This window comes from Mustelus asterias, chromosome 4 (genome assembly GCF_964213995.1).
Source record: "Mustelus asterias chromosome 4, sMusAst1.hap1.1, whole genome shotgun sequence".
Classification (NCBI taxonomy): Eukaryota; Metazoa; Chordata; class Chondrichthyes; order Carcharhiniformes; family Triakidae; genus Mustelus; species Mustelus asterias.
The window spans coordinates 25,730,794-25,802,882 of record NC_135804.1 but is presented as its reverse complement, the minus strand read 5'-3'; the positions used below and the strand labels follow the sequence as shown (position 1 = coordinate 25,802,882).

Sequence of the window (72,089 nt, the reverse complement as noted above, 5' to 3'; positions counted from 1 at the left end):
TCTTCCCTATTTAGAGGATACAGATGCCCCCATGACTATCACAGTTCCCTCTGCAGCTCCGTGCAGATCCTGCTACACCTAGGGACATCGACTGTAGGACATCACAGCATACCCAGCTGTGTGTTTTCCTGTGGAATGCACATCCTTTGCCCCTCCCTGCAGCTGGGGTACACCACGCTTCCATTGATTGCTCCTGCTGCATGTCCTCTGGATGTCTACACTGTTTCCTATCTCTGACTTCTGACTGAGGTCCACATAGCCCTGGACTGCCTGTCATCTGTGACTCCTTTCCATTTCACAGCAGGAATATCTGCACTCTCTGACTCCTGTCTGTCAGCCCCTGAACTAAAACGGGAATGTTGCCATTGTTCCCCTTTCTGAAGAGGTCTAAGGACAACAGTGATCCTCTCAAACCACACCACCCCTAACTTCTGATTGTTGGTGTGAACCATCCCAATTATCCATACTAGCAAGTCCCCCTCCCTTATTCTGGACTCTGCACGCTTTCCCTAGCAGTGAAAAATGTGGTATCTCTTTGACTCCCTTGTTTGTCAGTGTTTCAGATACTCTTGTTGGGGTCCAACTTCCTAGCCCCCTTTCATTCTTCATCTTCTTCCTCCGCCTCCTTGCCCATCTGCCTGCCATCCTGTCCCCTTTCCGTTCCCCCTGCCCTTACACAGCCCTTCTTCTACATTGTCCCCTTTGTGTTTGTCCTTCCCTCTGCCTATGGAAAGCCCTGCTTCCACTTTTCCCACTTGTCTTTGTCCATTGCCCCTCACCTCACACCCCATCCCCAGTTCAGTATTGGTCCCGCGAAGTGAAGGCTGGTGAGTCCCGCAGAGCACCGTGTTGTCCAGAGAAACAATTGTGTCAGATACCAGGTGCAGAAGACCCCAACCTGGGTGCCATAGTGATCTGAGTCAGTGAAACAAGAGAGTACATGATCACAGTGCTGTCCATCAAGACCAGCTTGGCATGGATCTGGAGCCAGCCTGCCCCACAAGAGAGGTGTTCAGCTCAACAGGAGCACTGCAGCGCTATGGCAGATAGGTTATGCATGTATCACTCACCTTGAAGTCTCGAGCAAACTGCATGCCATTCTTGTTCAGACAGGTTTGAGGTTGAGTTATTTCCTGCTTGCCTGTTGAAAGACTGGATGGCCTGACAGGATTACGGCAATCAGCTGTTTTAATGAGAATTCATGAAGTGGAAATGAAAGCAAATAGCATTCACGGCACCAAGTCGCCGGAAACTGACCCGCCATTAACCCGCTGAATTCTCCATGCCAAGCTGGTCTTCCTGCCCATCACCAAACACCATGGATGGGATGGGAGAATTCCGCCCTATGTCTCTAGGTTTACAATTCAACAAAGAGAAGCTATTGAGAACAGTTATCCACCACTTATGTGTGAATGACCACTATCTACCTCTTAGCGTATATCCATGGCCTTTTAGTTTTCAGCCATTCTGCTTTAGACAATGCCATTGAGCATGTGACCAAAACAGGCTTTTCATACTGAGATCCTTTATTATCCCAAGACTCAGAAGAGACCTGGGAAAGCTGCAGAAGAATACTGACACAACCTGACAACAGCGATGGAGAAAAGCTGTACCATCTTTGCCCTTTAAGAATCATCAGTCACCATCCAGTCTGAGAACCAGACTCTGAAACTAACTGAAAGTCATCAAGTAGCCAAAGTACTTAATCGGGTTCCAGGTTTAAAGTTTACCTGGGAACCAGCCTTCTAAATATTTGACTACAAGAAACCTCAGAAACTGCTTTACAAGATCCTCATTTCAACTTTCAATCATCAAATTCATTCAAGAAACCACAGGCCTGCTATGTGGGACACCAGAAACAGTAAATCAGAGACTGATTTAACTGTAACCTGTAAAGGTGCACTATCTCTATCTGTATCCAATGTTCGTGTGTGCATGTCTGTCTGTCTGTGTGTGTGTGTGCTTGCATGTGTGAAACTGTAAGTGATGTTGCGTTAATTCGGGTGAATTTGTGAGAATAAGTTACCTCTATTTAAATTCTTGAAAGCTTGCTGCTGAATTACTTAATTGGAATGTACACTCTCAAAGAGTAAGAAAAGACACCCTGATTACAAGCAGCAAGAGAGCAAATACTTCTGTCTGTGACAGCATAGTCTCGTCATGGTCGATCCAATGGTTATATCACCTTTTAAGATGTGTTCTTCCAAACGGGGTGTACTTAACCGCTGTTGACAGGTGGTGTACTTCGAGTAGATACAGCAGCAATCAAGGCACGGGACTGGGACTAGGAATTCTAAGGTCTATGTCCAGTAGATACAGATTCTCGCAATTCTTCCACTTGTCCCGTCAACTATTGACCCCTTTATGGACAATGGGTGGGGAGCTGCCCATTATGGTAACGCCGGGGGCGTGCTGTTTCCGTGTATCTTAAAGTAGAGATATCCTACCCAGTGGGAGGAATGTCTAATTTATGGACAAAAAGACTGCGCGTAATGATGCTGACTTGCGTCAGGCGGAATGTCACTGGAAGAGAGCCCACTATTCTGTTGGAAAGACCGAGTAATGCAATCATTTGAAGCTACCATCGAATAACACCGAGACACAGGTGCTCAGAGTTTTAACACTTGAACCAGGCTGCCGCGGAAACCCCACCGCACCGACAGGTAGGTATCTAGAACCGCCTGCTTGTAGACATTGCTCACAAAGAATCCAATATCTTTACTGATTTAGAGCCAGAAGAAAAAAAATCTCCAGAATCTTTAAGAAAACGAAATAGTAAGCCAGTTAAAGGAGACTAGAGCTTAAACAAAAAAATATAGGATCTTACAAGCTTACAGCGCAGAAAGAAGTTATTGGAGCCGGTGTGTCTGTGCGGGTTCTTTTGAAAGAAGTGTCGATTTATTCTCACTCCCCTGCACCTTCCCCTTACGCCATTCACATCTCACCCTGCCCAGTGCATGGAACAAAAGTGAAAACATCCTCGCTCATTCTGACATTTAGATTAGAATAACAGCAGCCGGCCTATCACCTGTTTGGGGGGGGGGGGGGCGGGGGGACTGCACTGTGTACTGGTGGAAATTGCATTGTGTTCTTTGTTCTTTTGTGTACTGGGGGAGACGGCACTGTGTCTTGGGGGAGACTGCACTGTGCACTGGGGGAGACTGCACTGTGTCTTGGGGGAGACTGCACTGTGCACTGGGGGAGACTGCACTGTGTACTGGGGGAGATTGCACTGTGTACTGGTGGAAATTGCATTGTGTTCTTTGTTCTTTTGTGCACTGGGGGAGACTGCACTGTGTCTTGGGGGAGACTGCACTGTGCACTGGGGGAGACTGCACTGTGCACTGGGGAGACTGCACTGTATACTGGGGGAGACTGCACTGTGAACTGGGAGAGACTGCACTGTGCACTGGGGAGACTGCACTGTGCACTGGGGGAGACTGCACTGTGTACTGGGGGAGACTGCACTGGGGGAGACTGCACTGTGCACTGGGGGAGACTGCACTGTGCACTGGGGGAGACTGCACTGTGCACTGGGGGAGACTGCACTGTGCACTGGGGGAGACTGCACTGTGCACTGTACAGTAAAAGCTGAAATCACCAAGCAACAGCATTAGAAACTGACCATTTCATTCATTCTTTTCCATTCTGTTAGCTGCTGATCGCACGCCACTGACAGTAACGTGGTATATTCATTGAAATCATTCGTTTTAGAAGCGGTTGATAAAATAGATCCCCTTACAATGAACAAAACACGTATCTTTTGCATTGCTCTAACAGGAAATACCTTGTCACAATTGATCATTTTATTTATTTTAAAAAATATTCTCAATTTCCTACTCCGATGTTGAATTACCTTGTGTGTGTGTATATGTATGAGGCTGTGTGTATGTGAGTCTGTGTGTGTACAGAATCATAGAATCCCTACAGTACAGAAGGAGGGTATTCAGCCTATCGAGTCTGTAATGACTACAATCCCACCCAGGTCCTATTCCTGTAACCCCACACATTTACCCTGCTAATCCCCCTGACACTAGGGTGAACTTAGCATGGCCAATCAACCTAACCTCATACCTTCGGACTGTGGGAGGAAACCAGAGCACCCTGAGGAAACCCATGCAGACATGGGGGAACATGCAAACTCCATACAGACAGTGACCCGAGGCCGGAATTGAACACGGGCCCCTGGCACTGAGGCAGCAGTACTAACCACTGTGCCACTGTGTGTGAGACTGTGTATGTATGAGACTGTGTATATATATGTGTGAGACCGTATGTGTAGATGTGTGAGACTGTGTATGTGTGTATGTGAGACTGCATGTATGTGTGTGACTATGTGTATATGTGTGAGACTATATATGTGTAAGACTGTGTATATGTGTGACTGTGTATGTGTGAGACTGTGTGTATGTGTGACTGTGTATGTGTGAGACTGTGTGTATGTGTGACTGTGTATGTGTGAGACTGTGTATATGTGACTGTGTATATGTGTAAGAATGTGTGTATGTCAGACTGTGTAGATGTGTGAGATTTTGTGTACATATATGTGAGCGAGTGTGTGTATGTGTGAGCGAGTGTGTATGTGTGAGCGAGTGTGTATATGTAAGTGTGTGTATGTGTGAGCGAGTGTGTATGTGTGAGCGAGTGTGTGTATATGTAAGTGTGTGTATGTGTGAGCGAGTGTGTGTATGTGTGAGCGAGTGTGTATGTGTGAGCGAGTGTGTATATGTAAGTGTGTGTGTGTGTGAGCGAGTGTGTATATGTAAGTGTGTGTATGTGTGAGCGAGTGTGTGTATATGTGAGTGTGTGTATGTGTGTGTTTGTGTTTATGTGTGAGCGAGTGTGTGTATGTGTGAGTGTGTGTGTGTGTGTACGTATATATATATGGTGTGCCTGGCTTTTTAGTTGAAGTGTAATGTTAAGGTCACCAGGGCGCACACTGCCTGAGTTGCTGTTGTTTTGTTGGGGATCTCTAATGTGGATGTAGGTGCTAACATGACCCTCTCTTACTCTTCCTCAGGTAAATGTGCTTCGTTCAGCAGGCGGACAGCCAGCGGGCTGGGTATCTTTGGGCCGGGAACTCAGCTTGAAGCGAATGTGATGCCAGACTACCTGAATAACCTGACAGTGGGAGATGCAGGCTCTCCCAGCCAGGGCTGTTCCCCTGGGGCTGGGGCTGGCGTGTCGGGCTGTGTGTGCGGCTGGTGTTGCTGCAGCTTGCTGGGCCGGCTGCTGGTCATCGCCTTCATGGTGATCCTGGCCTGTGGGGTGCTGGGGGGCAACATCATCACAGTTACGGTGTTCCTGGGCTCCAGGCAGTTCCGGACCCCGCAGGGCTATCTGAAAGTCTCCCTGGCCCTGGCTGACATGCTGGTGGGCTTGCTGGTGGTCCCTTTCTCCGTCCACACCGAGATCGCCTTGCTGAGAAGCGGCGCGCCGCCGGCCTGGTGGCAGGGCTATTCGGCCGCGGGGGGCGGCCGCTCCTGGCAGCCCTGCAGCCTGGTGGGCGTGCTGTTCGCCGGCTGCACCTTCGTGTCCATCAGCAGCATCTTCCTGCTGTCGGTGGAGCGCAGTGTGGCCATCCTGAAGCCCCTGCACAAGGAGTGGGTGATCACCCGGAGGAGGACCTTCGTCCTGATCTCCCTGTGCTGGCTGGCCGCCTTCCTGCTGGCCGCTGCCCCGCTGCTCTTCAGCCGCAGCTTCGCCCTGCGCTACAACGAGTGCAGCCGCATGTGTAACTACGCCTTTGTGCCGCAGGCCTCCCCCGAGTCCCGCTGGAACATCCTGCTGCTCTTCCCGGCTTTCGACTTCACCATCCTGGGGGCCACCCTGGTGGTCAACGCCCTCTCCTTCCGCAGCATCCGCCGCTACTCCAGGAGGCGCAAGTCCCTGGCCGAGCCTGCCTCCCTTCGCCCCTCCTTCTCAGACATCAAAGCGGCCAAGACCATCGGCATCCTGACTCTCATCTTCACCGCCTCCTTCAGCCCCGTGGCCGCCTTCGTGCTGGGCAACGTCCTGGGCTACCGCTGGTGTAACTTCTCCTTCTTCGCCTTCTGGATCCTGGCCTCCAACAGCTGCTGTAATGTCATCATCTACAGTGTCCGGGACCACAGGTTCCGCAAGGGACTGCACCAGCTATTCCACAAGAGCCTGCACCCATTCCCAGACAAGAACTGAGCTATAGGGAACTCTGCTTCCCAACAGGGAACACATCGCCATTCCCAGGCAAGAACTTCAGAGAGCTTTGCATCCCGAGAGAGAACACATCGCCATTCCCAGGCAAGAGCTGAGCTCTTGAGAACTCTGCTTCCCTACACATCATGATGTGGAGATGCCGGCGTTGGACTGGGGTGAACACAGTAAGAGTTTTAACAACACCAGGTTAAAGTCCAACAGGTTTATTTGGTAGCAAATACCATAAGCTTTCGGAGCGCTGCTCCTTCGTCAGATGGAGTGGAAATATGCTCTCAAACAGTGCACAGAGACACAAAACCGGGATGTTGGATTTATGTCACATTATCAGTAATCCCCACAGCTTGCCTCCTGGACTTGCACAATTTCACAAGCTGTCCTGTCTGGAGACAATACACATCTCTTTAACCTGTGCTTAATGCTCCCTCCACCCACATTGTCTGTATCTTTAAGACCTGGCTGGCTGTAGGGATTCGCACTCTAATCAGTATTCTGTAACTTGATTTTGTGTCTCTGTGCACTGTTTGAGAGCACATTTCCACTCCGTCTGACGAAGGAGCAGCGCTCCGAAAGCTTATGGTATTTGCTACTAAATAAACCTGTTGGACTTTAACCTGGTGTTGTTAAAACTCTTACTGTCCCTACACATCGCCATTCACAGAGAACAGAGCTTTCAACAACTGCTTCCCCAGCGGGAACACATCGCTATTCTGACTGGCAGTCAGGACCATCACTTTGAGCCAAAAGGTTCAGAAGTCTCACCTAGCTTGCAGCATCTAATGGGCACGTTGGTTACAGAGGGATTGCAGAACACTTATCAATTTACAGACAATTTCTTACTGTGCATTGTTTGACTTGTATGCATTTTCTACTTTGACACAGGTATCCAGTGCCATTTTTAAAAAGGCTTAGCAATTAACTTTGTTCACCTAGCATAATTATTTTGAAGTTTTCAATATGATTTTGTACAGAGTAGTCTTCTTGGAGGGGAGGGTGACTTGTCTCCAATTGGGTTGGATGGGTTCTGAGATGCCTGAGAAATCCACTGCACCATCTAGACTCTCACATGTGGGGCAGGTGGTGTTTGAAGAGTTAGGCAGCTGACTCTCTCAAAGTGTTTGGTGTCTTCCCGAATAAACTTTCTCCGGTTTGGTTGGTCACAAGCCAGAGAGTCAACGAGGATGTTTGACAATATCCATAGAATGTTATTCATTCACTTTTATTCATTTATGGGTGTCGCTGGTTGGGCCAGCATTTATTGCCCATCACTGCCCTTCATTTCACAGGACATTTCAAAGTCAACCACATTGCTGTGGATCTGGAGTCACGTGTAGGCAAGAACGGCCAATTTCCTTCCCTAAAGGACATTAGTGAACCAATGGATTTTTATGACAATTGTGGTCATCAGTAGACTTTTAATTCCAGATTTTTAATGGATTCAAATTTCACCATCTGCCATGGCGGGATTTGAACCCAGGTCCTCAGACCTTAGAGTCATAGAGTCATAGAGGTTTACAGCATGGAAACAGGCCCTTCGGCCCAACTTGTCCATGCCGCCCTTTTTTTTAAAAACCCCTAAACTAATCCCAATTGCCCGCATTTGGCCCATATCCCTCTATACCCATCGTACCCATGTAACGATCTAAATGGCTTTTTAAAAGATAAAATTGTACCCGCCTCTACTACTACCTCTGGCAGCTTGTCCCAGATACTCATCACCCACTGTGTGAAAAAATTGCCCCTCTGGACACTTTTGTATCTCTCCCCTCTCACCTTAAACCTATGCCCTCTAGTTTTAGACTCCCCTACCTTTGGGAAAAGATACTGACTATCTACCTTGTCTATGCCACTCATTATTTTATAGACCTCTACAAGATCACCCCTCAGCCTCCTACGCTCCAGAGAAAAAAGTCCCAGTCTATTCAGCCTCTCCTAACTCAATCCATCAAGTCCTGGTAGCATCCTAGTAAATCTTTTGTGCATTCTTTCTAGTTTAATAATATCCTTTCTATAATAGGGTGACCAGAATTGCACACAGCATTCCAAGTGTGGCCTTACCAATGTCTTGTACAACTTTAACAAGACGTCCCAACTCCTGTATTCAATGTTCTGACCGATGAAACCAAGCATGCCGAATGCCTTCTTCACCACTCTGTCCACCTGTGGCTCCACTTTCAAGGAGCTATGAACATGTATCCCTAGATCTCTTTATTCTGTAACTCTCCCTAATGCCCTACCATTAACTGAGTAAGTCCTGCCCTGGTTCAATCTACCAAAATGCATCACCTCGCATTGGTCTAAATTAAACTCCATCTGCCATTCGTCAGCCCACTGGCCCAATTGATCAAGATCCCGCTGCAATTGGAGAAAACCTTCCTCACTGTCCACCATGCCACCAATCTTGGTGTCATCTGCAAACTTACTAACCGTGCCTCTATATTCTCATCCAAATCATTAATATAAATGACAAATAACAGTGGGCCCAGCACTGATCCCTGAGGCACACCGCTGGTCACAGGCCTCCAGTTTGAAAAACAACTCTCTACAACCACCCTCTGGCTTCTGTCAAGAAGCCAATTTTGTATCCATTTAGATACCTCACCCTGGATCCCTTGCTCTGGGTCTGTGAATTACTAGTCCACTGCACCATCGCCTCCCCCACTTGCCACAGTCCTCCTGGGAGTCTCCTGTCGTGATTAAGTACTGAGTAAAGACGTTGCTTTGGGAGTCTGGTGTCAGGCATATAAACCATTGCGTTAAGCACGTGAGTTCAATCCCATTCCACTAAACTCATGGTCTCAGCTTATGCTACGAGGAGGGGGAGCTGAGTGCTCGGGTAATTCCAGAGAAAGTCTGTGAGCTAATGCTATAAACTTGCTCATTTATTTCAGAGCCACAGCGACAAACTTGAAACATGTCCAGGATTCTCCCCAAAAAGATTCTAAGTGTTGACTTTGCGTGAAAACTGGAATAAATCACGCTGGTTTTTTCAGCGGAGTTTTCAAAACGAACCTCCCACACTCTGTGCACCGCAGAGGTCACTAGCGTGAATCAGTCCAGAAGTCCGGGGATGGAGCCTATTCCCACTGAAGAAGCTGAAATCAGCGCACTGAGCGGGTCCCTGCACATGCGCACATCTCTGGGAGATCGCTAAACAAGTCCCCCCAGCATTGAAATCACTGGCCTCAACCCCCCCCCACACACATCGCTGGCCTCTCACCCCCCCTTGCACATCACTGGCCTCATCGCTGGCCTCTCACCCTCCCCTACCCCCCCACATGGACATCGCTGGCCTGATTGCTGATTTCTCAGCCCCCCACCCCTCTCTTTCCCCACATGAACATCGCTGGCCTGATTGCTGACCTGTCACCACCCATCCCCCCCAAACAGACATCGCTGGTCCCCCTATCCCACAATGACCCCCAAACATCACTGGCCTCCCTCCCTCCCCCACCAATCCCAACTGCAGAGTGGCAGTGGGACCCCCCACCCTCACTGATTGGCCTTATAAAGCCCTTCCCCCATTAGGCCCTGTCCCAATAGGCTCCACCCCCTTGGCACCACCCGACGCCCGATTGGCAGTGCCGAGGTGCCCCCTGAGCATTGGCACTTTGCTCCTTGGGCAGTACTGGGGCCCCAGACTGGCACTGCCAAGGTGCCAATGCCCAGGGAGCCACTAAGGTTAGATTTTGTTCAACCTTCATACAGTACTGACAAATCAATGATTATTTATTTTCAGTTAATTAATGAGGAATTTCATTAAGATCTACTTTGAACTCAATTTCTCATTATAAAACTTGTATGCACTTTATTAAGTCTTGCTTTCTGAATAAATGGATGCAGTAAATAATTTGCATAATATGGGAATTAAAATATGGGCAATGTTATGTCTTTGTTGGATTAATGTATTTTAAATGCTTTGAACATCACAAGGGTGTAAGTGGTAGATGATTATGAACAGACAGCTAAATCAACTGCAACAACAGCTTTAATTTATATAGCACTTTTAATGTAATAAACATCCCAAGATGCTTCATAAAATAAAGTATGAAATCAAGCCATATATTAGGTTAGTTGACCAAAAGCTTGGGCAAAAAGGTAGGTCTTAAGGAGTGTGTTAAAGGAGGAAAGTGAGGTAGAGAGGTGGAGATGTGTGGAGCTTAGGGAACTGTAACCATGGCTGCCAACGCTGAAGTGATTAAAATTGGGGATGCACAAGAGGCCAGAACTGGATGAACACGAGGACCTTGGAGGGTTGTGGGGCTAGAGGAGATATTAGAAATAGGGAGCAATTTGAAAATAGGGATGAGAATTTTAAAATCAGGACATTGCTTGACTGGGATGTCAATGTAAGTCAGTATGCATATGGGAGATAGGGGAACGGGACTTGATGTCAGCTAAAATATGGACAACAGAGTTTTGGATGACCTCAGGTTTAGGGTAGAATGTGGATGACCAGCTAGGAGTGCATTGAAAGCGTCAAGTCTAGAGGCGACAGATATTGGAATGAAGGTTTCAGTAGCCGGTGAGTTGAGGCGGGGTGAAGTCAGGCAATGTGGCAGAGATGGAAATAGACAGTCTTGGTGGCGGCATGAATATGAGGTAGGAAGGTCATCTTTGGGTCAAACGTGACACTAAGGTTGCAAACAGAACAAAGAACAAAGAAAATTCCAACACAGGTACAGGCCCTTCGGCCCTCCAAGCCTGCACCGACCATGCTGCCCGACTGAACTAAAACCCCCTACCCTTCCGGGGACCGTATCCCTCTATTCCCATCCTATTCATGTATTTGTCAAGACGCCCCTTAAGTCACTATCGTATCTGCTTCCACTACCTCCCCCAGCGACGAGTTCCAGGCACCCACCACCCTCTGTGTAAAAAACTTGCACAGACTGGCAAACAGACTGGCATAATCGCAGACCGTTGGCAGGGACATGAATGAAGTCAGTAACGAAGGAACAGAGTTTGGAGTGAAGACTGAAAACAATGGCTGCATCTTTCCACTATTTAATTGGAGGAAATTTCTACCCATTCAGTACAGGACATCGATTAAACAGTTGATTAGCAATGAAGGAGGCATGAGAGATGCTGACAGGTTAGAGCTGAGTGTTATTAGTGTAAAACTATGCTTTTAGATGCTGAGGGGAAGAATGTTGCTGAGAAGTAGGACAGGGCTGAGGGGAGATCCTTGGGGGATATTGGAGGTAATGGTGTGGTTGCAGGAAGAGAAACCATTGCAAGTGATGCTCTGAACATGACTCAATAGATAGAAATAGAAGCAGGTGAGAGCAATCCGAACCAGCTGGAAGACACTGGAGAGGCACTGGAGGAGGATGCTGTGGTCAGCTGTATCAATGTCTTCAGTCAGGCCAAGAGGGAAGAGGGGGGAAATTTTGTAACAGTCAGATAGGGTTTCATTTGTGACTTTGAGAAGAGCTGTTTCAGTATGGAGATGGGATGGAAACTTGATTGGGAGCATTCCAACTGCGTTCTGGGAAAGATGGAAATGGATTTGTGAGGTGACAACACATTCAAGAACTTTGAAGAGGAACGGGAGGTTGGAGATGGTATGGTTGTTTGCAAGGGCGGTGGGGCTAACGGTTTTTTATTTTAGGCACAACACCTGAAGAGAGAGAATTATTTACAGTAATGGCTAACATGGAGACCAGCGGGGGATGATGGGTGGTCATCAGATTGGTGGGAATAGGATTAAGGGAACATGAGGTGGGTCTCATGGACATGATGAGCTCAGAGGAAGGCTCGTTGCAAAAGGTAAGAAAGAAACTAGAGAAGAATGTGAGTTTAGGGCAGTGGGAGCATTGGAAGAGGTTTGGCCCAATGAGCTAACGGAAGGGAGGGTTTGGCAGAGGCAGCTGATCAAGTGGTCTCAATTTTAGTGATAAGGAAGCCCGTGAGTTCCTCATATTGGTTGTTGGAAATAAAGGTAGGGGGACAGGAGGAGGGGTTTAAGAAAATGGTTTAGAGTAGATAAAAGAAGAAAGCAGTTTCCTCTGCATCCCTGGATGACCCTGGAAGAGTAAGCAGTTGTAGCAGATAAAAGTAGCACCTGATAATGTTTTAAGAGGTTGGGCCAGACCTGATGACAACCACCATAACCTTTCAAGTCTGTGCCTCTTGGACCTAAGGGAGAGGAAGTGAGGACCATACAGAAGAAATGGAGTGTGGGAGGAAACCGGAGTGCCCAGAGGAAACCCACGCAGACACGGGGAGAATGTGCAAACTCCACACAGAGAGTGACCCGAGACCGGAATTGAACCCGGGTCCCTGGCACTGTGAGGCAGCAGTGCTGACCACTGTGCCATCGTGCCGCCCAAGGGTCTTGAGCCTGCACTCTCCATCTGCGAGATCTCTGATGGAGAAAGTGGGGGTGGGGGAGGGGGGATATTGTCAAGATCTGGCGAAACCTGGAAATCGTGAATCTTGCCGGTGAGATTGCGATCTTTATTTTCACCACCCCTTGCCGCTGATGTAATCAGGTTCACGGCCATGGAGAAACACAGAGAAAAACCATACTTCCCCAGCAGCATGGGAGGCTGCAGGAATAACTGGAGGCACAGAGCAGCAGATTGGGTTTCCAAGCCATTAGATTAGATGTGGGACCAGAAACTAATTGTAAATTTTGAACAATTGCCCGAGTGAAGGCGTTGGTTGATTGTGCAGTTTCAATCTGCCTGAATCCAGGGCACTGGTCCAAGGCTATTATAGAACAGCTTTCACCTGAAACAGTAAAAGACACAATAAGATGATGTATCCAGTGTTTCAGTTATGCAGCTAATACAGAATAGGATTCAGAGAAGTAAATGTCAAATTCAGTCAGCTCTGCAGGGATAAGTAAGCAACATCATTTGAATCACATTGCTTGCATCAACCACATTGAAAACTGTTACAGACAGTTCATTTAAGTAGTCCTGGTTTCTGCTCTCACCACCCACCTGTAAATGGAAAGGTGTTTGATTTGATTCCCCCTTGCTTTTGGTGTGATCCAATTTTCTACTAACAACCCCAAAACAAACTCGAGATAGGATAAATTCAAAGGGTTAGTTATTTGCATACACTCAAATGCATTAGGAGGGTAGCAATGTTGCCTCCTTTGCACTCATATAGTGAAAGTGGGATAGAGAATAGAAAGGTTTACAGGGCAAAGACCATAGAGAAAATAATTATTGTTTCATCTGTGTCCAGAGTCCACAATCAAAATCCTGTGAGGTATTTCTTCACAGAAGTCAGCAGGTTGAAAACCGATGCTGCATAATTCACTTTTCCAGGGGAGCTGACTTCACACAAGGAGGTAGGCACACAGAGATGATCAGTCTTGTAGGCGATGGTACAAAAGTTCCAGTGATGTTTAAGTTTAGTTATTAGTGGCACAAGTAGGCTTACATTAACGTTGCAATGAAGTTACTGTGAAAATCCCCTAGTCATCACACTCCGGCACCTGTTCAGGTACACTGAGGGAGAATTTAGCATGGCCAATGCATCTAACCAGCACGTCATTCAGACTGTGGGAGGAAACCGGAGCACCTGGAGAAAACCCACGCAGACACGGGGAGAATGTGCAGACTCTGCACAGACAGTGACCCAAGCAGGAATCGAACCCAGGTGCCTGGCGCTGTGAGGCAGCAGTGCTAACCACTGTGCCAATGTGCCGCCCTAAGACAGTGTAGAGGGACCAGTTATTCAATCTGGGCAGAACACCTTTTCTGTGCTGCTGTTTGTGGATGGCAAAATGGAAGACTAAGCTTTTTCAGTACAGCAAGGCAATTTTACAGGTTACACAAGCTAGAGGATTCCATGTTACATGACTCCCACCTCTTCACAGTGTCTTTGACAAACAGTGTGTATCCCCCATCTGGGTTCCCAAGATAGTTAAATGTTCCAACCATTAAGACTTGAAAAGGGAAATTATGGGGTCTTTTGTCCTAGCAGTTAAATAGGCTCCAGTCAGCCAGGCCTGGAATGTAAATGGCCTTTGTATGGTTCTCCATGAATTTGGTCTCTGCAGCCTACAGGGGATTGTTAGTACCTCTTCAGAGGTAACAAGATGCACATTTCTGTGATACTGTCTTGTTAGTTCATTTTGTTGAGAATCACAGACAGCCATTTTACAATGTCTTTGTCCAGTTTTTAAAAGAATTATAAATAACCATGAGGATTTTTAATATAAAAATATCTAGTGTAAGGTCATATTCCCCTGAAAAAACATATCACTGCAGTTCCTTTCCAAGTGGGATTCAATCAAATCACAATGAAAGAATGTAACCACAATGACAATACTCTGTAACTTTTATACAAAAGGAGTAATGTTTCCATTCGGTTGTGTAATTGCTCCTAATAATTTAACCTGTGACATAGATTTGAAGTAATTGGTAGACGGATTAGAGGGAAATCAAAGAGAAATATTTTCCCCCAGAACGTGATTTGAGGACCAGAATTCACTGACTGGAAGTGTGGTAGAGGTAGAAGCCCTCATTGTGTTTGGAAAAAAAACACTTGAATTTACATTTGAAGAGCTGTGACCTTCAAGATTATGGACCAAGAGCTGGAAAGTGGAATTAGGCTGGATGCTCCCTTTACTGCCAGCAAAGGCATGATGGACAGAAGGATCTCTTCCCCCCCCCGTGCTGCAAATTTCCATAATTCTAGGTATCACTTTGGTGCACTTCCTTGAAGGTCAATATATTCTTCCTAATGTGGGCTGCCCAGAATTGAACACAGTGCTCCAGATGTGGCCTAACCAGGGTTTTGCACAGTTGAAGCATGGCCGTATCCTCTTGCATTATCAATGTAAAGGCTAGCATTCCGGTTATCTTTTTAATTATTTCTACATTTGTTCACCACAGTTTATTGATCTATGTTCCTGTACATCCCAAATATTTTTTGAATCTCCATTCTGTATAGCTTTTTGCCATTTAGGGAGTACCCTGTTCTATCCTTTTAGGCCTGATGTTCCACATTGTCGACAGTGAAATCCATTTGACATGGCTATGCCCATTCAATTCATCTATAGACATCCATCTACATTGCTCACAACGTTGCCCACGATTGTGCCACCAGCCAACTTGGATATAGAACATAGAACATAGAACAGTACAGCACAGAACAGGCCCTTCGGCCCACGATGTTGTGCCGAGCTTTATCTGAAACCAAGATCAAGCTATCCCACTCCCTATCATCCTGGTGTGCTCCATGTACCTATCCAATAACCGCTTAAATGTTCCTAAAGTGTCTGACTCCACTATCACTGCAGGCAGTCCATTCCACACCCCAACCACTCTCTGCGTAAAGAACCTACCTCTGATATCCTTCCTATATCTCCCACCACGAACCCTATAGTTATGCCCCCTTGTAATAGCTCCATCCACCCGAGGAAATAGTCTTTGAACGTTCACTCTATCTATCCCCTTCATCATTTTATAAACCTCTATTAAGTCTCCCCTCAGCCTCCTCCGCTCCAGAGAGAACAGCCCCAGCTCCCTCAACCTTTCCTCATAAGATCAAGCAACAGGCAGCATCCTGGTAAATCTCCTCTGCACTCTTTCCAGCGCTTCCACATCCTTCTTATAGTGAGGTGACCAGAACTGCACACAATATTCCAAATGTGGTCTCACCAAGGTCCTGTACAGTTGCAGCATAACCCCACGGCTCTTAAACTCCAACCCCCTGTTAATAAAAGCTAACACACTATAGGCCTTCTTCACAGCTCTATCCACTTGGATATGTGGCTTTCAATTTCATCATCTAAGTCATTATTAAATACAGTAAATAGTTGAGACCCAATAAAGATCTGTGGAATGTTGCTAGTCACATCCTACCAATTTTTCCACTCCTGGTGGAATAATTTTACATTCAGAAGCATTGGGGTCCAAGAAGGTGAAGCTTCATCAAAAGCAAATGGCTCAAATGGCCACATTGGAAGAAAAAGTAAGAGGATTTCAAAGGATTGCTGCCCATTCTGGCTCCACATTCTGGTAAATAATTTTAAACTAACGTTCTGGTGGGGGCCTGCAGTGAATTCCATTTTAGTCCTTGGGCATGAAGCCATCCTGATGAAAATGACAAAGATTCTTTCTGCACCTCTCCCCAGAATTGTAATTATCTTACATAATAAGCCTTTTGCATGTATGTGTGTATGATAACCAGAGCTGGAACGAGAATGTGAGATTGAGCAGTCGCAATCAAGGACTGAATTCAATACAAGCTCAAGTGGGCAAGAAATGAAACAAATGAGCTCGGTTTGCTTTTGAAAACATACTACAAGTACAATATTGAATCAGGCCAACTAAAAGCTCCTTTATCAAGCAACGGTTACATCTGCCAGACAGTTTTGCTGTTTGAATAGACAGCAGTCTGTTAGAAACATGGTTAAAATTAGGGATGTCAAATTAGAAAAACTGCAACCCCTCCTCTGTACTCCAAGAAGTTCCACAATATCCTTTCCCTTTTATCTATGCAGAAATTGTCTGGGGAGCACTGTGTTGCGGGCTAGGAGTGACATGGCAGTGACATTACAGTCCAAAGAGATGCAACCATCCAAATGAGAAAGAAGGTCCTTCCGGGACCTCCCACCTCATTTTGATGCCAATACGTTGGGAAGTTGACCATTTGAAGGAGCTCCAGTCAAATTTGAAGTCAGTGGGAATTAGAGAGAAAAGGAAGATGGTTGTTGAGGCCCAGCACATTACCCTAAAGTGCTCCTGCAGCAATGTCCTTGGCCCAACTGTAGAAGAAAGGGGTTGGGGAGTTGATGATGGAGCCTCTTTGGACACCAAACTTTCCAGATTATTGTCTGACTATAGAACAACACCCCATGCAGAATAGCACCAGCTGAGATGCTCATGGGTGCACAGGCGACTCTGCACCAGGATGAGCCTGATTTTCCCGAACCTGAGAGGGAGGGTGGAAAGGCATCAAGAAGCCCAGGGCCAAGCCCACAACAACACCAGCCATGAAAGACACTTCAGGGCGGGTAATAAAGCATTACTAAAGAATCATGGGAAAGGCCATGTGTGGTTACAAGGCACGGTGGACTCGAGGATAGGAACTGTTTCAGACAAAGCCCATGTAGGGGATGCCATCCTGAGAAAACACCTAGACCATTTGAAAGCATTAAATTCTCAGGCCACTCAGGAACAATCAATGCCCAGCACATTGGGAGCCTTGGAAAAACTTTTGGGACCTGCCGGCTCCTGCTCTCTGTCTCCAGTTGTTGGAACCTCCCAGTCCAAAATGGACACGGTGGATGTAGTCGAGTTGACTCCCTTACCACCCGAAGAAGGGAGTGAACCTGTGCCTCGGCACTCTAGATGAAAGAGATGGGCACCAGTTCGCTACATCCCATCCATGTCGGATGCATAGCTTGAGGAACCAGACCCTGCGTTTAAACACCTCAAGAGGCATTCGAGGCAAATGAGCCGCCGAGGCTCCTTGGACCTAGTAGGGTCGGATATAATGACTTTAACCAGGTCCACAAAGTGAACCTCTTAGAATACAAGCTCCCAGATTAAGGCAGTAATGGCTTGTCCAATCAGGGAGCCCTGCATGTGTACACAATGTGGAGTGTCAGGGTTACTGGAACTCTGAGTTTATACTCGGAACGAGGAAGCATCTGTCTGAATGTTGCTTACTATGTAAATAAATCTAACTTTAATGAAGAGACACCAACCTTGGAGGAGTTATCTCAGTCTTGAGAAGACTGCTAATTAGTCATATGCAGAGCTAGACTTTAAGTTTATATTTATATCACAGTGGAACTGACACAAATCCATTGATTAATGTCTGTAGGTTGTATCAATTATCAGCCAGATAATAATAAGAGATTAATCTTTGTGTGTCGGGTGTAATACGAACTCAACTACAGAAAAACTTTAATGCTATCAATATGACCCAGATAAGTGCATCTCTTATGTTGGTTAAGAAACAGTTCTTCCGACTCACCCAGGTGATGGCTGATATTGTATTTTTCAAGATTATTTATGTGCAGTTTAGTCCAGGCTTCATTAGGATGTAATTACACATTTTGCTAAATGAATCATATTTTGGGTTTGATTCCTGAGGGGTTACTTTGAGCGGGAATCAGCAGTGGGAAGAACAAGGGCATAAATAGTGAAGGCTGAAATGAGTTACCACAATTAATTGCATTTTCCTTAGATGCAGTTAGTGACCTTTAACTTTTGCTTCACAATAAAGAAATGTTTGCAATATGCTGAACACCCACATTTTACCATCATTGCAAATTGCTGACTAGTTGGCTGTGCATATTGTTTGATTATTTAGATTGGTCTTTGATGTAATTAATCAACCCTTGTGTCATTAGAATTAGACCTTTTTTTCTGGATCCTCCCCTAACGCACACAGCTATATCTTACATCCTCGAGCCTATATTGTGGGTTTGGGGAAAGTGTAGTCCTGTCAGTTCACTGATAAATTACCACTTTGGTCCTTCAATTAAAAAAAAAAATTTCTTGAGCATGGTGAGTGACCTGTCATTAATTCGATGAAAAGATCTGCTGAGCCAATTAGCATCTTAATTAACTACATTTAAGATAGGCAAATCACTGCAGCTTATAAGCTGACACTGCACACTCCTACACTGATGCTACACACACTTGTACTGATGCCATGTTTTTCTGCATTCTCCTGCACTGATGCCATGAGTTCCAGCACTGCATGAGAAACATTTCTGATTTGGGTGATCTATATTCCTGCACTGATCCAACATGCCCTGCACTGGGTGATATAGTTGTTGCCTGGGAAATGGGTTTTGTTCTTCACAACGTTGTATTACTGGTCCTTAAAGACCCTTGAAGATCATGTGCAATATGTGCAGGTGTCTTAATGGTCACATTGGTGCTTTGGAAAATACTCCTGCACATTTGGGGAATATATTTACATATTTTTGAGGAAAATGTAGAACTCTTTTGTCCTGGAAAACAATTAATCAGTGACCTGCTTGATCCTACTGCAGATTGATTGGCGTAGCTGATAGTTTAGAATGAGTCAGGTTGACAGTTACTGCCAGTAAGGCCATCCTTATTGTGGAGATTGTCTGTACATAGAACATAGAACATAGAACATTACAGCGCAGAACAGGCCCTTCGGCCCACGATGTTGCACCGACCAGTTAAAAAAAAAAAAACTGTGACCCTCCAACCTAAACCAATTTCTTTTCGTCCATGAACCTATCTACGGATCTCTTAAACGCCCCCAAACTAGGCGCATTTACTACTGATGCTGGCAGGGCATTCCAATCCCTCACCACCCTCTGGGTAAAGAACCTACCCCTGACATCGGTTCTATAACTACCCCCCCTCAATTTAAAGCCATGCCCATGTCTGTAGTTGAGTTTTGAACAGAGAACGCAATTCACTGCCTCCTTTCTGAAGCCAAGCCTACAGAGAGTTTTCAATGAAGATTCCTTGATTGGCGTATATGGGTCCGCAGATATGTCTATGAAGGGAGGAAGGTAGGTGTGGTGTTTGATGCAGTCAAATCCACCTCATTTTCCTCCTTTTGTTTCCCCTTCTCTCAGATTGAGTATTTTGGCTTTGGACAATGGTTTATGGTGGCACAATGGTTGGCACTGCTGCCTCACAGCGCCAGGGACCTGGGTTCAATTTCCGCCTTGGGTCACTGTCTGTGCAGAGTCTGCATGTTCTCCCCATGGCTGCATGGGCTTCCCTAAGGTGCTCTGGTTTACTTCCACAGTCTGAAAGACATGCTGTTTCAGAGCATTGATGTGGAGATGCCGGTGTTGGACTGGGGTAAACACAGTAAGAAGTCTCACAACACCAGGTTAAAGTCCAACAGGTTTATTTGTAGCAAACGCCACTAGCTTTCAGAACTGGCTGTTCCTTCATCAGGTGGGTGGGAGTTCTGATCACAAACAGGGCATACAAAGACACAAACTCAATTTACATGAATAATGATTGGAATCTGAGTCTTTACAGCTAATCAAGTCTTAAAGGTACAGACAATGTGAGTGGAGAGAGCATTAAGCACAGGTTAAAGAGATGTGTATTGTTTCCAGACAGGAAAGTTAGTGAGATTTTGCAAGTCCAGGCAAGTTATGGGGGTTACAGATAGTGTGACGTGAACCCAAGATCCTGGTTGAGGTCGTCCTCATGTATGCGGAACCTGGCTATCAGTCTCTGCTCAGCGACTCTGCGCTGTTGTGTGTCATGAAGGCCGCCTTGGAGAGCGCTTACCTGAAGATCAGAGTGCGAATGCCCGTGACCGCTGAAGTGTTTCCCAACAGGAAGAGAACAGTCTTGCCTGGTGATTGTCGAGCGGTGTTCATTCATCTGTTGTCATAGAGTCTGCATGGTCTCCCCAATGTACCATGCCTTGGGACATCCTTTCTTGCAGCATATCAGGTAGACAACGTTGGCCGAGTTGCAAGAGTATGTACCGTGTACCTGGTGGATGGTGTTCTCACGTGAGATGATGGCATCCGTTTCGATGATCCGGCACGTCTTGCAGAGGTTGCTGTGGCAGGGTTGTGTGGTGCTGTGGTCACTGTTCTCCTGAAGGCTGGGTAGTTTGCTGCGGACAATGGTCTGTTTGAAGTTGTGCGGTTGTTTGAAGGCAAGAAGCGGAGGTGTGGGGATGGCCTTGGCGAGATGTTCATCTTCATCAATGACATGTTGAAGGCTCCGGAGAAGATGTCGTAGCCTCTCCGCTCCGGGGAAGTACTGGACGACGAAGGGTACTCTGTCCACCGTGTCCTGTGTTTGTCTTCTGAGGAGGTCAGTGCGGTTTTTCGCTGTGGCACGTCGGAACTGTCAATCGATGAGTCGAGCGCCATATCCTGTTCTTATGAGGACATCTTTCAGCATCTGAAGGTGTCTGTTGCGATCCTCCTCATCTGAGCAGATCCTGTGTATACGGAAGGCTTGTCCGTAGGGGATGGCTTCTTTAACGTGTTTAGGGTGGAAGCTGGAGAAGTGGAGCATCATGAGGTTATCCGTAGGTTTGCGGTACAGTGAGGTGCTGAGGTGACCGTCCTTAATGGAGATGCGTGTGTCCAAGAATGTAACCGATTCCGGAGAGTAGTCCATGGTGAGTCTGATGGTGGGATGGAACTTGTTGATGTCATCATATAGTTGTTTCAGTGATTGTTCACCATGAGTCCAAAGGAAGAAAATGTCATCGATGTATCTAGTGTATAGCATCGGTTGAAAGTCCTGTGCGGTGAAGAAGTCTTGTTTGAACCTGTGCATGAAGATGTTGGCATATTGAGGTGCGAATTTGGTCCCCATGGCTGTTCCATGTGTCTGGATGAAACAATGGTCTGTTTGAGGTTGTGCGGTTGTTTGAAGGCAAGAAGTGGGGGTGTGGGGATGGCCTTGGCGAGATGTTCATCTTCATCAATGACATGTTGAAGGCTCCGGAGAAGATGTTGTAGCCTCTCTGCTCCGGGGAAGTACTGGACGACGAAGGGTACTCTGTCCACCGTGTCCCGTGTTTGTCTTCTGCGATAGCTAAGTTCTGCACACATGAGGATGCCCTCAACCGGGATCTTGGGTCCATGTCAAACTATCTGTAACCCCCACAACTTGCCTGGACTTGCAAAATCTCACTAACTTTCCTGTCTGGAAACAATACACATCTCTTTAACCTGTGCTTAATGCTCTCTCCACTCACATTGTCTGTACCTTTAAGACTTGATTAGCTGTAAAGACTCAGATTCCAATCATTATTCATGTAAATTGAATTTGTGTCTTTGTATGCCCTATTTGTGATCAGAACTCCCACCCACTTGACGAAGGAACAGCCAGTTCCGAAAGCTAGTGGCGTTTTCTACAAATAAACCTGTTGGACTTTAACCTGGTGTTGTGAGACTTCTTACTAGGAGCATTGACCACGGTAAATTCTCCCTCAGTGTATCCGAACAGGCACTGGAGTGTGGCGACTAGGGGATTTTCACGGTAACTTCGTTGCAGTGTGAATGTAAAGAATCTACTTGTGACTATTAAATAAACTTTACTTGATGGTGGACAGACCTCCAAAAGCAAACCAACAAGACAAATAAAAACAGAACAATTCACCTGCCACAAACCCAGAGTTAAAGCCCACTTTCATACATATTCATAATAAGCTGTTCCCCCTTTTTAAATTCTCCTGTTTAAACATAGATTTGCTATCAGTCCAATACACGTCCAATCCTGATTTTCATTTTGTATGATGAAGTCATTTGTCTGGTGACAAAATGGTTAAAATTACAGATTTCCTTTTCAATACCATTGACTTCCATTTTAAAGTGAAGCTCTTACCAGTTTTCTACAAGAGTATTTCAAGCAGGCATTGAATATCGCCTAGAAAATCACATACAGTTCAATGGGCAGAAACCCAGTGAACGCACAATCTTGTGGGATGACACGGTGACACAGTGGTTAGCACTGCTGTCTCACAGTGCTAGGGACCCAGGTTCGATTTCAACCTTGGGTGTCTGTCAGTGTGGAGTTTGCACATTCTCCCCGTGTCTGTGTGGGTTTCCTCTCACAGTCCAAAGATGTGCAGGGTAGGTGGATTAGCCATGCTAAGTTGCCCCTTAGTGTCCCAAGATGTGTAGGTTAAGCGGATTAGCTAGGACATGCATGGAGTTACAGGGATGGGGTAGGCCTGGGTAAGATGCTGTGTCAGAGAGTCAGTGCAGATGGGCCCAATGACCTCCTTCTGCACTGTAAGAATTCTATGACTCTATGATTGTGCCCTTGCATTTATCAAGGGCCAGTCCACAACTCTGCATGGCAAGCTGAAAACAGCCCAGAAGGAAGGGAAACCTGAAGATGAATTAACCAATCCTACTCTCCTTCCTATTATAAAGATCATGCAGCATTGGAATTTTATGCCTCAAAAAGTGACTTCTGAGTTCATCTTTTCACCCAGTGAATCTGCAATGTGCCAGTGTACAAAGCACGGGTGATGCACTCTATCAGGTGCCCCACAGAAAGCTGGCAACAGAATGGGAACATTTATTCTATGGGACAGGATTTCCCAATGGCATTAGTAAATCTTGGGAGTCCCCATTTGATAAAGTGCAGGTCATGGTCATTTGTAGAAAGTTAGTGTTTGTTCCCTGGCAAGATTCACAACTCATTGATTTTATAATGATCCGCTGTCCCTGTGGTTTGTTTTTGCAGGGGAATGCAGTTGAAATTTTGGCTGCTGGGAAGTCAAGCTTAGCTTCTCCAATCCAAATCCTTAACCCTGTTTGACAGCTGCAAATACCAGATAAATGCTGATGTGATAAAACAGATGCAGTCTGCAGGATCGTTATTCAGTTTGGTCATGAAGGTGTGTTTTATGCCAAATAATGATTTTTAATCCACAGGCTGGAAACCCCAATTGCACTTTTAAAACAGAAACTTCTTAAAAATGCAATGGCGGGATTTTATGGCCTCGCTCATCACAAAACCGTAAAATCCCACCCAAGGTCAACGGGCCTTTCCATGGTCTGCCCCTCACCCGCTCCAATTCCCGTGGCCAATGGTAAAATTCCAGCCATTCGGTGCAATCTTACCGGCCGTTCACACCACACTCCCGCTGCAGCAAAGCTGGAGAATTTGGTGCCCAGCCAAATCTCCGTTCACTGCAGCGGGACAGGAAAATCCCAGCGGCGTGAACGGTCATAACATTTCGGCCATAGAATCCCTAGGATTGGGTTGCGAGCGAGAACGGAAAATTTGGCGTTTCAGCCAAAAATCCACTCACTCTCAGCAGCACTGGAAAATCCCAGCTGCGAATGAGGATGGAATATTTTGGCCATATTATTATACATAGGTCAATTTAAGTCTAATAAAGCTGAACCCTTTTTTTGCTAAACTCAAGAAAATTTGTCCTATTGTTTCATTTATGATTACAGCATGTAAACAGTTAAGCACGCACTGAATTGGTAGATTTGTCCTTTTCAAACAATAAAAACCTGTTGGGTTCAAACAAGGAGAGGTCATAGAGGTGAGTCGTTTGACTTCTCCTCACCTTGTTGTACCAGTAGCAAGCTTGAAGCAGTGCTTCATATGCTTGGACAAATGCATTTAAGCAGACACAGAGGAGGTGATGGCCTAGTGGTATCATCGCTAGACTCTTAATCCAGAAACTCAGCTAATGTTCTGGGGACCCGGGTTCTAATCCCGCCACGGCAGATGGTGGAATTTGAATTCAATAAAAAATATCTGGAATTAAGAATCTACTGATGACCATGAAACCATTGTCAGAAAAATACCTCTGGTTCACAAATGTCCTTTAGGGAAGGAAATCTGCCATTCCTACCTGGTCTGACCTACATGCGACTCCAGAGCCACAGCAATATGGTTGACTCTCAACTGCCCTCTGAACAAGGGTGACTGGGGATGGGCAATAAATGTTGCCCAGCAATGCCCATACCCACAAATGAATAAAAAATAATAATACAGCCCAGACTTGAAAGTTATCAGAGTTAAAATCCACAGAGGCCTTACCAGGCAGGATGTACAAATTGTCTCTTTCACTTCAATATGGACTCCATCTGATTTCCAAAGTGCATACTCGTATCAAAAACTGATGGATTAAAAATCATTATTTGGCATTAAACACATTTTCATGACAAAACTTCTCAGGCTCATTTGAAAATGAACCAATCTTTTAAGCAGCATAAATATTCATGAAATTTGATTTTCCGTTTAAAAATAATCTGTCACTTCAGTGACAATTCCAACTACGGTGTAACTGTAGGAAGAGGAAGACCAAATAAACATAGAAACATGGAAATTGCAGGCATAGAAGGAGGTCACATGGCCCATCATGTCTGTGCCAGGGGCAAAAATGTTATCTGAAATAAGTTTACACTCCAGCTCTTAGTCTGTAATAGGATAGCCAACTGCGATTAACTGTATTCCTGGAGGTTTGATCACATGACGTTCCAATGGCTCTTGCCATTATTTGGCCAACGTGCCCGTCATTGTGATGTACTGCCTTCCTACACCAATTAGAAATAAAGAAGTATGATTACCCAACTGGGCAATGCTTCACTGTCAGTGAAACAGCCTGTTAGTCCTGTTTCCAATATTTGCTGAAATGTATATTTTAATAAGCACGAGGACACTGCCTGGTACGAGGGATTGCAAAGATCAAGAAAGATTTGCAAATTTTTCCCTTTTGTACATTGCAGATTATGGTGGCACGGTGGTTAGCACCGCTGCCTCACAACACCAGGGACCTGGGTTTAATTCTGGACTTGGGAGACTGGGTGGAGAGTCTCCTTGTGTTGTGTGAGTTTCCCCCACAGGTGAATTGACCATGATAAATTGCCTCTTGGGGGCAATCTTATGAAAACAATTCCAAGTCCGGGATGTGTGAAAAAACTGAAGTTTTTGATCCATATTTTGGGCAAGTCCAAATCTGCTTACACACAGAGCAAAAAAAAACTCAAAAAAAGTTTCTTGCCTGTAGGAGGAGAGGGCAGGGTTAAAATTACCCGAATGCTGGCTGAGAGCAGCAGAGGTCGCAATTGCGCATGCGCAGGTCCCTCTGCTGTAAGAACAGAGAGACCTGTCACTCAGCCTCTGCCTCTGTCAGCCAGCCTGCATGTCTAAAACAGACCTCCCCCCCCCCACCCCCAGCTACCACAGAGGCCCTTGCTGCCAGACCTGCTGAGATTTTCCAGCATTTTCTCTTTTGATCTCCTTAGCTATTTCAGCTTGAGTGGCGACCCGAACTTCTGGACCTTTTCATCCTGGGTTCACAATAAAAATACCCAGACAAGTTTTATGAATTTTCATAAACTCAGGCTGTTAAGAGGAAGAAAGTTGAAGTACAATGTTGATGTTTAATTTCCAATAATGTTACAACTGGCTGTAAGTTTACTTTATTTGGAAGTTTAATACTTGGTTTCATTCATGTGGCACCTAATCCATTGTGACACTCGTTTTTAGTTTCTGCTTTTATATGGGTGTTCAGCATTGTACATCCAAAACAATTTGAACAATAGGACAAACTATTTCAGTTAGTGATTGAACATCAGTGTCATAAAGAATAATTGAAGTATGCCTTCGATATATTTTATAAACATCTTTCCAATTTGTGGGCGATATTGAAACATGCCAAGTTAACAAGGATCAATTTTACCTTCTTACTGTCAGATGTTGGATGAGATTATGCTGTTCTCTGTTTTGATTGAATCCTCTTTGTCTACAATATTATGAGAGGCATAGACAGGGTGGATAGTCAGAGGCTTTTTCCCATGGTGGAAGTGTCAATTACAAGGGGCACAGGTTCAAGATGAGAGGGGGAAAGTTTAAGGGAGATATGCGGGGGAGGTTTTTCAGGCAGAGAGTGATGGGTGCCTGGAACGCGCTGCCAGAGGAGGTGGTGGAAGCAGGCACATTAGCAACATTTAAGAGACATCTGGATGGCTACATGAATAGGGAGGGAATAGAGAGTTATGGATTGAGTAAGGGCAGAAGGTTTTTTAGTTTAGTTAGGGCATCATGATCAGCATGGGCATGGAGGGCCGAAGGGCCTGTTCCCGTGCTGTATTTTTCTTTGTTCTGTGTTCTCTGCATCACTGCATTCTCACTGCGTTGAAATCGTCCACTGCTTTGCCTCCAACCTACCTCACTCATAACACCATAATATTTCAGCACTACATAAGGTAAGTATAGAAAATTAATTGTAGAATATTGTTCTGAGTCAAACCACTCGCAGTGATAACGTGCTTATTATGAGGTTGACACAAAAAGAAGCATACATTTAACATTCTGGTCACATTGCGCAGTCCTGCCTGAGGAAGTAAATCAAATGAGGTGTTCAGAAGGGAAGAAAAGGGGGGGGTCACTAAACTTCCTTCTGTGTTGGAGGAGATAAACAATGTTTTGCTTGTTCTGAAAGACACTTCAATTACTGGATGCAGATAGAGGACAGATGGATTCTGCATCAGTGCAACAAGGGCTAGCAACAGAAAAACTCCAATATTATTCCATTGCCATTCTGTGAAGAGGCCACATTCTTTTGTGATAATGACATGTTAACTCGTACAATTCTTGTGAATAAATTGGCTAACTTGTAACTGTGAGTCATCTGTGATTTTGAAAACATAGCCTCTGCTATTTTCAGATTAATTCTGGAAGCTTGGTTTTTTAATTTTAACAAAACTGTGTTTTTCTGACGAGGGGATGCAATTTATTTACCATTCACAATTACCCCAAGAAGGACCTTCTCCTTCAACCGCTGCAATCATTGTACTAAATGTACTCCCATAATATTAAGTTTCTTCCCTTTGCCTCTGGAATCAATATTTACTTCTGTGTATCTTTGTGTGCAGGAAGGAGTGAGTGTGGTCTGTTGTGTACATTTTGACGTGGTGTGAATTAACAACCTGGCGATTCTTCCATCCTGCTATGCTGATTTTTTAGCGCAGCGGGCCAAGAGATTTCAGCGGGGTTAGATTAGCGCGATCCGCACTGGGGCGTCTGGCTCCGAGCGTATCTCCCAGCACCGGATTTAGGTGCGGAGCTGCACTAGGCATGCAAACAGTGATTTTAATATAATTTAAATATAATTAGCGGTGCCGGGACTAAAGTCTTCTGACCCGCTAGCCTCTCCCCTCCCCTGCCAGGAGTATTTCAATTGAGCTGGCCAGCAATTGGGAGGCCAGCAGACAGGAGCCACTGCGCATGTGCCAATCTCGGGCTGACAGATCAGCACATGCGCAGTGGCCCGCTCAGCACTGTGCTGCCGGCCTCTCCAGCGGGAATAGGCCCTGCCCACAGCTTTTCAGCAGGATTCACACCAGTGCACTCTGCACTGCACAGAGTGTGGGAGATTCACTTTCAAACCCCCGCTGAAAAAAAAACAGCAGGATTTACTTCAGTTTTCACGCAAATTCGACACTTAGAATTTTTTTGGAAGAATCCCTTTCTTTTGATTTAAACTTATCCGAGAATCTGCTTCATGTTTGTGACTGAGACCACAGCACTGAAAAAGTTTAAAACATGCCCTCTGAAACACACGTTGTTGCGGACAACTGACTGGTGAGCAGAAAGGGAAAAACTATCCCGCCGCCTTTCCCCATCGAACAACAGTGATCCATTAGAGGTCTTCTGGATGACGAGAGGTTTTGATTGAGTGGAAACAAAAAGGAACCTTGTTTCCTTTCACCAGCGCATTTGGTCTGGAGGAGAAACCCGCATTGTTTCCTCCTCAGGCTCCAATAGCAGATTGGGCCTTGATCTCATCATCGGAACCCAATCTGTCTATTTAAAGAGGACACTGTCAACATCAGATGGGCGTCCTTACCATCTGCGTTTTAACATTTCAGTTGGCTAGACCAGGGCAGGAGAGGAGTGGGTACGTCCAATACTCCGTTTTAACTCCCCTCAAACCCCCGGTTCTTCGCTTGGGGTTAAAACCAACCCCTTTGTCTCTATTTAATGCGTGGGCTGAGCTCAGGAAAGCTTGACTGTCTCTTCTTATCACCAGTTATTTGTAAGAATGTAAAGAAATCATTCCACCAAGATCACATCAGCAGTCATTCTGGATATCAGTGATGTCTGAAATTGTGCATTCGTTATGACACAGGCTTGAATTCTATTTTGAGAATACAGAAAACTGCATCTCTGAACGTTTCATGTCATTTTCTTCTTTACTTCGGTAATTCTTCAGCACAAAGAGCCGTGACACCTCCCCAAATGAAGAATAACCATTCACATGCAATGAATACATTGCGTACATTTACTGGTACTCGCGTTAGTGAGGAACTCTGGAGGGGACATTCCCTCACCTTGTCAGTAAAGGAGGGTGTTATTATTTAAAGAAACTCTGCTTTCAGGGAAAAAAATGGGAATGCTTTTCTCGTTTGTTTCGAAATATAAAACATGATGACAAAAATCTTGTTGAACCACGTTGTTACTGTGACTGCATACATGGTGGCATCTTACCCCAAAAACACATTAATTAAGCCAGTACCCCTTTAAAAAGTAAAAGTAGAACTGTTTGAAGAAAGCAAAGCTCTAAACGTCCACAAATCTCCTTGGCAGATTTGCTGGAAGTCTGGAAGAGCTGTTTGGTAAAGAGCTAGGATCTGTATTTTCTTGACTCCACGTATAGTGACTAACCAGCATGGCGATACTGCCATTGAGTAATTACTCTATCACTGATGCTTGGACACCACATTTCTGTAAGAGATTGGGATTGATTTTATGTACCTACTTGGTGCGTAACTATCCTCCTCTTAGTCAGTGCTGGAGAAATCAGCATGGTCTGATCTGAAGACAATCACTTTGTTTTAGCTACCAGTTCCATTTTCTGGAGTTGAAACTCTTTTAAAGGGACTCTGTCCCTTTAAAGGGACTCTCTTGCTGTTTAGATTGATTCGACTGAGTCAATTGACTTTGCTATAAAATAGATTATTTCCTGGGTGAGTTTGGCCACGAATCCCACTCCGCCTGCAACTCATGCACTGACTCTGTTGTTGCAATAGGAGAAAATGGATTTTTCTTTGCCCCCAATGTCCTGGTTATAACTAACCATTATAACTAACATCATTAAATATCTCCGCAAAAACTGAAAATGCTGGAAATACTCCGCAGGTCAGACAGCATCCATGAAGAGAAATGACATCAATGTTTCAGGTCTGGAACCTTTCACCAGAACAGATTAACAGCTGATTATCAGGTTGATTGTGGCTTCTTGCTGTTAGTTGTTGCTTTTTTCTATGACAGTCGCCATCCTGTAGAGGTACCGTAGTGACTGGGAAGCTTTATGGAACATCCCGAGGTCGTGCTCTAATAAATACAGATTTTCCTTCCCTTCTTCCTCTGCCAAAATGGTCCAATGTAAAGGCTGAAGCTTCCACCCAACCTTTACTATGATAACTCCAGGAGTCAGCCGTAAAAGAACAGTGCTTTATTGCACAAAATAAAGTAAAACCTCAAGCCTGAGGTGAACACAAACAGGTCCCAACCGGGACAATATATCAATGGACCCACTCAGGGGCCTGCTTTATAAAGGGCTCCGTGTACGAACTCCACCTGGTAAGGTAATTACCAATCACCAGGGAGCTTGTATTCTATCAGTCCTGCAGGGAGGTCAATCAGTGATTTCCCCGTGCAAGTACTAGGTATCACACTTAAAATGTCAGTGATGTCAATGCAGAGGGGTTGGATGATGCTGTGAGTCCCTATTTTCCCTGGCCCATCAAATACCGGCGTATAATGTGTGTTCTTTGGGGAAGGGGGAGGTGGGACAGGGGCAGCTCCATTTCACAAAGAACAAAGAACAAAGAAAATTTCAGCACAGGAACAGGCCCTTCAGCCCTCCAAGCCTGCACCGACCGTGCTGCCCATGTGAAGTAACAGTATAACAACACATGTTCTGGCTGCAGGGTGAGCTAGTGTGGAATGGGTCAGCTCCACACCAATTTTGCTTCTGGGGTGGAGAACCATCCATCAAGCTAGAACAAATAGCTTGAAATATATGTGGCAACACGGCTATACTGATCCAGGGACCACATCCCTCTATTCCCATCCTATTCATGTATTTGTCCAGACACCCCTTAAAAGTCACTATCATATCTGCTTCCATTATCTCCCCCGGCAGCGAGTTCCAGGCACTCACCACCCTCTGTGTAAAAAACTTGCCTCGTACATCTCCTTTAAACTTTGCCCCTTAAACCTATGTCCCCTAATAATTGACTCTTCCACCCTGGGAAAAAGCTTCTGACTATCCACTCTGTCCATGGATAAATGTACAAATGTATATCTTACACGTTGTATCTCTGGTGAGGTAAGCAGACAAATACTTTTCTCTCCCATTGGCTGTTCAATCTCCAGTGGGATAAAAGCTGGTAAACCCTAACGGCGGCACAGTGGCACATTGGTTAGCTCTGAGGCCTTACAACGCTTAGGGACCCAGGTTCAATTCCAGCCTTGGACCACTGTTTGTGTGGAGTTTGCACATTTTCCATGTGTCTGCGTGGGTTTCCTCCGGGTGCTCCGGTTTCCTTCCACAGTCCAAAGATGTGTGGGTTGGGTTGGGTTGATTGGCCGTGCTAAATTGACCTTTAGTATCAGTGGGATTAGCTAGGGTAAATACGTGTGGTAACAGGGATAGGGCCTGGGTGGGATTGTTGTCGGTACAGTCTCGATGGGCGAATGGCCTCCTTCTGTACTGTAGGGATTCTATGATTCTAACAGACATAATCACAGGTAACTGCTGGGATTGCAAACCATGTATTTTCAAGGTCTTTATCTGAGAGGTTATATAATATTTCATTTGTTCACTTTGAGAGACATGATCTGGCAGTTCGTAAATTAAATATAATTGCATTTAAATTTACAATGGCATCAATTATTTAAACAGCTTATTCTATTAGAATTACTTTAAAAAACTTGCATGGAACTTTCTAAATTTAAAATAGAAGTGCTTTTTACAATACTGATTGTAAGTCGTTACTTGTCATATTGCTGTAACTTTGTATGATTTGATTTGATTTGATTTATTGTCACATGTATTGGTGTACAGTGAAAAGTATTGTTTCTTGTGCACTATACAGACAAAGCATACCGTTCATAGAGAAGGAAAGGAGAGAGTGCAGAATGTAGTGTTACAGTCCTAGCTAGGGTGTGGTGAAAGATCAACTTAATGCGAGGTAGGTCCATTCAAAAGTCTGACAGCAGCAGGGAAGAAGCTGTTCTTGAATCGGTTGGTACATGACCTGACTTTTATATCTTTTTCCCAAAGGAAGAAGGTGGAAGAGAGTATGTCCAGGGTACGTGGCATCCTTGATTATGCTTGCTGCCCTTCTGAGGCAGCGGGAAGCGTAGACAGAGTCAGTGGATGGGAGGCTGGTTTGAGTGATGGATTGGGCTTCATTCACGACCCTTTGTAGTTTCTTGCAGTCTTGGACAGAGCAGGAGCCATACCAAGCTGTGACACAACCAGAAAGAATGCTTTCTATGGTGCATCTGGTAGAAATTGGTGAGAATTGTAGCTGACATACCAAATTTCCTTAGCCTCCTGAGAAAGTAGAGGCATTGGTGGGCTTTCTTAACTATAGTGTTGGCATGGGGGGACCAGGACAGGTTGTTGGTGATCTGGACATCTAAAAACCTGAAGCTCACGACCATTTGTACTTCATCCCCATTGATGGGGTAGCACAGTGGTTAGCACTGCTGCTTCACAGCTCCAGGGTCCCGGGTCCCGGGTTCGATTCCTGGCTCGGGTCACTGTCTGTGTGGAGTTTGCACATTCTCCTCGTGTCTGCGTGGGTTTCCTCCGGGTGCTCCGGTTTCCTCCCACAGTCCAAAGATGTGCGGGTTAGGTTGATTGGCCAGGTTAAAAATTGCCCCTTAGAGTCCTGGGATGTGTAGGTTAGAGGGATTAGCGGGTAAAATATGTGGGGGTAGGGCCTGGGTGGGATTGTGGTCGGTGCAGACTCGATGGGCCGAATGGACTCCTTCTGCACTGTAGGGTTTCTATGTTTCTATGTATACAGGAGCATGCACTCCACTACGCTTCCTGAAGTCGATGACTATCTCCTTTGTTTTGTTGACATTGAGGGAGAGATTATTGTCACCGCACCAGTTCACCAGATTCTCTATCTCTTTCCTATACTATTTTTCAGCATTGTTTGAGATCCTACGTGCTAGGTAGTGCTGTGTAAATCATTTGCTCACTGGTTGGTTGAGCATTGGATTACAATGGTGGGTACAGGTGCTCTGGATTCTAATCCTGACACAGTTCACACAGCTTTTCATCCTCCCAAGGTGCCTCACATCAGCTTGACAGTTTAGTATGTCAGGAGGCGAGGAGACTGCAGTCACTGTGAGCAGTTGGCATGGTGGTTTCAGGGCATTTAAAAATCACTATTGCTTTTAGCCCATTTGTCATAGAATCCCTACAGCGCAGAAGAGGCCATTCAGCCCATCAAGTCTGCACCAACTCTCTGGAAGAATATTGTACCCAGGCCCTCTCCCAATAACCACACACATTTCCCATGGTTTATCCATCTAACCTGCACATCTTTTGGACACTAAGGGACAATTTAACACGGCCAATTAACTTGACCTACACATCTTTGGACTGTGGGAGGAAACCGGAGCACCCGGAGGAAACCCACGCAGACACGGGGAGAACGTGCAAACTCCACACAAACAGTGACCCGAGGCCAGAATTGAACCCGGATCCTTGGGGCTGTGAGACAGCAGTGATAACCAATGTGCCACCGTGCTGCCCCATATATTTCAAGCTGTTTGTTCTAGCTTGATGGATGGTTCTCCACCCCAGAAGCAAAATCGGTGTGGAGCTGACCCATTCCACACTAGCTCACCCTGCAGCCAGAACATGTTGTGTTGTTATACTGATATAAAGGCATCCATCATAAGAGATTGGGTAAACACATTGCAGAGTCACTTATTGAGACTAGGTACGTGAGAATATTTATGCAAAGGTAGAAAGTTCGAAGATATTAGCAGCAGCTCTGTGTGTGTGTGCTCTGCTCAAAAGCAAAAGTGAAGCTGAAACTGGATGACATAGCACACTTCCCTTCTAGTGATGGCAAGCTGCTATCCCTGAAAGACATATTACAACATCCCCCTTTCTTTTTAAAGGTACTTTCTCCCTTTCAAAGATGTAGAACTATTTACAATACATGTCCATGGTTAGATACCATTACATTAGTGGATAGGACTGGTGAATCTATAAGTGTCTAAAGTGTCGAGGTAATCTGTTGCTACGCTCAGATTTTGTAATGATAACCTTGTCTGGAGGTTTCTTTCATTCCTCACAGTGACCTGTGTGGTTGTCATTCTTGGATGTTATTCCTGGTTGTGTTTGGGATCTAGCCCTGATGCAATAGGGCTGCATAGTGGTTGAGGAACTGGAATGGATTGATTTGTCCTCCATTATGTCTCACCATTATGCCATTGTGCAATTACTTCATAGGGCCTTGGTTCTGAAAATATCCTTGTCACCTCACCTGGTCATCAAGTACCTTCTGTGGAATCCTGGATGTGAACTTATTGCCCTGACTTTAAACTTGGCAATTCTGCACCCACATTTTTATTCTGCACATTGGTCTTCTTCGCTTGAGGTTTTAAAAATTGTTCTCTCATTTCTGAGAGAGTAGAATGGGGAAGAGTAGGTAAATTGGCATGGACTGGTCTGCTGAACATGAGCTCTGCTAGTGATGGAATAATTGCACTTATAAGTGTTGCACTCAGATTTAACATTGCAACCGATAGATTTTCCTTGGTCTGTCTACATTTAATAACTAGGGATTTCACCGTGTGAATCATTTCTTCAGCTAGGCTGATGGATCGAGGTAATGAGGTGAAGAAGTAGACTGATCGATATTCCACTTTTCACACATCCTGAAATGGACTATGAATAAGTTGCAGACTTTTATCCATAATGATCTCTTTAGGCACACCAAACAAACTGAAAATAGTACTTGGAGTGCGTGTGACAGTTCTACTTGACGTATCGTACAGTTGTCAAATAATGGGTACTTGGTAAAGTAGTTGATGATTAAATGAAATCACTGCCATGGACATGAAATAGGTCAGATGTGATTCTGGACCAAGAATGGATACAAACCTCATGAGTAGTTCTTCGTACTGACTTGGCATACACTCTTGGCATGCTTAGCACTTCTTGACAAGGACCAGCCAATAAACTATCTTGCAAGTCTTATCATCCAATCTATGTGTGTGTTAGTGATGAAGTTGTTGAAGAATATCAGGTCACAAGGATTCTGGTATGATGAACTCCACGTCATTAAAAATGAATACCTGGGAGATGCCTTTCTCATCCTGATAAGGGGAAATGGTCACAGGTGTTCGTGGCCATGCTGAATTGAGTCAGGCCATTCCTCAATGATCATTTTCCACAGTTTCTGTAATGTGGAATCTTTTGGTGTTTCTTCTTGTAGCTGCTGGCATTGCACAAAATGTACCAGATCAATTTGGAGAACATCAAAAGTTGGAAGTCCATCAAGTCAACATGTAGATCCAAGGATATACCTTCCGTTTTCGTTGAGTTAGGCAATCTGCTAAGTGTATCCAATGTGACAATCAAGTTACCTGGCTTATCCTAATCTCATAGTTGCAACCTTGAATCTTTCTCAAGAGATGTTGCAATCTTGGTGATGCACTGGTCAATGGTTTTTGCCAAATTTTGCCATCTCCAGTGGCTTGTGGTCAGTCTTTACCACAAATCTTTCACCAAATTTTAGGTATGATAACGCATGATTGCAAACAATACAGCTAATGTTTCCTGCTTAGTGTTGGAGTAGTTGGTTGCAAACAGAGATTTTGAGGCAAATGCAATTGGTGTGCTTTTTTGCAGTATGCATGTTCCCAGAACTTTCTGAGGTGCATCTCTCTCCAGCTAGTTACTTCCCTACGATTGTAAAATTGCAATTTTGATGCTTCTAATAATAACTGTTTCAGTGCTTTGAAGAAATATTGGTGGTCTTCATGTAGCAGGGAAAAAATCTTCCAAGCGGGGAAAGGAAGGGGATTTTTAAAAAGTTGTTCATTGGATGTGGGCCAACATTTGTTAACCATCCCCAAACATTTAAGCGTCAACCACATTGTTGTGGACCTGGAGTCACATGTAGGCCAGACTGAGTAAGGACAACAGATCTCCTTCCCCAGAGTACCAGATGGGCTTTTACAACAATGGTTTCATGGGCATCAATAGAAATTTTTTTCAATTCCAGATTTTAAAAAATTGAATTCAAATTTCACTGTCTGCCATAGTGGGATTTGAGCCCAGGTCCCCTGGGCTTGCTGGATTATAAATCCAGTGACAATATCACTCTGCCTCCCATTCTTAAACATTCAGAATTTGGATACCAGGTCAGCTGTATCCCAATTCAAACTGCGGAACTTTATGGATATTCTGACAATATCCCTTTGATCTTCCTTCCCCGAATGAATGAACTTGGAATGAATGCTGCTGTAGCCACTTCTGTGCCCTTATCCAAACTCCACCTATCATAATTCGCACCCTTTTCGGGACTGATTTTTATGATGGTTTTTGTTGCTTTTGGTTTCTCCCTCGCTCGCTATCGATCTGGTCCACAGCGTGGTCACTCGCCTTTCCCAACTGAGCTAATCCAGGACTGGTCCTCTCATCACTCTATCCCATTCATTGAAGTGATGAGCTATGCGCTGCAATTTCACCACACGAGATCTGTCTGCTTACCAGATTTTTGTTTGAGCACGGTGTCTTCCAAGCTTTGCTGCACAGTCAGTACACTCTGATTTTGACTCTCTGCGACTTTATAGTCTGAGCAAAATGTCGTGAGTCACCTCAGGCCATTGTTAGGAAAACAATGGTAGCTTTAAGAGATTTATATGTGCATTGGTAGACATTAGAAATAAGGTTTGGTTTGAAGTGGGTTTAATTTAATGTTTCTATGCCTGGGAGGGACCTGTAGTTAGATTCATGCTGGGCACAGTTTTTATGTGTGGAGGTTAGTTAAGTTCCAACCGTGATTTGATTGTGCTTAGAGAGGGTATGGCATGTAGAATAAATAAACCAGCAAGGTGTTACTTAGCAACTGGGGGCCACTTCTGGGAATAAATAAGCTTTACTTTGTTCTTAGTTTTAGTTACTTCATCTTTGTCTGTTCCAAGGAGCACAGCCCTAACCTGTCCAGTTTCTCCTCATGATGGAAGTCCCTTATCTCTGGATGCTTGGGAAAGACATTGGAAAGCCATCAAACTACCTGAGAACTACCTTCATCGAAATGAATCACCGTGCAGGTGGGCTGGGTAGAAACGCAGAGAAACTTGGATTTCTATGCTTTCCCTACCGGGCAAATCAATTTTTAAAGGGTTAAAATTGCAAAATGAACAGTCACTAGGTTTTTTAAAAAATGGATTGATTTGTCCAATGCTTCTTGTTGCGAGTGCAATTTTCACTGCGATCTCTAGCTTTCAGACAGATTGGAAGCCTGAGGCTAGATGCTCCTGCTAAGTGCCTGCCATCTGTGACTAGAGCCACAGCAACAAGTAGCTTTGATTTAATTTAATTTACTATTGTCACATGTATTGGAATATAGTGAAAAGTATTGTTTCTTGTGCATTGTACAGACAAAGCATACTGTTCTTAGAGTACATAGGGTAGAAGGAAAGCAAAGGGTGCAGAATGTAGTGTTACAGTCACAGTGTAGAGAAAGATCAACTTAATATAAGGTAGGTCCATTCAAAAGCCTGACGGCAGCAGGGAAGAAGCTGCTCTGAGTTGGTTGGTATGTGATCTCAGACTTTTGTATCTTTTTCCCGACGGAAGGAGGGGAAGAGAGAATGCCTGTGGGTGTGTGGGTCCTTGATTATGCTGGCTGCTTTTCCAGGGCAGTGCAAGTGTAGATGGAGTCAATAGATGGGAGGCTGGTTTGCGTGATGGACTGGGCTACTTTTACAATCCTTTGTAGTTTCTTGCGGCCTTGGGCAGAGCAGGAGCCATACCAAGCTGTGATACATCTGGAAAGGATGCATTCTATGGTGCATCTGTAGAAGTTGGTGAGAGTCACTGGAAGTTGATGTTCGTATTAAGCCTGGCAGTGATGGCAATGATCAATCAAGGACTTTAGTGTCGAGAACACAACCCACAGGCTATAGGCAGCCTCTGTAATGCCCCGCAGCCTGACACGACCTCAAAAATCTATCCAACTTTCTCTTACTTTCCCTGCCTCAACTATTCCCTGTAACAAGGCATTAACAATGAAAGTTCCATGGAGAGGGTAGCTTTGACCATCAATTTAAAAGTGAATTACAGGATGTAGAGCTGGCACTGAGAGATGGATGGGGCTCTGGAGGGTTGCTGTGGTAAGAATTTGAATCGCAATCTTTTGCTGTATTTCTCCTGACATTGATGGGCTTTTTGTCTCAGTTTCCTCTCTCTAGAATTGGATCCACTTGCCTTTGATGTTTTTTTTCTCATGACTGACCCTTGGGTAATTTGATTTAAAACTGCATTTCTCCTGGCTCGATCTGACATCAACTGTGTACCTGTGACAGAAGAAGAAATTAGATACAGAAAATATGGATTGCAACAAGTACAACTATGTGTATTTTATAACTCATGCTGTCAAACCGTTTCATTCAGAAATCCTGACAGCAAGTTCTGGGGGTCAAACTCATTGGTTTATTTCCAATCTTTGTTACTGCTGCCAACTTTGTATTAAAAGCAGAAGTTTCAGTCGCTCAGCAAAACATATAAAAACTTAGACGGAAAGAGTCCCGGGGGGAAATTTTCCCGTTCTGCCCGCCACGGGAATCAGAGCAGGCGAGGAGCGGACCATGGAAAGGCACGTTGACCCAGATGGAAGTTTCCGGTTTCGGGGCGAGCGTGGCCGGAAAATTCCGCCTCAAGTGTTATCAGAAGTTAAGAAGCTGGTGATGCAAGGATGGTGATATAAGTCAGAGTTACTTAACCCTTACCAGCAGAGAAGAATGAGGGAGGACAGCGTGTTGTTGGGGGGGGGTCTCGTGTTACTGTACCACCCCAGGGCAGACAACTTTTATTACAGGAATTGCACGACTCACGACAAAGCAGGATGAAAACACTAGCCTGAAGTTACATTTGATGGCCGGGCATCGATAAAGAAATGGAAAGAATGATCAGCCAGTGCCTGAGTTGTGAAATCCAACAGGCGTTAGCACCACAGGTGAATATGCACCCTTGGGAGTGGCCAGATAGGCTATGGTTAGGACGACACAAAGGGCCCAATGTTACCATTTTGATTCTAAGTGCCGAATCTGGGCGTAGTACAGATCTGACCTTGAAATCCGTGTTCAGACGCCCCCATACGCTTTCAGCCGGCTCCAGTCCGATCCGTGCTGTGGACGGGGCTTAGCGCTGCCGGAACGATCGGAGCTCTGAACTGCGCTTGCGCAGTTTGAAAAAAATTTGAAAAAGTGCGCCCGGGTCGGGAAAGAAAACAAAAGCAGAAAGCGGAGAGAGTGGCTCTCTGACACAGATCATCTTCTGGGGCGGGGGGGGGGAGGCAGGTCTAATGTATCTCTGGCGGGGGGGAGGAGGAGGCAGGTCAGTGATGCGGATCATTGATGTACCTTGCACTGGAAGTCGCTCCTGTGCTGATTTTATTCTGGTAGTCACAGGAAGATGGAATCTTGTAACCCTGTGATGACTTCCACGATTAGGTGAAAGAGAGCCTGGGAGTTTTAGAGAGGTTCTGCTGTAAAGGAAACAATAGCTAGCTCTCTCAGCTCACTGATATAAACCTTTGATCAGACAAATGAATCTTGCAGGCATTTCTCATAGAGAGGAGATTGCTTATCGATCTATATCAAAATATTCATGCTAATCCTGGGCAGTGGAGAGTATTTTCAAGCAGGGTTAATAATCTGATTGCAGTCCTGTCTACTGCAATTCACTGAACCCGGAGCTCTAATCAGTCTGGGGCCTTGCAGTCAAATGTATCTCTGGGGGGGTGGGGGGAGGAGGGAGGTGGGTCAGAGCATCCTCTGGGGGGGGGGGGGGGGGGAGGAGGAGGCGGGTCAGATGTATCTCTGGGGGGTGGGGAGAGAGGGCTGATCGTTGTCTGGTGGTGGGGAGGAGGGATTCGTTCCTCCGCTGGGGAGGAGGGATCGCCTGCAGTGTGGCAACCCCTGCCACGCCCTCCCCCTCAGAGATACATCTGACCCACCTCCCTCCTCCCAGAGGATGATCTGACCCGCCTCCCTCCTCCCCCCCTCCCAAAGGATGATCTGACCCGCCTCCCTCCTCCCCCCACCCCCCCGAGGATGATCTGACCCGCCTCACTCCTCCCCCCCTCCCAGAGGATGATCTGACCCGCCTCCCACCTCCCAGAGGATGATCTGACCCGCCTCCCTCCTCCCCCCCTCCCAAAGGATGATCTGACCCGCCTCCCTCCTCCCCCCCCAGAGGATGCTCTGACCCGCCTCCCTCCTTCCCCCCTCCCAAAGGATGATCTGACCCGCCTCCCTCCTCCCCCCCCCAGAGGATGCTCTGACCTGCCTCCCTCCTCCCCCCTCCCAGAGGATGATCTGACCCGCCTCCCTCCTCCCTCCCCTCCCCCACCCCCCAGAGGATGCTCTGACCCGCCTCCCTCCTCCCCCCCTCCCAGAGGATGATCTGACCCGCCTCCCTTCCCCCCCCCCAGAGGATGATCTGACCCGTTTCCCTCCTCCCCCCCTCCCAGAGGATGATCTGACCCACCTCCCTCCACCCCTCCCCCCCAGAGGATGATCTGACCCGTTTCCCTCCTCCCCGCCCCCCCCCCCCAGAGGATGACCTGACCCGCCTCCCTCCTCCCCCCCCTCCAGAGGATAATCTGATCCGCCTCCCTCCTCCCCCCCCCCCCCCCTCCAGAGAATGCTCTGACCCACCTCCCTCCTCCCCCCCTCCTAGAGGATGATCTGACCCGTCTCCCTCCTCCCACCCGACCCCAGCCCCCCCACCCCCAGAGGATGCTCTGACCCGTCTCCCTCCTCCCCCCCGCTCCCCTCCCAGAGGATGATCTGACCCATCTCCCTCCTCCCCCCCCCCCCCCAGAGGATGCTCTGACCCGTCTCCCTCCTCCCCCCCGCTCCCCTCCCAGAGGATGATCTGGGTCAGAGAGCCGTTGCAGGCTCTGAACCCACTTCGGAGGTTCCCCTGCAAAATAAAAATCGGCTTCGGATTTTTATTTTGCAAGTCGTTAAAGCGCAGATCCGGAACGGAACAGAAGAAGGTAAAATGGGAATTGATGATAGAGTTGGGCGGGCGGTTCATTAAATCGATTTAAATGCATGCTAATGCATTTAAATCGTCGGGCCGCCCGATTCGGGCGCGGAACAGATCCGCGCCCAAAACAGGTGTCGGTAAAGTCGCGATTTGCTCGGATGCGGGTGCAGATCGCGATAAAGGCCTCACAACCGATTTTACTGCGATTGTGCACCCGAAAACGGGTGCAAATTGTTGGTAAAATCGGGCCCATAGACTTTGCAGGGCCGTTCATGGGACGTATGTTTCTCATCTTAGTTGATGCGCATTCTAAATGGTTGGATGTCCAATAGGTGAAGTGTACAATGGCTACAGCCACCATTGACAAGGTGAGGCAGATTTCTGCCACCCATGGCATTCCAGAGATCTTAGTGTCAGACAATGGCACATCGTTTACAGTGGAGGAGCTTCAGAAATCTGTTAAAGCAAATGGTATTCGCCATGTTAGGTCAGCACCTTCCCACCCAGCTCCATTGGGTTCGCGGAGCAAGCTAGACATCATTCAAATCATTGATGAAAAAACAAGTTAATAGGCCATTACCTTTACATACGGCACGTTTCTTGTTGTCATACAATACCATACCAAATACATCCATGGGTCACGCCAGCTGAATTATTAATGGGACACTGCTTATGGATATGGTTGGATATGGGCGGCACGGTAGCACAGTGGTTAGCACTGCTGCTTCACAGCTCCAGGGTCCCGGGTTCGATTCCCGGCTCGGGTCACTGTCTGTGTGGAGTTTGCACATTCTCCTCATGTCTGCGTGGGTTTCCTCCGGGTTCTCCGGTTTCCTCCCACAGTCCAAAGATGTGCGGGTTAGGTTGATTGGCCAGGTTAAAAAATTGCCCCTTAGAGTCCTGGGATGTGTAGGTTAGAGGGATTAGCGGGTAAAATATGTGGGGGTAGGGCCTGGGTGGGATTGTGGTCGGTGCAGACTCGATGGGCCGAATGGCCTCCTTCTGCATTGTAGGGTTTCTATGATTTCTATGATTTCTATGATATATTCCCAGATTTGGAGAGGAGGGTGGAGGCCAGTCAAACCTCCCAGAAAGAATACCATGACTCCAGAAAAAGCAAAAGTTTTCCAAGTTGATGATTGAGTTCTGTTGTACACAATACAGCTCCCTAAAGGTGGCAACTCAGGTGGAGAAGGTGGTCAAGAAGGCGTCTGGCATGCTGGCCTTCATCGGTCGGGGAGTTGAGTATAGGAATTGGAAAATCATGTTGCAGTTGTATAAGACTTTGGTTCGGCCACATTTGGAGCATTGTGTACAATTCTGGTCGCCACACTACCGGAAGGACGTTAATGCATTGGAAAGGGTGCAAGTGATTTACCAGGTTGTTGTCTGGTTTGGAGGATATGGACCATGAAGAAAAGTTGAACAAACTTGGATTGTTTTCATTGGAGCCTTGGAGGGTGAGGGGGGATCTGATAGAAGTTTACAAGATTATGACAGGCTTGGATAGAGTGGATAGTCAGTCTTTTTCCCAGGGTTGAAGGGTCAATTACTTGGGGCATAGGTTGAAAGTGAGAGGGGGAAAGTTTAAAAGAGATGTAAGGGGCAAGTTTTTCACACAGAGGGTGGTGAATGCCTGGATCGTGCTGCCAGAGGAGGTGGTGGAAGAAGATTCTATAACAATGTTCAAAAGGCATCCGAACAGATATATGAATATGCAGGTATTAGAGAGATATGGACCATGTAGAGGCAAGAAAATATTAGATTAGAGAAGCAGCTATGTCGGCACAGGTGGGCCGAAGGGCCTGTTCCTGTGCTGTACTGTTCTTTGTTCTGGCCAGAAACTTTGGAACTGGACCAACATGGGTGGCTGGGTAAAATGTGGAAAGAATGGAACATTATAGGAATACCAGGTCATCGTGTAAAAAAACACATGGATTATTTAAGGAAAAGAGCTGGGTATGATACAGGGGATCAACTGATGTCTCCTGCAGTACACTCAAGTTCATCAGTAGCTGATACAGGGATCCCTGTTGCAAATGTGGAACCAAAGCAACCAGTGGTTCCTCTAGCCGAGGAGGCAGCAGCTACTGAGAAGGATCTTGACCTCCAGACTGATGAGTTAACCTTTTGCGACGGTCCTTCCAGATTCATCACTTCCAGAAGAGTATAGCACAGAATTGAGACATTCGTCCAGGGTCCAGAAGTCTCCTGACCGACCGAACTTGTGATGAGATTTTCCTGGGGTTTTCCTGATGTCTTGTACTTTTCATGCCTATATTTAATGATCTTCCCTTTGTTTCATTCATATGTGAACTCAGGAGTTAGGGGAGAAGGTGTGTGGTAGCATGGCCCCTTTAAGGAAGCGATCCCTGAGGGCCATGTGATCAGGCCGGACCCTATAGAGAAGCCGCATGGAAATCTGAGCCAATCAGGAGCAAAGACACATGTCCTGGGTTGGGGAAGAACCTCAGTTGGAGTCAGGGATGGGAAGAGAGTGCACTTGTGTATTGCAGTTCTGTCAAATCCTTGTTTGTGCATATATAAATATCATCGGTAATATATTCTTTATAACTTGAAGCCACAATGAGTTGCCTTTGAAGTTATTACACATTCGATCCCAAAACTATACTTAACACTAATCGCTGGCCTTAACACAGCGTGAGTAGAGAGGAAATCAGTGTGAACCTGTGGGAGAGAGTTGAGTGCTTTATAAATAAAGCCCGGCGATAGCAATGTGGCCTAAGTTAGCATGAACCTATTGGAGAGTTGGGAGCTGAGGAGCGTTGCCCGGAGATTGCAGAGGCCGAAGTCCGTGTAAACCTGGGGGAGAGAATTGGGATCTGAAATTTCACCATTTCAGTGCCGAGAGGCAGCAATGAAGGAAATAGCAACTATAATGTCACAGAAAACTAGTAAGTTGCTGGCTCAGTGTAAAGCACAGTGTGTCTGGAAGAAGAGTAGTTAGGGCCAATAGGATGAGTAAGTAATCTAACAATGATAGCGAAAGGAATTACCTGTTTGGTGAGAATCTGGTGGGAGGGTAAGTTTTACTCTTTCCCTAGGGAACTTGATAATTATTTAATAAAGTATATAAAAAGCATCACAAATAAGTAATTGAATTAGAACACATTAAGTTTGGCAGGACAGGTGATGTATCAAGGCTGCAGCATATTGGGGCTCCTGGATAATGTTGTGATCCAAGGCTGTGTCTGCAGCTTGAGGAGGTTCAGCTTTAGGAGAAATGTTGAGGGACCGTTTGGTCTGTGTTTGATAAACAGTCCAATTATACAAAAGAAGATATTGGCTGAGACCAAAATCTCTCTAGGAAAAGTTGTGGAGCTGGCTCAGGCAACTGAATGTGCAGATGTGCCAAATGAGGTAAGTCACTTATGGCAGCAAACAACTGTTCTGAAGGACAACCCGAATGCGGGTACTGAAGAGTCCAATAAAAGGGATACAGCATCGAGGGCAGAAGTTTGTTTTCAATGTGGGGGAGAACACTCCCCAAGAAGCTTGCCGATGTAGGAATGATGTGTTTGAGGTGCAACAAAAAGGGTCATTTACAAGTGGGGTTCAGAGTGAAGGTGTCAGAACAGAATGTGCAGAAAAACCACAACCAGAAAAACCTGGTTTAACGCCTTGAAGAAACTATATAAGGAATGTGACAAATCATTTACCATTAACCAGGTCCAACTGAACAAATACTCCCTATAGAGATAGCCTTGGTAGTAAATGGCAGGCCTCTTAAAATAGGTCGACACAGGGGTTGGAGCTACAGACATGGGGAGCAGGCATTTTGTTACCTCCGAAAAGGCCTCCGAGCATTGAGATTGAACGAGTCTGGAGCGATATTGTTTATGTATACTGGAGAAACGCGTCAGACTTTAGGGGCAGCAACAGTCCTGCAAGGATCAGATGGCACAGTTACCTGTTTCGGTAAGTAAGGGGCATCGATCTCGTTTACTGGGATATGTGATTGGTTTGAGCAGATCAAACTGAATTGTTTAGAGATATTAAATCTGAGAGATGGAAGTTTTCAGGAACGGCAATGTAAATATTCCAAGGTTTTCCAAAATGAATTCAGACGTATAAGGGGAGCTAACGCTAAAGTATATCTGAATTTGGAGGCAACATCAGCATTATTCAGGGCTCGCCCAGTGCCTTATGCCACACATCATAAAGTTGAAGTCAAGCTCAAAAGACTGGAAGATTTGGGTTTCATAAAGGCTGTTCAATTTTCAGAATGGACAGCACCCATAGTCCCTGTCCTAAAACTGGATTGGACTGTAAGAATTTGTGGGGATTATAAATTAACAGTCAATAGAGGAGCTCAAATAGACTGATACCCAATTCTTAAAATTGGAGATCTCTACACCACACTAGTTGGAGATTTAAAATACACCAAGTTAGACCTCGGTCACGCTTGGAATTGGACGAAGATTCACAGAAGTTGGTAACCATTGACACTCACAAGGGTTTATACCAGTACACACGCTTGCGTTTAGGGGCCTCATCAGCCTGTGCCATTTTCCAACGTCCAATGGAAAGTCTATTACAAGGCATCATGAATGTGGTAGTTTATCTCAACGATGTTTTCAATCCAGGACCACACCTGAAGAATGCAGGGCAAATCTGGAGGAAGTTCTAAAGGAGCAGGTGTTAGGCTGAAGCGGGAGAAATGTACTTTCCAAGCAGACAAAGTTACTTATTTAGGTTTAGGGTCGTATCCCTTGGAAGACAAAGTAAAAGAAAAAGAGGCTCCACAGTCAAGAAACGTTTCCGAATTAAAATCATTGCTCGGAACAGTGAACTACTATTGTTCACCAATTGTTAAAGAAACATCAAAGATGGAGAAGACCAGAGAGAGGCATTTATAAATATCACACATGGCTTGTATTTGTCAGCATTATTGGCGCACGAGGATCCAACCAAGTCATTGGTGGTAACTTGCGATGCATCACTACATGGAGTGGGAGCAGTTCTGTCCTTCAGAATGGATGATGGAGCAGAAAGGCCAATTGTCTTCAGAATGTTGTCAGATGCGGAAAATAAATATTCCCAAATCATTAAGGAAAGCTTGTATATGCAGTCAGAAAGTTTCATCAGTACGTTTATAGTCGGCATTTTATAATGGTTTTGGATCACAAGCCATTGCTGGGCTTAGTCACAGAAGTCAATGCCACCAATAGTATTGCAAGTTGTCTTTTGCAGAGGTGGGCTCTCTTATTGGCTGCGTACAACCATATGTTTCAGCATCAGCCGGGAACACAGATGCTAAATGCAGATGCACTCAGCAGGTTGCCATTGCCACAGACAGTGGCACCATCGCCAGTTTCCCAAGAGATAGTGTTGGCACTGCATATGATAGAGTCCTTGTCAGTCTCAGTGAAGCAAAAAGATGTGGACCCAGTATTATCGAAGGTGAAGAAAGCGGTCATGCAAAGAGTGCGATACGAGAAGTCAGAGCTTCTTAATCTCTATGAATAAAGGAGAATGGAGATAACATGTGAAGCTGGAGTGTTGTTGTGGGGTCTAGGGTTATAGTCCCTCCCCAAGGAAGACTCTGAATAGCAGAATGAAATCATTAACCAGAAGTTGTGCGGTGGCACATGGGCCTGGATAGAGAAATAGAGAGGATGGTTAGTCAATGCCCCAGTTGTCCAGCTCAACGGGCTTTGCCACTGTTGGTTAATGTGCATCCTTGGGGGTGGCTGGGCAGACCCTGGACAAGAATACATATCGATTTTATAGGCCGTATATTTCTAACATTATTGGACGCATTCTCAAAGTGGCTGGATGTCCAGTTGATGAAATCCACGATAACTGCCAGCATCGATAAACTGAGAAAAATCTTTGCCATTCACAGTGTCCCAGAGGTCTTCGTACCGATCAATACAGGAGGGTGAGGACGACTCGGAGTGAGGAATGGTCTATGATGCTCCTCATCTACTGATTAGTGTGTGTCTGCTGCCGGTACACTGACCCCCGGCTCATGTCCGACTGAGGTTCAGCCCTATGTCCCTTTGCTCTGGGGTACATTAGGAGCGAGGGTTTAGGGATCACTGAATCATACCCGAGTCCTATCACTGTGATTGAAACATTCACACCGAGGGGGCAGACACTGGGGCCAGTGAGAACTGCTGTGTCCTGAAGAAGAATGTTTATTTAGAATGGGTTCCAATGAGAGCCAGGAAAACATTATTTCACAGCTTATTGCTCCAGGTGGTGATGGGGAATTTAAAAAAAATACTTTTCCAATTCAATCAAATCAAGTCCAATTCAGAGTCTCAACAAGTTGAGACATTTCCGATCCAGGCTGACAAGACAGGGCCTTCACACCTGTCTTGGGCCTGATCTACATGAGCCAAGCTGATTGGAGTAGGTGCAGACTCACCTCCTCCAAGGCTTGATCTCATTTGCATCTTAGCCAAAAGGCCGAGATGCCGCTTTTAAAAATTGCTCTCGATGGTGGTGGGGGAGGAATGCACAATGTAATGTGATTGGTAGATATACTAACTGCTTCACCTGTACAAAGTGTTCACTTCCATCATCAAGGTCCCCATTTTAAGTAGGCCTGTTTGTTATTTTGAGTCGGGCTGATATCATCACATTCAATTGCCAGAATTAATGCAGGATTCTGTTCCACACAAAATGTCATTTTTAAGTTTATTTATTAGTTACAAGTAGGCTTACATTAACACTGCAATGAAGTTACTGTGAAAATCCCCTTGTTGCCACACTCTGGCACCTGTTCAGGTACACTGAGGGAGAATTTAGCATGGCCAATTCACCTAACCAGCGCATCTTTCGGACTGTGGGAGGAAACTGGAGCATCCGGAGGAAACCCACACAGACACGGGGAGAACGTGCCGAGTCCGCACAGTGACGCAAGCTGGGAATCGAACCCGGGTCACTGGCGCTGTGAGGCAGCAGTGCTAACCACTGTGCCACATTTAGTAAGTCAGAGACAAGAGATTTACAAAGAATGTAGGCTTTGTTAACTATTGATAAATTGCTGATGCACTATCATCACAATAACCTTCTTCCTGAGGAAGTGCCGATCTTTACAGTCGCATGTAGAAGTTGGAAACTACTATGGGGGGAATTTTACCATTTTGAGTCTAAGTGCCGGATCTGGGCGTCAAATAGATCCGCGCCTGGAATTCTCTTTCCAGCACGCCCATACGCGTTTTGTTGGCTCCGGCCCGTTCCGCGCTGTGGGCGGGGCTTAGCGCTGGCGTACCGATCGGAGCTCTGAACTGTGCATGCGCAGTTCGAAAAAAATCTGACAGCGCGCCCGGGCACGAAACAAAAAAGCAGAAAGCGGAGAGAGCGGCTCTCTGACAATCATCCTCTGGTCGGGGGGGTTCCGCTGCCTGTCTGCGGCCGATCCCTCCTGGCACCATCACTGGGACACTACCAGCCAAAGATTACTCTTCCCTGCAGGTGTGAGAGAGATGGCTGTGGCTGGTTGTGTAGCAGTGATGGTGCCAGGAGGGATCGGCCGCAGACAGGCAGTGGAGCCCCCCCACCCCAGGGGATGATCGGTCACACCCCCTCCCCTCCCATCCCCCACCAGGGGATGAGGCATCACACCCCCTCCCCTCCCATCCCCCCCCCCCCCCGGGGAGGATCGGTCACACCCCCTCCCCTCCCATCCCCCACCAGGGGATGAGGCATCACACCCCCTCCCCTCCCACCCGCCCCCCCCAGGGGATGAGACGTCACACCCCCTCTCCTCCTCCCACCCCCCTCCCGCCCCGACCAGAGGATGACCTGGGTCAGAGAGCCGTTGCAGTCTCTGACCCCGCTCTTCGGAGGCTGCAGCGGCGACTTCAGACTTTTATTTTGCAGGTCGGTTACAGCGCGGGCGCGGATCGGGCCAGAAGACGGTAAAGTAGGATTTGGCGGTAGAGTTGGGCGCGCGGTTCATTAAGTCGATTTAAATACATGCAAATACATTTAAATTGTCAGGCCGCCCAATTTGGGCGCGGGTCCGGCCCGCGCCTGAATTGGGTGTCGGTAAAGCCACGATCTGCTTGGAATCGGGTGCAGACCGCGGTATAGGCCCAACGCCCAACTTTACCGCGATTTGGTAAAATCAGGCCCTATGCATATCATTTTAGCACAGCCACGTCTAATCGAATAGATACAGTTACTAATTGTATTGGACAAGCAACCCAGAGGCTGTAAATTTGAATCCCAACATGTCATCTTGAAAAAGATTTCAATGAATTTATCTGTCCCAGAAAATGATGAAATTTTCTCAATGTTTATTTCCCTCTCTGCTTCTGTTAGCGTGCGAGCAATCCCAGTGGGTATAGCTCCAGGTACCTACTTACCTGCACCCAAATGTCACAATCCCATTCAGTCACATAGAGAGGCCTTCCGAACAAGTCCAGTCCAGAATGCAATCTGTGGGAATCCTCCAATAAAAAAATTCCCAGGAGCCACCATTCCCTGAATGGAATGTCAGTGCCAGCTGGACATCAGCTGCTTGATAAATGAGACCAATGAATAATCATCGTGGGATGTGGTTGTGAAAGCGGAGGGAGAATCAGTGCTGATATGCAGATGGAATTTTAAATTTCTATGTTATTCAGTTAGTACAGTGTATGTTTTGAGGCAATCCTATTGCAACTGTACCAGGCTCTGATCAGACCAGAACTTATAAACTAGTCAGTTCAGACTAGCAAGACACAAGCTCACAATCTGGTTCCTGGAGTTGTACAAAGAGATGCCTTGAAGTCAATCTCTGTCAGAAGACTGAGTTAATTGGATCGGCTAGAAATCATCAGCTTTGAAAGAGGGCAGAAGGACGTTCTCTGCAAGACTCTAAACTTAACGTCCACAAGGCATCACCTTGGCATAAACCTCAGGCTGTGTTTGCCAGCACCTTGTAGCATTGACCCCACTGGGAACATACATAGGACTCAGGAGCAGGAGATTTGAGCCTGATCTACCTTTCAATAAGATTCATGGCTGATCTGGCTGTACTCTCAGCTCCACTTTCCTATCTGCCCCCATGAACCTTGATTCCCTTATCTATGAAAGATATATCTAACTCAGTCTTGAATAAATGTAAAACCCAGCCTACACGACCTTCTGGGAAAGAGAATTCCACACACAAAAACAAAAAAAAATCACTCCTCATCTGTCTAAAAAGATAAGACCTATGTCCCTAAGATTCCTCCACAAGAGGAAACAAGAGGTATTCACCAGTTTTATATTACTAACTGGCTCTTTCTCATACTCCAGGTTGTCTTTTTATCAATTTGCTGCTTCTTAACTTCTGCCCAATTAACTGCAGGCCCCATTGAACCAGTGAGAATTAGGCAGTTCTGGCAAAGCAAATCTCTACCTCCCCCAGTGCCACCACCTTGGCAAATTTGCTTTGTACGAGGCTGGGGGTTCAGTTTCTTGCAAGGCTGGCAGAGAAACCCTGTAAACAGTGGCAATCTGATGCCACTGCATTGCTGCTGGTCTCTACTGGGTTATTTTGGACTCCCCGAGTTATGCCAAGAGTCCAGTTGAACCTCCGTAGATTTTCAAAAACACCAAAGTCCAACAGAGAGGGATAAAACTGAGAAGCATTTTCAAGTTAAAGCACAACCCCAGGAAGAAGGAACAAGCCGAGGACAGATTGGAAAGCAATTCATTCCTGGAACAGGGGTCTTGCAGGCACAGTCATGGACAAGCTCAGGATGCGGGAATGGGGGAAGTTAGATTGAAGCAGGAAATACATCGACCATCAGCTTCCCTCATCAGCACGTGGGTTGGTGATGTGACTGTTGACATGATTTGATTTATTGTCACGTGTATTGGTAGACAGTGAAAAGTATTGTTTCTTGCACGCTATACAGACAAAGCATACCGTTCAAAGAGAAGGAAAGGAGAGAGTGCAGAATGTAGTGTTACAGTCATAGCTAGGGTGTGGAGAAAGATCGACTTAGTGTGAGGTAGATCCATTCAAAAGTCTGATGACAAACTGTTATTGTAGTAACTGGAGTAAGAGACAGGCACAGATTGATTGATCCAACTGTGACACATGAACACAAGTATCTTTATCCACCCTTTAGCAGCTGAGAAGTACATTATTTATTCAGGCTATTTTTGAAAATTATTGTTCAAAGAACACTTGCGGGTACATCTTGATCATTCCTTCACTGACAGTCAAACACACCAGGCTGTAAATTGATCACACAGCATTAATTTGTACAAAACCTAGCAATCGCAGCCCTTAGCTGTGTAGCCATGAGGCCTCCTCATTCTTCTTCAGTTTGAACACCCGAAGGTGTCAGTAATCACCTGGCTTCATGTTCAAACCACCCCGTCGCTCCTCTTGTTCGCACGTGACTACACAACGCCTGCTTCGATTGGAGCAACAGGCCCAACTTAAACATTGTTCATTACGAGTGCTGCTCGTGGCATCTCTCAAGGCCTGTGATCAGCACCCACTGCTTCCACAACACTGGAAAATCCTTGTTCCCTTTAAAGAAAAAAAATATATAATTGTTGATGGACTGAGGGATTGCCTGTAGAAACACAGAAGATGTTGCCCTCATTGCCCAAGGTGACAAAATCATATCACGAGAGTTTGATACTTGAAACCAGAAGAGCTAATTGAACCCATGGATCCGTTACCATGACTTGAACAGTATGACAAAATGACAGGATCTGATTCAGGGATTGAAACAGAAAATGCTGGAAAATCTCAGCAGGTCTGACAGCCTCTGTGGAGAGAGAATAGAGCCAACATTTCCATAAGACATGGCAGCAGAATTAGGCCACTCAGCCCATCGAATCTGCTCCACCATTCAATCATGGCTGATATTTTTCTCATCCCCATTCTCCTGCTTTTTCCCCATAACCCCGATCCCCTTATCAATCAAGAATCTATCTATCTCTGCCTTAAAGACACTCAATGACCTGGCCTCCACAGCCTTCTGTGACAAATAGTGCCACAGATTCACCACTCTCTGGCTGAAGAAATTCCTCCTCATCTCTGTTTTAAAGGATCGTTCCTTTATTCTGAGGTTGTGCCCTCTGGTTCTAGTTTTTCCTACTAGTGGAAACATCCTCTCCACGTCCACTCTATCCAGGCCTTCCAGTATCCTGTAAGTTTCAATAAGATCCCCCCTCATCCTTCTAAACTCCAATGAGTACAGACCCAGAGTCCTCAGCCGTTCCTCATACGACAAACTCTTCATTCGCTTCGAGTCTGGATGACCCTTTGTCAAAGCGGAGGAGAAGGAAAATTGGACAAGATTTATACTTTGAGGCTGAGGGGGTGGGGGTAATTGATAGGACTGGCATAGACAAAAATACAAAGGGAATGTAAATGGTGATGATAAAGGCTGAGAATGGTGCTAAGAGCGTCCATTAAGAGATTGGAATGTGTAAGTGGCAGAACAAAGGTGCAGAATGTCAGAGGACAACCTGAGGAATGTGGCATTTAGCCCAAGTGGGGGGGGGGGGGGGGGGGGGGGTGTGTGTGTGTGTGTGTGTGTGTGTGTGTGTGTGTGTGTTGGGAAACAAGACGGGAAGCAAGACTTTGGAAAAATAAATGTAAGAATATAAAGTGATAAAGATGGATGAATTAGATGAAAAGAAGTAAAATAAATGGAAATGGGGTGAAGGTGGAAAGAGAGTTCATGCTCTGATGTGGTTGAACTCAATGTTGATTAAGGGGTGCCTGCTCCCTGGAATTAGTTAGAAGCCGGGAGCACAGAGGCCCGGAGGGCTGAACCCATGACTTGATGGTGTGTGGCACTGCCTGTTGCACCATCCAGCAATGATTACCCAGAGAGCACCAAAGACAATCTATATCGCACCCTCCAATGTAGTGTTCAATGTCAAGTTGCACACCTTGTGCGTCAGTATGGGATTGGTAGAATATTGATCTTACTTTCATAGCAGCTACAATGGATTGTGAATGGGACTTCAATAGGCTCGAGTACAATATCACGCTGCCAGTTTCAATGGATATTCCTCTCCAATAAGTCTACATTCTCAGGAAATTGATCTTTCACAAGCAGGAACATTTTACCTGTTCCAACAAACACATCGCCCCAAAATCAAGAGGTTATAAAATGCCCTGTAGCCGGTGCGTTGTTTTACTGGGAAAGCAACATTTTTAACAGTCTAATAATATTAACAATATTTTGGTGCAAACTTACTTTAACAGCTGCTCTAGTTCACGTTTGATTTTGTTTACCACAGGGGGTCCTTCGTATACCAAAACCGTGTACAACTGGATCAAAGTGGCTCCTGCGCGGATTTTCTCAAGGGCATCAGCTCCACTGCTGATTCCCCCCACCCCAATAATGGGAATTTTTCCTGTAGAAGGAAGCACAGCAACAATAAGATACGTTATGGATGGGGACCGCTCCCCACCCCCCAGCAGCCCCAACCCCCCTCCCCCCTCCGCAGCCCCAACCCCCCCCCCCCTCACCAAGCAGGCTGCACCCCACCACCACCACGACGGCCAGCCCTGGTCGCTGTCCTCCCTCCCTCTGCTACTGATCCCGACTACAGAGTGGCAGCGGGACCCCCCCCCCCACCCCCACCAATCTCTTCCCCCACAGGCCTCGCCCCACCAATAGGCCCCACCGCCCCTGACCTTACCCCCTGACACTACCCGATGCCCGATGGGCTGTGCCAAGGTGCCCCCTGGGCATTGCCTCTTTGCCCCTTGGGCAGTGCCAGGGGGCCAGGTTGGCACTGCTAGGCCGGCAATGCCCAGGGAGAACACCCCACCCCTTACCCCTGACCTCCCAGGGGCCTCCAGGGCCTGCCTTCACTCCAGCGGGGTCGGGCCGCCAGCTCCCCGTGAGTGGGGAGCTGTTGTAAACCCCGCTGGAGTGAAACACCGCTACTGGAAGGCAAATATACATTTAAATATTTTAATCAGCTCCAGAAAGTGGCGCGGAGCTGCTGCCGCCAGAAATCTTAGTACCAGAGCCACATGGAGACCATGGTACCCAGCCGGGAGCCCACTAAACGGCCTCTGCTTATGTCTCCTGGCCCGCTGCGCTGAGAGAGTTGGGAGAATCGCCCCCACGATCTTTGTTGTACCAGTCAGTGGCACATGAGCTCATCCTGAGACAGACACAGTCCCAGTGAGTATATCTGGGAATTTGGATCAAGAAAACTAAGAGGGTATTTGATAGAGATGTTCAAAATGACGAGTGGGGCAGGCCGAGTAGAGAGGGAGAAGTAAATAGGGGACAGAGTAGAAAGGGAGAAGTAAATAGGGGACAGATAAGGAGAAACTCTTCCCACTCGTAAAAGGATCGAGAACAAGAGACCACAGATTTAAAGTGATTTGCAAAAGCAGCAAATGTGATGCAAGGAAACGAACAGTTTGGGTCTGGAATGCACTGCCTGGAAGTGTAGCAGAGGCAGCTTCAATACAGGCGATCAAAAGATGGTTACTTGAAGAGGAACAATGCATCAGGGGACAGGGAAAATGCAAAGGAACGGCACTTAGAAATGATGCTCACTTGGAGAGCCAGTATGGCCATGATGGGCCAAATAGCCTCCTTCTGCACCGTAATATTTTTGTATGGAGTGATAAACCTGCATTTAAAGTAAGTACATTTTCTGCCTTTATGTTCATTACGGTGCCACTGGGGCCACTCGGTGACTGGCCTCCGAGCCCAATGTTGAATTTGAACTCCCAGTCACTGATGCGATTTGTGCTGAATGATACCTTTGGTTAGTAAATAGATGTCATTCACAGTCTGTGTTGACATTTCCTTCAGTGGCCTCCCACTCAAGCCCCCAGGCTGAGTCTGCAGTGGGTCTTGAAGAGACTGTGGCCTGCTGACTGTAGTGTTTGTCACGATTAGACCGTCAACTCCCAGCTGCAAGTTGGAACAGGAGGACATCAGGTGGAGGGTTGCACATAGTAGCTGGATAGTCAGAACAATGCAATGACCCAACAGGCCCAGCCCCTCCCACTGCATTACCCCATTCTACAAAGCACACAGATACAGAGAAAAGGAACAATTGCAAATCTAGCCCCGAAAGGCTGAATTCTGAAACGCAAGATCACTCTCAGATACACCCTCTCAGCTATGTTACACAGTGGAACAGTGGTTAGCACTGCTGCCTCACAACACCAGGGACCCGGGTTCGATTCCTGACTTGGGTCACTATCTGTGTGGAGTTTGCACCTTTCTCCTCGTGTCTGCGTGGGTTTCCTCCGGGTGCTCCGGTTTCCTCCCACACTCCAAAGACGTGCAGGTTAGGTTGATTGGCCATGCTGAATTTTCCCTTAGTGTTAGAGGGAACTAGCCGGGTAAATATGTGGGGTTATGGGGATAGGGCCTGGGTGGGATTGGTGTTGGAGCAGGCTCGATGGGCTGAATGGTCTCCTTCTGCACTGTCGGGATTCTATGAATAAGAACCTCCTCCTCTGTCTTTACCTAAACAATGAACCAAACGGAAAATTCTTCCTAACTTTTTTTCAAAATCACTGAAAATCCAAAATCCAAGGATTAAATCAGCACATTTTCTACAAATGCAGACCTATGATCAGGCTATAGGTGGGGAAAATGAACCTGGCCTCATTTGAGGTTTAATTGCTCTAAATTGCGCTGTCCTCACCTCCAATACAACATGAGCAATATCTTTTTTATCTTCAGCTGTCAGGTCTGGAGCAATTTTTAAAAGTATAGCCGGCTTCCGGTTGACATTCAGAGCGTCGCGTTCCTTCAATACCTGTAAAAGAACCAGAAAAAGCTGCTCGAAAATCCGTAACCAACATGATGTTAATGGAAATGATAGAGGTGACATATTCTCACAGCACAAACAGAGCAATGATCGAAATAAATTACTGTGCCCAAAATTCCTTTTAAAAATAAAACAATGCAACATTTGCTCCTGACCAGTAAATACAAACCAACACTGGGCAAGGATTAAAAATTAAATAGATTCTGATAGATATCTGCTTTCTTCATTCACAAAAGAAACAGAATTGCATTTATATAATGTCTTTTATGATTTCAGGAAGTCGCAACATGTTTTACAGTCAACATGTTGGACGTGCAGTCAGAGTCGTAATGTAATTAAATACGTTGGATGTGTAGTCAGGGTTCGCAACACAGTCAGGGTTCGCAACACAGACAGGTCAGGGTTCGCAACGCAGTCAGGGTTCGCAACACAGACAGGTCAGGGTTCGCAACGCAGTCAGGGTTCGCAACACAGACAGGTCAGGGTTCGCAACGCAGTCAGGGTTCGCAACACAGACAGGTCAGGGTTCGCAACGCAGTCAGGGTTCGCAACACAGACAGGTCAGGGTTCGCAACGCAGTCAGGGTTCGCAACACAGACAGGTCAGGGTTCGCAACTCAGTCAGGGTTCGCAACGCAGTCAGGGTCGCAATATAATTAAATATATTGGATGATCTGCAGCAGCCAATAGCTGCAGCAATGTGATAGTGACTGGATGATATGTTAAAGTGATGTTGGTTGAGGGATAAATATTGGCCAAGGCACTGGGGTGAACTCTTTTTCTCTTCTTCAAAATGATGACCTGAATCTTTTATATCCACACAAGAGAGCAGATGGGAACTCAGTCTAAGTCTGATCTGAAAGGCTGCACCTCTGGCAGTGCAGCACTCCTTCTGCATTGGAATGCCAGCCCTTGTTTATGCCCTCCAGTTTTAAGAATTGGGCTTGAATCCACAAGCTTCACTGCTATCTCCGAGTTACAGAAATGGCGGGAGACGGATGGTTAGATTTTAGCTGCTTGATCTGGCAGCACAAAAGTAAGAAAGCCACTTGCTGACCTTTTCCAGCAGGTTCCGCAGCTTCTCCTTGCTCTGAAGCGCTCTTAAACCGGGAGTGTTGGGACTGGACAGGTTCACAACCAGGTAGTCAGCTAATGGACCCAACTGCCGGACTCCTTCCTCATAATCAGCTGCAGCGTCCTCAGACAGCTTGTTCTTCCCGAGATTGATACCCAAAGGTTTCCCCGCTTCCAAAACACAAACAAAACATAAAATCACGGATGGGGAATTCTCCTGGTCCCACTCGCCATGGGAATCGTAGCCAGCAGGGGGCGGACAATGCAAAGGTCTGTTGACCTCAGGTGAGATTTTCCGGTTTTGGGACAAGCATGGCCGGAAAATCCTGCCCATAAAGTTTTACAGCATAGAAAGAGGCCATTTGGCCCACTCTGTCTGTGCTGGCCATCAAGCACCTATCTATTATAATCCCATTTGGCAGCACTTGGCCCATAGCCTTGTATGCTATGGTGTTTCATCTAATTGCTTCTCAAACATTGTGGGGATCCCTGCCTTTCAGGCAGTGAGTTCCAGATTCCCACCACTCTCTGGGTGAAAAAAACATTTCCTCAAATCTCATCTAAATCTCCTGCCCCTCACCTTAAGTCTATCCTCCCTGGTTATTGACCCCTCTACTAAGGGGAAACGTTTCTTCCTATCTATCCCAGTGGTTAGCACTGCTGCCTTACAGCGCCAGGGACCCGGGTTTAATTGTGGCTTCGGTTCACTGTCTGTGTGGAGTTTGCACGTTCTCCCCGTGTCTGCGTGGGTTTCCTCCGGGTGCTCCGGTTTCCTCCCACAGTCCAAAGATGTGCGGGTTAGGTTGATTGGCCATGCTAAATTGCCCCTTAGTGTTAGGGGAACAAGCAAGATAAATGCGTGGGGCTACAGGGATAAGGCCTGGGTGGGATTGTGGTCGGTGCAGATTCAATGGGCCGAACGGCCTCCTTCTGCACAGTAGGGATTCTATGATTCTATATCCTTAATAATTTTGTACACCTTAATCTGGTCCCCCCCCCAGCCTTCTCTGCTCCAAGGAGAACAACCCCAGCCTAACCAGCCTCTCCCCATAGCTGAAAAGCTCCAGCCCAGGCAACATCCTGGTGAAACTCCTCTGCACCCTTTTAGTGCACCTCTGGCAATGCAGCACTTCCTCAGCACTGCACTCAATGATCAGCTCAGGTAAAATGCTCAGATCCTGAAGTAGGGCTTTAACCCCGGGTAACCGTGCAAGGTATCAAATTCACAAAGATGTAACAAACTGCAAAACATTGGAATGTAGAAGATCTCAATTTGAATAAAACCATTGTTGGTATATCCAGGAAAATAAGCAAAATACTGCGGGTGCTGGAATTTGAGACAAGAACAGAGGAGGCTGGAGAAACTCAGCAGGTCTGGCAGCCTCTGCAAGGAGAGAAAGCAGAGCTAATGTTTCGAGTCCTTTGGCCTCTTCGTCAGAAGGAGTTGAAACGTTAACTCTGTTTACTCTCCTTACGGATGCTGCCAGACCTGCTGAGTTTTCCCAGCATCCTCTGTTCCTGTTGGTATATCAGGTATTGGGTGTCTACAAAACAATCAATTGACACTTAATCATCTCACTTGCTAAGGTAAAAGGCTAGGCGGCTAAAACACTAACTGGTACAACTATGAAAAATGGCAAATGGAGTTTAACCCTGATAAATGTGAGGTGATTCATTTTGGTAGGACTAATTTAAATGTGGATTACAGGGTCAAAGGTAGGGTTCTGAAGACTGTGGAGGAACAGAGAGATCTTGGGGTCCATATCCACAGATCTCTAAAGGTTGCCACTCAAGTGGATAGAGCTGTGAAGAAGGCCTATAGTGTGTTAGCTTTTATTAACAGGGGGTTGGAGTTTAAGAGCCGTGGGGTTATGCTGCAACTGTACAGGACCTTGGTGAGACCACATTTGGAATATTGTGTGCAGTTCTGGTCACCTCACTATAAGAAGGATGTGGAAGCGCTGGAAAGAGTGCAGAGGAGATTTACCAGGATGCTGCCTGGTTTGGAGGGTAGGTCTTATGAGGAAAGGTTGAGGGAGCTAGGGCTGTTCTCTCTGGAGCGGAGGAAGCTGAGGGGAGACTTAATAGAGGTTTATAAAATGATGAAGGGGATAGATAGAGTGAACGTTCAAAGACTATTTCCTCGGGTGGATGGAGCTATTACAAGGAGTCATAACTATAGGGTTCGTGGTGGGAGATATAGGAAGGATATCAGAGGTAGGTTCTTTACGCAGTGAGTGGTTGGGGTGTGGAATGGACTGCCTGCAGTGATAGTGGAGTCAGACACTTTAGGAACATTTAAGCGGTTATTGGATAGGCACATGGAGCACACCAGGATGATAGGGAGTGGGATAGCTTGATCTTGGTTTCAGATGAAGGTCGGCACAACATCGTGGGCCGAAGGGCCTGTTCTGTGCTGTACTGTTCTATGTAAGTCTATGTAACTAGGTGCTAAATAGCAGCAGAAAATGCTGGAAACACTCGGAAGATTAGGTTGAGGAAGAATCAAGAATGAATGGGTTGTAACTCCCTTGGCGTGGCAGTCAGCATCAGACTGTCACTCCATACCCGATCATTTGTGTGAAATTTCTCCTGCACCAGTCTCGCCCCACTTTGCAACTCAGCTGAGTGAGACCCAGGCAGCGCAGCGTGCCCTCAAGGCCAAGTGTTGTAGTCCAGCAGAGTCGGATTGAAGGAGGACACCCCCCTTTTTTTAAACAACCCTCGCTGCTGTAAGTTTAAAATTTCCATCAAAGCTTACAGATCAGGGAGCAGATAAGAACATAAGGTATAGGAGCAGAATTAGGCCATTCGGCCCATCAAATCTGCTCCGCCATTCGATTATGGCTGATATGATTCTCATCCTCATTCTCCTGCCTTCTCCCCATCACCCTTGATCCCCTTATTGATCAAGAACCTATCTATCTCTGCCTTAAAGACACTCAAAGACCTGGGCTCCACAGCCCTCTGTGGCAATGAGTTCCTCAGATTCACCACCCTCTGGCTGAAGAAATTCCTCCTCATCTCAGTTTTAAAGGAGCGTCCCTTCATCCTGAGGTTGTTCCCTTGAATTCCAGTCTCTCCCACGAGTGGAAACATCCTCTCCGTGTCCACTCTATCTGGGCCTCTCAGTATTCTGTAAGGTGGATAGGTATCTCAGGGGAGTGAATGGGACTTGGGGATGGGATAAGGACTGCAGGGTGTGGGGTGTGGCGGGGGGGGGGGGGGGGGAGTCGGGTTGGGGGTGGGGGGACATGGGGTAGTCCTGTGGGGGAGCTGGACAGTGTCTTTACGATAGTTACCAGACGTTAGAAGAGTTTGCGTGTAATTATTTGTATAACACAGTAGGAACCATCCCATGTTTGCGATTTAAATCACACTTTCAGATGGTTCCCAGTGCAGGACAGCTGCCCAGACGAAGTTAGCACTTTTGGGCAATTGTCCTCCAAATTTTGAACTTTGAACAGCCGAGAGGGATTCCCCTCCCCATCTTTGGACTTCCAAATCTGAAACTGGGAAGTAACGATTTCAGATCTTCCAATTCTGATAAGTATCCAGACTTGAAACATTGATTTATTTGTTGCCCTGCACAGGATGGGGACTGACCTGCAGAGTATTTAAAGTATTTTTAGTTTGTTGCATCAGATCATCAGTAGTTGCAGTCAAAGCTTCTTTCAGGTATTGTGTGACATGAATGAACCCTGCTGCCACCATGTGACTGGAAACGGTATTACACTCAAGGCTGCCTCTTCCACTCCCCCCTCCCCGCTGAATTGTTCGAATTTCAATATCTGCACCTCGAGGTACATTTTGCAAACTGCGCACAAACTAGACAGAAAAACAAAGCTGGACAAGGGTTTGTGTCTAAACAAAACAGAATAAACTGAAGGAATACAGAGTGAGACAGGTCTGAGAAACAAAAGCAGTGCAGTACAAGTCAGTCACCATAATCAAACGCAAAATACCGCGGAGGCTGGAAATCTGAAATAGAAACACAAAGTGCTGGAAAAACTCAACCAGTCTGGCGGCGCCTGTGGAGAGAGAAACAGAGTTAATGTTTCAAACCCAAATGACTCTGCACCAGAAATTCTCAGGAGACTATGCAAATTTGGCATGTCAGCTACGACTCTCACTTTACAGATGCACCATAGAAAGCATTCTTTCTGGTTGTATCACAGCTTGGTATGGCTCCTGCTCTGCCCAAGACCGCAAGGAACTACAAAGGGTAGCGAATGTAGCCCAATCCATCACGCAAACCCGGCCTCCCATCCACTGACTCTGTCTACACTTCCCGCTGCCTCAGCAAAACAGCCAGTATAATTAAGGACCCCACGCACCCCGGACATTCTCCCTTCCACCTTCTTCTGTCAGGAAAAAGATACAAAAGTCTGAGGACACGTTCCAACCGACTCAAGAACAGCTTCTTCCCTGGTGCATTTGAATGGACCTACCTTGCATTAAGTTGATCTTTCTCTACACCCTAGCTATGACTGTAACTCTACATTCTGAACCCTCTCCTTTCCTTCTCTATGAACGGTATGCTTTGTCTGTATAGCGCGCAAGAAACAATACTTTTCACTGTATGTTAATACATGTGACAATAATAAACTAAATCAAATCAAATCCAACTCTTACCTTTGGTAAACTGTTCCTGGATCTCTGACCGTGCTTTAAGCCTCTGTTGAACAGCAGCATAACCGTGACTATTAAAACCATACCTGGATTAAAAAGAAACACATTTAAAAAGGCATTTTCTAAAAGAACGATAAAAAGACAAAAGAAAAACACTAAAATCTTGGTATTGCTACTCTCCAAAGGAGTGCTTTGCACTGCTGCCTCACAGTGCCAGGGATCTGGGTTCGATTCCCGGTTTGGGTCACTGTGTGGAGTTTGTACATTCTCCCCATGTCTGTGTGGGTTTCCTCCGGGTGCTCCGGATTCCTCCCACAGTCCGAAAAATGTGCTGATTAGGTGCATTGGCCATGCTAAATTCTCCCTCAGTGTACCTGAACAGGCGCCAGAGTGTGGCGACTAGGGGATTTTCACAGTAACTTCATTGCAGTGTTAATGTAAGCCTACCTGCAACACTAATCAATAAACTTTTTTAAACTTTTGCTTGTTCATACACCGTCCCGGGAGGTACACAGCACCTGACCTGAACCCAGGAATACAGCTCAGGACTGTCTAATAAGGGAGATTTCCTGTCCCATTTAATGAGAGAATCTTCTCACTCCAATTCAGTCGTTGCAGGAATACACCCCAGGATCAGATATTGGAAGAGATTCCCAGTATTTTGTGTGACACAATCTCCACATCTCATCACCGGGGGCATCAGGACTGAACATTGGGAGAGATCCCAGATGTGGGGGAGTAACTCCCCACTCCCAATAACGTAAATGGGGATCATTTTCAATAAGACATACTGTGGTATAAATTGTTTGTGGGTTCCAATCACTCCTATGGCCCTGATCTGCCACCATTAGCTCCAAGGATCAGGAATGGGATTCTGGTTGAGCATGGCTACATCTTGCTCCCTTCTGCTTGTAGACTGAGGCTTTGGAGTTTAAACACCAGCATAGATCAATTCCTTCAAAATTAAACCCTAACTGAGAAAGTCCTTAATGCACACACTCGGTTTTCACATTAACCCTGATCTAACTCTCACCGCCACCCCTTCCCTCCCCTCCTGCACTGTCACTGAACTCTTGGACAGCCTAGCCGAGATCTTGTACTAGATGAGCAGAAATTTCCTCCAACTAAATACGAGGAGGATTGAAGCTGTTGGTCTTCAGTTCCCGCTACAAACTCTGTTCTTTAGCTACCGACTCCAGCCCACTTGCTGCCAACTTTCAGAGGCTGAATCAGATTCTTTACAAACTTATCTGACGCCTAGATCTATGCTGGTGTTTAAACTCCAAAGCCTAGATGAACCGTCGACCACCTACCTACGCCATCACCAAGACCATCTATTTCATCAGCTTGGTCCGTGTCTCAGTTCATCGGACGCTGAAAGGCCTCTTTCGTGCTTTTATTACTTTAGACTTGACAGTTCCAATGCATCCCTGGCCAGCTTCCCACATTCTCCCGCTGTAAACTTGTGATCATCCGAATCCTCGCTGCTTGTTCCTTCATTCACACCAGGTTCTGCTCACGCTTGCGGCACGGTGGCACAGTGGTTAGCACTGCTGCCTCACAGCGCCAGGGACCCAGGTTCCATTCCCGGCTTGGGGTCACTGTCTGTGCGGAGTTTGCACGTTCTCCCCGTGTCTGTGTGGATTTCCTCCGGGTGCTCCGGTTTCCTCCCACAGTCCAAAGATGTGCGGGTTAGGTGGATTGGCCATGCTAAATTGCCCCTTAGTGTCAGGGGGACTAGCTAGGGTAAATGCATGAGGTTATGGGGATAGGGCCTGGGTGGGATTGAGTTTGGTGCAGACTCGATGGGCTGAATGGCCTCCTTCTGCACTGTAGGATTCTACGATTCTTACACTGACTCCATGTCAAGCAACAACTTAACTTTAGAATTCTCATCCACTGCATTCCCCTCCCTGTCTGTAATCTCCTCCAGCCCTACAACCCTCCAAGATATCTCCCCTCATCTAACTCGGCCTCTTGAGCTTCCTCAGTTATTGGTGGCCACACCTTTAGCTGCCCGTGCCCCAAGCTCTGAAATTCTCTCCTCAGGCTTCTCTGCCTCCCTTTAGAGAGGTGGTGATTGTTCCTTTAAGAGCAACACAGCAGAGTAAGGCATAGAATCCCTACAGTGCAGAAGGAGGCCATTCAGTCCATCAAGTCTACACCAACAGCAATCCCACCTAGGTCATATGCCTGTAATCCCAAACATTTACCCGGTAATCCCTCCAATCTACGCGTCCCGGGACAATAAGGGGCAATTTAGCATGGCCAATGCACCTAACCCGCACATCTTTGGACTGTGGGAAGGAACCGGAGCACCCAGAGGAAACCCACGCAGACACAGGGACAACGTGCAAACTCCACACAGACAGTGACCCAAGCCGGCAATCGAACCCAGGTCCCTGGAGCTGTGCCACACTTCCCTGCTGCCATCAGACTTTTGAATGGGCCTACCTTATATTAAGATGATCATGTCTATAACACTATATTCTGCAGCCTCACCTTTCCTTCTCTATGAATGGTATGCTTTGTCTGTATAGCGCGCAAAAACAATACTTTTCACTGTATACAAATACATGTGGCAATAATAAATCAAATCAAAAAATGAAGTCTACTTGTTTGACCAAGCTTTTGGCCATGTGACTTAGCATCAAAGTCTGTTTTATAACGCTCTGTGGGAAGTTTTATTATGTTCAGATGTTGAGTAATTCTGTGTAATAGGTGCATTGATCATTTTGTTCAAAATTTATTCTTTCACATAAAGTGGGCATTGGTGGAAAGGCCAATATTTGCTGCTTTTGAATCGAGAGGCTAGTTAGGCAGCTTTCCTTCCATAAAGGACAATATTGAACCACACGAGCTTCTACAACAATCAACGGCAGTTTTGTGATCACCATTACTGAGGCTAGCTTTCAATTCCAGAATTTATTCATGGCATTTAAATTCCACCAGCTGCTACGGTGAGATCTGAGCCTGTGTCTCAAGAGCATTTTCCTCGGCCTCTGGGCTCTAGTCCAGTTGTGTAGATGCCGGCGTTGGACTGGGGTGAACACAGTAAGAAGTCTCACAACACCAGGTTAAAGTCCAACAGGGTTATTTGGTAGCAAATACCATAATCTTTCAGAGCACTGCTCCTTCGTCAGATGGAGTGGAAATGTGCTCTCAAACAGTGCACAGACACAGAAATCAAGTTACAGAATACTAATTAGAATGCAAATCTCTACAGCCAGCCAGGTCTTAAAGGTACAGACAATGTGGGTGGAGGGAGCATTCAACACAGGTTAAAGAGATGTGTATTGTCTCCAGACAGAACAGCTAGTGAGATTCTGCAAGACCAGGGGCAAGCTGTGGGGGTTACTGATAATGTGACATAAATCCAACATCCCGGTTTAGGCCGTCTTCATGTGTGCGGAACTTGGCTATCAGTTTCTGCTCAGCGACTCTGCACTGTCATGTGTCGTGAAGGCCGCCTTGGAGAAAGTACCACTGCTCCACTGTCTTCTCCAATGATGAGGAAACAGTTTTTCTCTCAGAGTAGAAGCTTTGAAATTCTCTTCCTCAATACCTTTTAAGACAGAAGTAGAAGGATTCTTGATAAGCCGTGGGGGGTGGAGGAGGCTATCAGGTGTAGGCAGGAATGTGAATCTGAGGTTAAAATTAGATCAGCCATGATTTTACTGATTTGATTCATTATTGTCACATGTATTGGTATACAGTGAAAAGTATTGTTTCTTGCGCACTATACAGACAAGGCATACCATTCATAGAGAAGGAAAGGAGAGGGTGCAGAATGCAGTGTTACAGTCAAAGCTAAGGTGTAGAGAAAGATCAACTTAGTGCGAGGTAAGTCCATTCAAAAGTCTGAGCAGCAGCAGGGAAGAAGCTGTTCTTGAGTCGGTTGGAACATGACCTCAGACTTTTGTATCTTTTTCCCGATGGAAGAAGGTGGAAGAGAGAATGTCCGGGGTGCATGGGGTCCTTAATTATGCTGGCTGCTTTTCCAAGGCAGTGGGAAGACAGAGTCAATGGATGGGAGGCTGGTTTGCGTGATGGACTGGGCTTTATTCACAATCCTTTGTAATTTCTTGCGGTCTTGGGCAGAGCAGGAGCCATACCAAGCTGTGATACAACCAGAAAGAATGCTTTCTATGGTGCATCTGTAAAAGTTGGAGAGAGTCGTAGCTGACATGCCAATGGCAGAGCAGGTTTGAGGGGCCAAGTGGCCTACTCCTGCTCTTAATTTGTATGTTTGTGTGTATATATCCATGTATTCCTGTGACGTATAACCCAGGGATGTGACCTGCAGCAATAATTTCTGGAAATTCCTTCACTTTGTGGTGAAACCGAATCACTGGTTTCACTCGCACCCAGCCCCCACCCCCCCACAAAATATTTCCCACAAACTATAACACAGGAAGTTATATTCACAGCACCTTGGGGCGTACCTATTGATGACGGCCTGATCAGGCTCCAGTCTGAAAAGCCTGGGCCTGGAGTTTCCTTCCTGGGGTTTTGGTGTGACGCTTCCGACCTCCACAAATCCGAACCCCATCTTGTAAAGGCCATCCACTGCTTCGCCGTGTTTGTCGAACCCGGCCGCAACTCCCACCGGGTTCTTGAACTTTTGGCCAAACACATTCACCTCCTGAAACAGGTCAGTGATCGCTGGTGAATGAGGCAAAAACTCAAATATTCAGCAGCCAGTTATTCCACACACACACACACACACACAGGACTGTCTACCTTCCCAGATCGTCCTGGGCTCTCCAGAATACATCTCCCGAACCTTGTTGCAAGTTAGCCAGGAGGGCACTTAAAAAAGAATGTTTTTTTCTCCCGTTTTCTTTGAACACTTCACTTTATTAATTATAAAAACTATTGCAGATAGGAGGAAAGTTGAGATCTTACTGGCCATTCACGCCACGTTCCCGCTGTAGCGAGATCGGAGAATTTGGTACTCAGCCAAATCCCCGTTCACTGCAACTGGATGGCACGTCGAGACCTGTGCGGAGTCCTGCTGTGCATTATGGGTCACTGGTCCAGTCTCCAGTGATTTGGAGAGGGGAGTATTGGGCAATCGTTGTGGATGGCCAGTAAGGGCGGCACGGTAGCACAGTGGTTAGCACTGCTGCTTCACAGCTCCAGGGTCCCGGGTTCGATTCCCGGCTCAGGTCACTGTCTGTGTGGAGTTTGCACATTCTCCTCGTGTCTGCGTGGGTTTCCTCCGGGTGCTCCGGTTTCCTCCCACAGTCCAAAGATGTGCGGGTTAGGTTGATTGGCCAGGTTAAAAATTGCCCCTTAGAGTCCTGAGGTGCGTAGGTTAGAGGGATTAGTGGGTAAATATGTGGGGGTAGGGCCTGGGTGGGATTGTGGTCGGTGCAGACTCGATGGGCCGAATGGCCTCCTTCTGTACTGTAGGGTTTCTATGATTTCTATGATTCACGGGACAGTTGTGCTCACTATAACAAACTGTCCTGAGATTATTCCAGATTCCCCAGTCCGACAACAGCAGGAACGGGATCAATGGAGGATTGCATAGCGAGCAGAGCAATAATTTCAAATACTTGAACGATGGAAGTGGATGATCAGAAGTCCTAAGATTAGTGAGAACACGATCCACAGCAAAATCAAAATGCGGTTAATAAAGCCAATAAAAGGTGTGCATTCACTTCACGAATTGCTAAAATTCAACAGCCCACGGGAGTGTTCAGGATACTTTTGGTGGCGACAGGGGGGTTGTGTATTGTACCTCATGGAGTACTTACCAGAGCAGAGGAATCCGCGCGTCTTGCCCACGGGAATAATCCCCACGAAATAAACCGGATAGCGAGAATATGCGCCATTTCTGGATCCACGATCTTCCGCATAGTAGGCATCAGGTGCTTGGCATAAAACTTCTCATCCCCAATAGCAGTGCAATAGGTGAAAAACAGGCAAGTGCCACCACCCAGCACTTGGACTGCCTCCCGCAAGCGTCTCTGTGGTGAGGAGAATCAAAATACTGAAATTCAATCCAAAAAACTAGAGAGGATATCTTTCCCACTGTTACCCAATGTGAATATTTGCAGGAGGGTTTCAATCAGGAGGTAATGGCCTAGTGGTATTATCGCTACACTAAATATCCAGAAACTCAGCTAATGTTCTGGGGACCCGAGTTTGAATCCCGCCGCGACAGATGGTGAAATTTGAATTCAACAAAAATATCTGGAATTAAAAGTCTTACGATGACCATGAAACCACTGTCGATTGTCGGAAAAACCCATCTGGTTATGGTGGCATAGTGGCACAGCGGTTAGCACTGCTGTCTCACAGCGCCAGAGACCCGGGTTCGATTCCTGGCTTGGGTCACTGTCTGTGTGGGGTCTGCACATTCTCCCCGTGTCTGCGTGGGTTTCCTCCGGGTGCTCCAGTTTCCTCCCATAGTCCAAAAGACGTGCTGGTTAGGTGCATTGGCCATGCTGAATTCTCCCTCAGTATACCCGAACAGGCGCCGGAGTGTGGTGACTAGGGGATTTTCACAGCAAATTCAGTGCAGTGTTAACATAAGCCTACCTGTGACACTAAATAAACTTAAACTTAATGTCCTTTAAGGAAAGAAATCCTTACCAGATCTGGCCTTCATCTGACTCGAGAGCCACAACAATGTGGTTGACTCACAGCTGCCCTTAGGGCAACTAGGGATGGGCAATAAATGCTGGCCCATGTCCCACAAATGAATAAAAAATAATATGGCTCCTGGTGGTCTCTTTTTATTTTTGTGGACCACTGGCGTTTATGGAGAAGGGTAGCAGAATATTGCAGAGGGCTTTACGAGGCGGAGAGATATTGCACAGAAAAAGGAGGAATCTTACAACAGTCAAAGGAAGAACGTGAGAAAGAAGACAGCAAAGTGAAGTATTTTTTGAACTGGGGTGGGGAGAGGAGGGGGAAGGTGGAAAATTGAGGCAGCATGACTGAACGGTCATCCTCAGATGGTGCAGAGGAGACAACGATGAGTTAGGGTGAGGGTTGGTAAACCAGAGGCAGAGTATTGGGATGTACAATTGAAGACGAAGATGCCTCTATTCAGCAGGCTGAAGAAGGATTTGAAGATGGGGAGCTGAGGAATTCTGAAGATTAGTCATTAGTATACAGGGAAGCTGGGAAGAACGACACTTTCAGGGAATTTCAAGGAATTCCAGTGTTTGGGACTTTGATTGGTTTGAGAAGGGACAACGTAGCCTTAGAAAATGAACATTTCACAGCCACTGAGGAATTGTGAGTGAAGAGAGACAGAAGAATGAAACAAGATCCAGGCCCATCAGACACTTGGCACAACAATTTTAACCCATTCAAAACCGGTCAGCTCCCCGGGGAAACCAAGATTTTTAATCACATTCATAGAACAATGTTTTGAACTTTTGCAAAATGTACATAACTGCAAATGTCCAAGAAGAATTACAAATTCAATGAAAATTTTAAAGCCATTCACATGCATACCTGTATTAATTCATGCAATAACATTTAACTTCATGTGGTTTCACGAAAGCATGTGGAGATTTTTATCCATGATATTGCAAGTGGGCTCATGCAAAAATAAAAGATACATTTGGTAATGTTCACAGTGCATTCATTGCTTCCTTTAGTTCTGAACCCTCTTACTACCACTGGGAGTATGTAAGCACACTATAAGTAACGTGCTGAAAGTGTGTTCACTAATATCAGTAACGTGCTGAAAGTGTGTTCACTAATATCAGTAACGTGCTGAAAGTGTGTTCACTAATATCAGTAACGTGCGGGAAGTGTGTTCATTAATGACAGTAAAGTACAGAATGTATGATTTCACTAACATCAGGGAAATACAGCAAAGTTCGAACAGGAAGGTGAGCCCAGACTGCACCGCCCGGAAGACCAGGCGCTGACCGGACCGCGCTACTTTGTTGCAATGTGCTCTCGCATTCTACTTTTACCTTCATTGTGTTGCCGGCCTACCGTCTTCCCCGACAGCGTCTTGCCTTTCTGTGGATCCGGAACAGGCAAGACCAAACAGGAAGTGTAGCAACGAGGGTGACCGCCCCTTGGCAGCAGCCGCCGGGCTTGTAGACAGCGCATTGCCAAACTACGAGTTTACTGTGTGCGGACCCGGCTGCCGAACTATTCTGTGCGCTCATGTCTCTGAATTAAAAGTTGAAGCTAAAGGAAGAATCATTTGTACCTTGCTGCCTGTGCCCTCAATTTTGTGCCTTTCAGACAAAAATGTTGAATTTCAAATTACAATCCCTAAACCCATCTGACAATCTTTAACACAGTAAGAAGCCTCACAACACCAGGTTAAAGTCCAATAGGTTTAATTGGTAGCAAAAGCCACAAGCTTTCGGAGCGCTGCTCCTTCGTCAGGTGAGTGGGAGTTCTGTTCACAAACAGGACATAGAAAGACACAAACTCAATTTACAAAATAATGGTTGGAATGCGAGTCTTTACAGGTAATCAAGTCTTAAAGGTACAGACAATGTGAGTGGAGAGAGCGTTAAGCACAGGTTAAAGAGATGTGTATTGTCTCCAGACAGAACAGTTAGTGAGATTTTGCAAGCCCAGGCAAGTCGTGGGCCACCACTAGCAGCAACCAAGCCTCCCCCGGTACCACAGTAGAAAACAGTACCACTGCAGGGAAGTCCATTGTCAACTTGTCGGACTACACACTTCAACCAGATGAAATCGAAGTTCTCAGCCGAGGGCTCAATTTCTGCCCCACCACCAAAATCGACCCCATCAGTCTCGCAGCAGACACACAGGAATTCATCAGGCGAATGAGGCTGCGGGTGTTCTTCCACAAACCCCAAGAGGCCAACAGCGAACACAATGAGACAGCCAATGAACCGGAACAGCCGACAGAGAGATCCGTAGTGCAGCAACCGAAGAGGAAAGAGTCAAATTGGACTCCTCCGGAAGGCCGCTGCCCTCGACTTGACATGTATGCCCAAGCCGTCAGGAGGTGCGTCAACACCAGATTCATCAGCCGCACTCACAAGACAGCCCCGAACATCACCCTAGGCACAACGCAACGCCATCCGCACTCTCAAGACCAACCGCAACATTGTCATCAAATCAGCAGACAAAGGAGGGGCCATCGTCATACTGAACAGAACGGATTACTGTCAAGATTACTAAACAACGAGGAACACTACAGACAGTTACCCGCAGATCCAACCAAAGAACACACCCGTCAACTCAACAGACTGATCAAGACCTTTGATCCGGACCTTCAGAACACCCTCCGTGCTCTCATCCCACGTACTCCCCGCGTTGGAGATCTCTACTGCCTCACGAAGATACACAAGGCAAACACACCCGGCCGTCCCATCGTATCGGGCAATGGGACCCTGTGCGAGAACCTCTCCAGCTACGTCGAGGGCATCCTGAAACCCATTGTACAAAGAACCCCCAGCTTTTGTCGCGACACTACGGACTTCCTACAGAAACTCAGCACACATGGAGCAGTTGAACCAGGAGCACTCCTCGTCACAATGGATGTCTTGGCACTCTATACCAGCATCCGCCACGACTATGGCATTACTGCAACGGCCTCAGTACTCAACGCCGACAACTGCCAGTTTCCAGATGCAATTTTACAACTCATCCGCTTCATCCTGGACCACAATGTCTTCACCTTCAACAACCAGTTCTTCATCTAGACACACGGAACAGCCATGGGGACCAAATTCGCACCTCAATATGCCAACATCTTCATGCACAGGACCTTCAACCGATGCTATACACTCGATACATCAATGACATTTTCTTCCTTTGGACTCATGGTGAACAATCACTGAAACAACTATATGATGACATCAACAAGTTCCATCCCACCATCAGACTCACCATGGACTACTCTCCGGAATCGGTTGCATTCTTGGACACATGCATCTCCATCAAGGACGGTCACCTCAGCACCTCACTGTACCACATGCCCACAGATAACCTCACGATGCTCCACTTCTCCAGCTTCCACCCTAAACACGTTAAAGAAGCCATCCCCTACGGACAAGCCCTCCGTATACACAGGATCTGCTCAGATGAGGAGGATCGCAACAGACACCTCCAGACACTGAAAGATGCCCTCATAAGAACAGGATAAGGCGCTTGACTCATCGATCGACAGTTCCGACGCACCACAGCGAATAACCGCACTGACCTCCTCAGAAGACAAAGACGGGACACGGCAGACAGAGTACCCTTCGTCGTCCAGTACTTCCCCGGAGCGGAGAAGCTACGACATCTTCTCCGGAGCCTTCAACATGTCATTGATGAAGATGAACATCTCGCCAAGGCCATCCCCACACCCCCATTTCTTGCCTTCAAACAACCGCACAACCTCGAACAGACCATTGTCCGCAGCAAACTACCCAGCCTTCAGGAGAACAGTGACCACGACACCACACAACCCTGCCACAGCAACCTCTGCAAGACGTGCTGGATCATCGACATGGATGCCATCATCTCACGTGAGAACACCATCCACCAGGTACACGGTACATACTCTTGCAACTCAGCCAACGTTGTCTACCTGATACGCTGCAGGAAAGGATGTCCCAAGGCATGGTACATTGGGGAGACCATGCAGACGCTACGACAATGGATGAATGAACACCGCTCGACAATCACCAGGCAAGAGTGTTCTCTTCCTGTTGGGGAACACTTCAGCGGTCACTGGCATTCGGCCTCTGATCTTTGGGTAAGCGTTCTCCAAGGCGG

General features: G+C 46.4%; 2 protein-coding genes across 2 annotated transcripts; one reads left to right on the top strand and one right to left on the bottom strand.

Moving 5' to 3' along the window:
- Positions 1-4,995: 4,995 nt before the first annotated feature.
- LOC144493080 (adenosine receptor A3) lies at positions 4,996-6,177 on the top strand. Its single transcript, XM_078211953.1, has one exon. It carries the CDS (start codon positions 4,996-4,998, stop codon positions 6,175-6,177), a length of 1,182 nt encoding a protein of 393 aa, XP_078068079.1.
- A 44,702-nt stretch (positions 6,178-50,879) lies between these two features.
- Positions 50,880-69,382, bottom strand: dhodh (dihydroorotate dehydrogenase). Its single transcript, XM_078210679.1, has 9 exons — positions 69,308-69,382; positions 67,124-67,336; positions 65,804-66,003; positions 61,362-61,444; positions 56,710-56,897; positions 55,528-55,641; positions 54,629-54,782; positions 53,094-53,253; positions 50,880-51,403 (listed from the first exon to the last, which is right to left on the bottom strand). The coding sequence occupies exons 1-9, from the start codon at positions 69,311-69,313 to the stop codon at positions 51,349-51,351; spliced, it is 1,173 nt and encodes a 390-aa protein (XP_078066805.1). The 5' UTR covers positions 69,314-69,382; the 3' UTR covers positions 50,880-51,348.
- Positions 69,383-72,089: the final 2,707 nt, after the last annotated feature.

What these genes read in the sequence shown, in the direction of transcription:
- dhodh (XM_078210679.1), bottom strand. An exon ending in GCGCGGATTCCTCTGCTCTG is followed by an intron (nt 66,004 to 67,123) that starts GTAAGTACTCCA and finishes GACCTGTTTCAG; the next exon opens with GAGGTGAATGTGTTTGGCCA. An exon ending in GAACTAGAGCAGCTGTTAAA is followed by an intron (nt 51,404 to 53,093) that starts GTAAGTTTGCAC and finishes TTTTCTTTAAAG; the next exon opens with GGAACAAGGATTTTCCAGTG.
- LOC144493080 (XM_078211953.1), top strand. Translation starts at nt 4,996, where the DNA reads ATGACCCTCTCTTACTCTTCCTCAGGTAAATGTGCTTCGTTCAGCAGG.